Source organism: Lissotriton vulgaris, chromosome 5 (genome assembly GCF_964263255.1).
Source record: "Lissotriton vulgaris chromosome 5, aLisVul1.2, whole genome shotgun sequence".
Lineage (NCBI taxonomy): Eukaryota > Metazoa > Chordata > Amphibia > Caudata > Salamandridae > Lissotriton > Lissotriton vulgaris.
The window spans coordinates 1,928,068,353-1,928,140,441 of NC_141693.1; positions in this window are offsets into that span (position 1 = coordinate 1,928,068,353).

The window sequence follows — 72,089 nt, forward strand, 5'->3', positions numbered from 1 at the left end:
GAGGTATGGGGTCGCCTATGCAAGCCTAAGAGACCTTCTGTAGTTATGAAATAACCTACTAGCAAGGGAGGGTGAAATATAGGTATATATTTAACCTGTTTCCATTTAGCATTATAACATGCTTTCTCCCTTTGTATTTTATGGAATAGTAACTATGCTGACAATCTAATTTCTTATCATATGTCTGCTTGTATTAGCTAAAATTCTGCACTTGAGATCACAGCGTTAAAATACATTTTTTAACCTTGCACGTGTCTCCCTTTACTCCCTGTTCTGGACTGGTATGAGAGTATAATGAAAGAGTGTTCATATTTCCCACCTTACCTGAGGTAACCTAAGTCACATGTTCTGGGTTGTCTAATCTTTGATTTCTTTGCTATAGGACTAAGAGCTAATGTGACACTGATTGCTAGTCTGGTAGGGGATTTTGGGTACTAAGGTGAGTTTTTGGCACACCCTAATTCACTGAGGTCCTGAGTCTCTGTGCACAGTTCTGTGTCTGAGCAGAATCCCTACAATAGTGACAATACATTGGCAGACAGTAGTCTCCTGCAAGGGCAGCATGTATGCTGCCTTTGTTGATTTGAGAGCAGCCTTTGACCTGGTCTTTCAGCCCAAATTATGGGAGGTATTGAAAGAACTGGGGATGCCACTTGACTTACTCTCCCTTATTTCCCACCTCTACGAGGTAAATTTTGCACAGATCCAATGGCGAGCGCAGGGAATCAAGACAGATTCCTTTCCGGTACACAAGGGCGTTCGCCAGGGATGCGCGTTAGCTTCCACACTGTTTTACCTTTTTATAAATGAAGTGGCAAACTTTCTTAGTGCTATTCAAACCGATGCTTCCATTTTAGCTGGCAGAAAGATCCCGATTTTAATGTTTGCAGATGACACTCTGATCATCTCTAAAACCCCAAGTGGTCTGCAACTTGCTTTGCGATGGTATGAGGAATTCTGTCTCTTAAGAGGCTTAACGCTGACAAGACCAAGTTCATGGCTTTTAATCAACACAAATCCTTCAAGGGCAAAGTAACAATGGCTGGGCTTCCCCTTGAGCAGCTTGATGCTTTTGTGTATCTGGGCATCAAACTGCAGAAGGATATGAGATGGAAATTGCATCGACGCGGGCGCCCTTAGAAAGGAATTCAAAACCTCCCTGACAAAACCACTCTGCCTGGGACTTCAAATTTACAATAGCAAAGTTATGAGCTCGGCTCTCTATGGAGCTGAGCTATGGGGTTTAGGGGATATGACACAGTTAACTATCACTGAGGACAAGTTCCTGCGTGCAATACCTAGTCTACCACAAAACATACCGATAGTCCCCTTAAGGAGCGATCTGGGTAGGAATGCTATGGTGGACCATGCCAGACTGCGACCCATCCCATACTGGCACAGGATATGGACCACACCGGAATTGGCTGTGTATGCTGAGGGCTTAAGGGACATTATTGATTTGGACCAATTCCACAAAATTAGCTGGCTGCGGAATTTAAAGGCCCTCTTTAATAAAGTGGGTCTCGCACATCTTTGGGATAGTACCTCCAGCTCCCAGTTCCTGTCGAAAGACACACTCAAATATAAGTATTGGGAGTTGATTGCACATAAAGAGTATAGGCGCCACGATCCCTCTTCACACTCAGATTGAACCACACCTGAACTTCGAGCCATATTGGGACATTATCACAAAGCCCCTCGATCGGAAATTGTATTTCCAATTTAGAACAGGAACTTTACCACTAAAGAGTTTCACAGCTAAATGGTCCACCACAAACACCAACAAATGTATATTATGTGCAGATCATGTAGAAACATTAGCATTTGTGCTGTATGTCTGCCCTGCCTTTTTCTGGTCAGCGTAAGGTCTGGTTGGTGCAAATGTGCAGGAAAATGGGCACTAGATAATGCAGCACTGCTCTCCGAATTCTCTGTACAGACCCATCACCCAGATACGCAATTCCTAAGGCAACATTTTTAAGGTGGATGTGGTGTATCCGTTCGCAATATATTACAGCTTAAAAATTAAACTGTAACTCGCTTCCATTTACGATTGAGTATTTGGACTAAAGTTAAGTGTGGGTTCCAATAAGCTATTACACGCCTCTCTGAGATTAATTGAGATCATCTGAAACTTTATTTATATGTTTGGTTTATCATGAACCAATGTATTGGCAATATGTCGGGATATTCTGATGCCTATTTTGCTATTTTGCACAATGTGTTTTTATTCCAGTTTTTTTTACTTTTTAGACTTGTTTTAACTTTTTATCTGTAACGCTTTTATGACACAAATTGTCGAATAAAGCATTCTTTGATTGATTGAAATAATTTCGTATTTACTTAATTTCAATAATACATAAAAAACATATTGCATTGCCATTTAAGTAACAAATATCAGTGCAGAAACAACACCCTGCATGCCATCACATATGAACACTGCTCTGACCCGCTCCAGCGCACGTGCCAAAAATCTGGCTGGTTCTTACCTTGTGCATGTTTAGCAGCAACCAGCCGAGAAAGACACATTTCTGTTTTGTTATCAGAGATGTGCTGCGTAGGCAGAGTATGCTACCTATGAATTTCTACAGGAAATCACAAACGTAAGCGTGTACTTTGCAGTTCTTCCTAGAAAGCGGATTTCAGATTCATGTTTACACGTCGTTTATGAACAACACTCCTAAACCTTTACCTCAGCATAATAAATCCATGCATCTATGTACTTAAGATCCACAGACTAGAGGTATCTGCCAATGTGCATCAATATCTAAAACTTTTAACTGCCGGAAGCTGTGGGTCTGAACCTATTGGGCCTCAGGAGCGGCGCATGACATTAATATTGTCTCAGAAATATTGAGACACAGTTGTAGTATAAAAACAATCAATAATTTATACAATTATATTTAAAATAAACACATAAAGAATCCAAGATGGATAAACAAAAATTAAAGAATATGTATATGCATATAAATATATATAGATAAACAGGAAAGGGTATAAGGAGGGGAGAAAAGAATAGATTCCTTGTCCTGATCGAGTAAGATTATAGAAAAATGAGAAAAGAGGAAAGCAATGATGTAGGGTTAAAGGGATATGGGAAAAGTGGAAGGAATAAAGTTTTCATGTTAATTCCAGCTCATGAATGGCACTGCCATTAACATGAAAACCTTAACAAAGGCACGTTAAGAAATGCAGCAAGCCTACAAACGCGGCATTTGCTCCAAGGTGAAATAGGCTTAAAAGTGGAAACACAAACCATTTGTCTCTGAGCCTGCATGGCTCAGAGACAAATGGTTCTGTCATCAGCACTTCTCCTCCCTTTTTCCACAACAGCAGTTCAAGCATGAATGGCAAAGTATCCTAGTTTGCAAATGTTTTCCATATAATTCTGGTTCTGTAATATTTACTGAATAATGCATCATCTGCTGCACAATTTGACGTTTTTAACTAATGTATTGTTTGTAGCTCAAACTGATCAAATATTACTAAATATGTGACTTGTGTTTCTGCGAAGCCGACTGCCCTTTGCAAAGGTTGACTGATCACTTTTATCACTGCTGGATTTGTGTGCTACACTGGTACTAATAGGGCAACATTTTTCCAAGGACAGTTAGCATCTGTAAAAATGTAAAAATAATAAAGGATCAGAAAATATACTGCATTACGCTGCCGCCTTTTTTTTGCTGCATAATTTAGTCAACACTGCAGCATAATTATGTCCTCCATTGCTGCATAATTTCAGTGGCCCCATAGCAGGCAGCACATGTTAAACGTGCTTTACATGAAATAGAGAGACTGTGAAGTTTGTGAAGTTAGTTTGGGGTGCTTGCAAATCGTGCATAGCCGACCCCCGGTGAGTTACAGCTATCACTGCTGAAACAAGGTCAATGAGGGACCAATGGGTGAGGCTGCCTGGCCTCAATCGCAGGTCCAGCTTTAGCGCTGGTGGAGCCCTGTGCAGCAATGTTTGTTGGTGCCCCCCAATGACTCCATCCGCCACTGATTCCCTCTCTACCACTCTTTAACAGTGCCCCTCATATCTCCATACCCATACTCTCGCTCAGATGAATTTAACTTGATTTACAGCAACACAGATAGTAGTGTAGGGTGTCAGAGTAATTTACATCACACTCATTACACAGAGACAAGCAATCATATGTGTGTAAATCTCTGTATAGGAATGTTACATAAGACAAAGAACTACAAGGTGTAGGCGTCACATGACATCCATACTAGTAGGCAGTATAGTTTAATAGTGATTTGTCTGGAGAAACACACTGATTTTAGAACGTAATACCAAGATTTGGGGTTCTCTTAGTATAATCAGACTGGGGGAAAAACATGCAGCTCTCAGGTGACAGTTAATAGCTCACTCATCTATGTTAGGATTTTGACTTATAAACTGCAAGTATCAAAAGAATCTCACTGACAAAAGCAGTAACCCACTGACCCATTTACATTATGTGCACTTTGTGATCTGGATGGTACATATACTTTGCAGCAGGTAAATTAGCCCTCTGCGCTACCTTTTCATGAGTCAAAACTTCCACTTGACAAAACTCCATGGATCTCTAGGAAGAACATAAAGTTCTCATGACATTTTTGTTGCTGCCTAAAATTGCTGGAGGCGAGGAAGGAGGCAGCAAGTGCTTTTAGAAACATAATATACTTGTAAGCATGGCACCCCACCCGAAGTCGACACCCGTTGCAATTGCACCGTCTTAGAGCCACCCTGCTCTAGGGTCCTCAGTGACTGTTGCACTAGGGTGTGCAGCTTCATTGGCCTGCCTGCAAAACTAGAGGTGAACTTCATTAAGTATTGTGGTTGACAGACCTTTAAGGTTAACCCACAATTGCCACTGTTAGGGTCTATGTTCTGGTGCTAAGACCCCAGGGCTTCTAAGGTATAGAAAGGGAATGTGCTCCTTCAGGAGAGTGGTGTGGTGGACTGGTCATGAAGGCTGAACCTGGTTTCCCAGTTCCAAATTCAAAGGCTCTAACCATAGTGCCACATTCTCTCCTCCACTGAACACCATACTGCCCTATTGAGAGAAACTTCCACTGCCTTCAGCTACATCCCAATTGTGCCCCGCTATAAACTCCTGGATGCGACACAATTCCAATTACGCATTAGACAAGAGTAATATGCTGCCTAAGAAAAAAATATCGTCCTGGAAAAAGCAAACACTCATAGAGAATGCAAGTTTAAGTAAACCATGTGAAATGTAAGCAGGAACAACATGGTTACCTTATCGCTTTTACATTCATTATTAAGAAACCAGTGAGTGCTTTTGGCAGCGGCAGAGCAGAAGTGGACACTGTCCTTGTCTTCTCTGGGCAAGAAGGAAGAGACAGAGTCCTTTTCCTTCTCTATTCGCCCGCCCCGAACTGCCACGAACACCGAGCCTTATCTGTGGGCCTTGGCTATTTCTGCCATCCTGGGATGCATGTTTAAAATAAAAAAGCAGGGGAACAGAATCTATTAAACTAAAAACGTAGGGGCACGACGTGCCCTGCCGATCCTACCCACTTTGACCACTGCATGTGTGGTTCTTTTAGGAAGCAAGCAGACTACTTCGAGGGTAATGATCATCTTGCTACTAGAATGCCTGAGCTAGAGTGCATGAGGTGAATCAACATGATTGGACAGAGTCATTACAAAATAAATGTTGTGCTTGGAGTCAGAAAAGTAAGGGAATCTGATGGACATAGTTTGTTTGGCAGTGAGAGGAGAAAACCCAGGCAGAGCTGCATTTTAGTTCTATAGCTGAAAGATTCCCTTCTCTGTGCAGCATGCAGAGTATTCTAATGAAAGCTCTATTTTTTACTCTTGGGGTCCTGAATCACATACACTTGGAATTACCAATCCCATTCCCTTTCCTTGAAAACGTAATTCTTGACCCCTGAAATGATGTGCCCTCACTAGCAACTACCGTGTGACAGAGCAGTAAGACTGCGGAGCTCCATCCTTGTGGAGAAGGTGGTAGCTGAGGTAACAGTTGGGTAACGACTTGAATCTCCCAAAGTCCATTTTCCAAGAAAAAAAAATATATTTTTGAGAGGTAAAGCAAGGTTAATTGACGGTGAGACTGGTTAAACGACGATGATTCGAAAAGTGTGGCAAAGCAGATTATTTTCAAAACAAGGTGTTTTGAAGTATATAAGCGATTATTATTTTAAAACCAGATCATACAAACAGAATGTCTGAAACTATGGATTATAAACTTGTTTTTAAAAATGCCTCCTACCTCTGCCGGTCGCACTTAACCACTTGTGTGCTGCTCTGATGACTATCAAGTCCCGGGATCCAGTGACAATACCAATACTGTGCCTCAGGTTCACAAAAGTACACATGTTTAGAGGGCACGACAGGGGCTGAGATGTTGACTGTTTTATCAACAGTCTCTGTCCAGGCTGATGCAGGGACGTAGGAGGGAATGGGCCCAGCAGGCTGTAAAACTATAACATCCTGCGCAAGAGGCTCAGGTAATGTGACTTCTCTGCTGGGGGGTGCGGGACGAAAAAACAAAGCTACCACCCGCCAGTGTGTCCAATCTTCGAAGCATGAGTGTGCTTCTGGTCACCAAAAGGGTGGTGTGATTGTGGTAAAACAGCAGGCAAGACCTGCTCCATGGATCTCCCATGTGATGGCTGGTACCCCCAGAATAGACTCACAGGAAGGCTGGGGCACGGCTAATTGATCTGTTAAAATAAATTCTTGCCTGCTTGCTCAGCGCTGTTCATGAATATTCTATCTGTGACACATAGAATTTAAAATTTGAAGGCGCAGTTGCATGCATATATATGTAATGTGAAGCGTAAAGAATTAGCAACATTGATTACTACAGACCAGAGGCCCGAGTTACATAGATTGTCTTGCCATAAATTTGCAATACTATATTTTATGTATGAGCAAATGACATGGAATTCTTTGTTTTATTGAGTTTCAGATTCCTCTGAGTCATCCACTTTTGTATTTGCATGTGTTCTGGTTTAATCTTAGGTTACTTAACTGTTACTTGAGTATTAAAGGTGCACTGGAGATACAATACTGTAAGATCTTTAATGAGTTCCAGAAGGGCTCAAGATGCAGGTTGAAAAGGATTGGTGGTAGCTCACTCAGTGGAGCTACGTCATATGACATGGGGTGAGGTGAGGAAACGGCGTCATTGGTATTTGTCATCAGATTTAGGTCCTCCAGATAATTTCTGAACCAGTGTCAGGGTAAAATACCTAAGCCACATCTTGAATCATGGGTGTTCATGGTCAGCAGTTTTGAGCACATGTGAGACATCCATAAGGATCAAGAAGCCTACTTTGACACACAAAAGGTGACGGAAACTGCTAGTAATAAGACTAACCACTGGCAATTGCTTGGGGTAGCATTCCAACTCATCTTTCATTTGCCCCCCATGCCACTGTTATGCGGTTCCTACAAATTTAGTAGGGCTGTGTATTAGGTTAACAAAAACTTCATAACACAGAGATTGAGTCTTCTTATATAATCAGTAAATGTTGGTTTGTGAGACTAGCTCACAGCACCACATCTAATCCCCTAACCTTACAGAGTTATAGGTGTTGTCCGTAATCTCAAACATGACCACTCAGATTCCCAAGGAAATCATGCAAACAGTTCTAACATTTTTGTTTGTTACTTTGCTTGCCCAAGGTGTCACATCAAAAAAATACCAGAATGTATTTTCAAATGTTTATTGAGAAAATCTAGTCCTTGTAAATAAAATATAGACTGAAATTATTAGACAGACGAGACACATCATTGTTATAAGCATTATTAGAATGGTGAAAAAAACAATTCAGCCATGTTAACTGTTCTTAATATTACTAAGGTTACTCCTATCTATCACTAATATCTCTATGCTAAAGAGAGCATGTCTGGGGTACGCTACTGCCAGAGCTGTTGAAATGATCTAACCTCATATCTGACATAGTGTATCAAGTAGCCGGCAATTAACGAATGCACACAGTCTGGGTGTGCAGGCATACACACCTCTCTCACACAGCTATATTCCTTCTAAGGGCAAAGGTCGTGGACAGTGAACTGCATCTCAGTCACAGCTCTCAGCTCACAGGCAGCTGCCATGATAACTCCGTCAGGCGGTCAGGTCAACCTCTTACGGACTGTAGCATGGATGCCGTTTCAATAATATAACAGTAATCTGATTGTACTGTGCCAGAAGTGTAAGTCTGAAGCGGAAGAGCTGTCACCTAGGAGCACTGAAGAATAAGACAAAGCATCATTCCGTCAGATGTGCAACCTAGGAACTAACTGTGCAGATTACAGAGCGATAACATTTGTCAGACGTAAATGCATGTACGGTTCATTCTCGAGTTAGGGAAGACATGTGCAAATCACCATTAGAAAAAGATGCTAAGTGCAAACGAAAAACTGAAATGGAGGGTAAATGTAAACTACATAATACCATCTCAGTTTGGACACATCCATAGAGAAATCAGTCTTGACTCTGCTCTAATGGTAAAGGTCCATCCAAAACTGCTAGGCCACGTCCTCCCTGAACCAGAATACAAGCACCCCAGGACTGGGATTTCCCTCATTATGGCTCATCAGTTGGTTGTAGCTTGGTTCAGAGTCACAGTGAACATCTGAACATACTTTTGCCATTTAGGGCAGGACATTAAACACACAAAGGGTGATGGAAGGAATGCTTGCAATAAGTCTAATCACTGCCAATCGGTCGAGGTAGGATTCCAGCCCATTGCTTTTTCGCCCAACATGCAATCTCAAGTATTAAAATCAGAGTTCCTGAGAGATGGTGGTTTGTTGGCATATAAGGTGGTCCATGGAAATTAATCCTACCGCAAATTGTGTCAAGTCTATGAGCTAGCGAAAATAAGCAGAGATTCATATTTTATTTAAAAACAGGAAGTTGGCCTCCTGGCCCACTAGAATGTTTGTGATCAAGAGGCATTACATACACTGGAGGGGCAGGTTAAGTAGTATGCAATTTTGGTTTTCAAGCAGAGCTATTTGTACTTTGATGTAAATTCAATCCATGAATCTGGCCAAGGTAATAGAGGCATGCACCTCTCAGATCGCCATGCTGAGGAGAAGCATGCCTTCAGGGTAATTCTCTGTGTAAATCATATATTGGGTTTCATCTAATACTTTGGAGTGTGGTGATTCTCAAGATAAAAAATGTGGGGTTTCATGTTAATTTTCTAATACACCTTTTATGGTGAAGGAGAGAGTGTAGGAGTAAAGCATTAGTTTTTCCTCTATTTTAATCACTAAAGCTGTTTGCGATTGCTTTCGTCATAGGATTAGCATGAGAGCGTACAGAGAGAGAGAAGAGATTTGAAGAAGATATCTTATTTAAATGCAGGAACTCGAGGGGCATGGGTGAATGCTACTGTTATGTTGTAAAGTTGTTTTATCGGATCATTAACATCTTCATCTAATGAGGTGGCAGGAGAGGGCTCATAAGCAAGAGTTGATGGGGATGTATGTTCGATCCAGGAAAGGTGGTGAATTTGGAGTGGTTCTCTTTATTCCTGTCCTTGTAAATTCATATCACGGATGCACAAATGAGATATAAAGTATTCCTAAGTGTTGGGATGGAGCGTTATTGAAGGGGGTGTGAGTGTGAGTGTGTGAAAGGTTTGACAGTTTGATAGGGTGAGGTGTTTGGCTTCTCATTATTGTCTAAATGAGGCAGTAGGGTGTCCATATGTTGGGAAGGGAGACAAGGAATACATAGTACATCATGGGTTGTGACAATGCCCGCTACGCTCCTGTACTAACAGGTGCTCATGACGGATGCCTCAACAATGTAGTAGTGTGGTGGGTGCCAATGGCTCAGCATTGTCTTTGTTGGATCCGTAATGGATTTATTTCAATTTATACAGTCAGTCAATATCTATTTTTAACATACATTACTATTGGGTGATTTAGGCTCAGAAGATGGTGCATTGGTGTTAAGATGAATCACACAAATATCGGATGTAGAAAGTAGAATTATTCCGAATACAGCAACATCACCAAAGGACATCCGATACTACTGAAGTCCGACCTCCAACTGCCCCTAGAACTGCACGGCACGGACCTAGGACTCTAGAACATCAATAGAGTCCAAGCAAGGTCCGCGCCACAACAACACATAGAAACCTAGCAACAATCATAACAATTGGTTATTCTTGCTAGAAATGTTAGTTTGTTGAAGATGGCAGAGAACATGTATGTGTTAATAACTGAGAACTGATTCATTATCTTTTCACAGTCGTTTTATGCTATATGGAATGTGTTACTTACAAATCGGGCCCAATTGTATGCTAAACATGAGACACACAGACTCTTTGGAGTATGAATGTGCAAGGCTCAGGGCCTGAAAAACTAATGATATTCAATTGTAATGATGACTAACAGAATGCGCAACATTTCCCTATACTACTTCCCCCACTAATACTGTTTTGGTTCCGGAGTAGCGTGCTACCCAACGAAAAGCACTTTAACACCTCATCAGGGGTAGCAAGCGCTGTATGAATGCAAACCTTTCCCTGTTCAATCCCTCCACTATCCTTTTCAATCCAAATAACAAACTAACATGTCCACTAATCCTTTTTGGGAACCGAAATAGGGTGCTGCTTCCCGAAAAAGCGCTTGTAAACGTCTTTTCAGGGGTAGCAAGCGCCTTTTAAATGCCATTACAATTATTATTTTTAAGAAACAGGTTGACAGTTGCACTAATAAAAAGAACAAAACCTTCTATTCTGCAGTTTAGCAAGTTAGGTGTATGCATTGCACGGCTGTCCGCCCGCACACTTAACAGGTTTGGAAGAAAGACAGACATACAGTTGGATACATTTGATTGCCCTTCGGACATGCCGTTTGACTGAGTCGTTCCTTACAGCCGTGAACCTCTATTCACCAAAATGCCAGAGGTATCGGAGGTGATATCATGCCCCCTTTGATCAGTGATTATATCACAGGATGTGACATCACAAAACCTCACTCCCAGTAGCATAAAAGCAAATGCTGTCATGTGACCTTTGACCCTCATGACATCACAGGAAGTGACTTTGCCAATATAATAAAAAGTGAAATAAGTGAAAAATTAAAGAATATGTTCAGGATTAATAAAATAAAAAAGTTGCTTCAAGAGGTACAAGCCTATTTTAGTTATTAAACATATACTTGGTGGCCCATGCTATGCTGCCCAATTAGAGTCCCCAAATCTTCGATTAATGCTACCCCTGAAACGGGAGATGTATGATTGACAGGTTCACTCATACACAGAGCTCGGGAACCACATGGGCTGGAACAGCAGTGCAGACTTCGATCATACTCGTGGACTAGACATCGAAGAGAGCAGCAATTCAAACTCCCCTCACACACAGCTGACCCAGACGGGCTGAGTTACTGCAAACATGTATGCTTGCGCCTGGGCTAGGTTAAGCCTATTGAGGATAGCTATGGCGTCCATCCACAAGAGAAAAAAAAAATGCTCCCACCTAAACGTTCCAGCTAACAACGCATTGGGTGGGGAATAATATAAGCATTATTTGGTGATGCCATTTGGGAGATGGCTCAGCATAACTGCAGCCAGCGATCAGATACAAAAGGTGCGGATTCATGTGCCAACCTATCAGTTTCCAAATGCCAGCATTAGAATGACCCATTTAGGCACATATTTCCATGCCTGTTGCTCAATGCCCTGGTAAGACACACATTTCCATGCCCGTCTCTCAGTGCCCTGGTTAGACACACATTTCCATGCCCGTCTCTCAGTGCCCTGGTTAGACACACATTTCCATGCCAAAGAGTTTGCCATCTTCCAACCACCGTGCAAAAATGAAACCTGGGGCATAATGCAAATGAGCTCAGGAAATCTCCCAAAACTTCATGGCCTCCTAAGCAATTGTAAACCTGCACAAGGAAGACAACAGCTTTTTTGCCCTAAAATATAAAGTAGGTCACTCCTCTTCTGCATTCAGAGGCTACTAGTTTCACATTCTGTACCTTCCAAATAAATATTCCCTTTGCAACGAAAAAATACACAGACCTCACAGTGTTTAAATGTCCATCGCCCTGTCCTGATTTTAGCCAAAAAAGACATTTTGTTTTCATGGACTTGTAGTTGTGCCTCATTCTGTAGACTGATAAAATATAGGACTAGGTGAAATGACTCTCGGGGTGTGTGCAGACTGACCACTATCCAAATGAATGGATTTACCGGCTTAGCACACACTGCAGACTGACCTGCCTTGATTGGGTACAACTTTAGTCAAGCAGTGGAATTCTGTGTAGTAGATTAAAGTGATGTGCCCAAGATTACACAATGTGGGCAACCAGCATTAATCCATTATCTTTATTTCAAGCCTACAACTTTGCCATCAAATGTATTGGCCTTCAAAATATACCCCTTACACTAATGTGCTACTGAATCAAACTGCCCAAACACGGATCCCTTTTATGAATATTACTCTGTACTCAAAGCGCACTGTTTACTTACAGATATCAAGCCCTCACATGTATAACGCTGCGGACCATTCAGTTTTGTATCAATCAATGCACACTGTATAATGACAGTTCTTCTGGCTGCAATAGTGACAACATAGAAATTGTAAATACAGATTTGAGTGGGGGACTAGTGTTTAAGCACTAGACAAAACAAAATACAGCAAAATTACACAGGACCTGCAGGACAGCTGTAGACATGTAGTCAAAAGAATACCAGACATGTGATTGTTCTGAAAGAATGTGAAATCAATTATCTAAAATCACTAATAATATCCGTCCCATCTCCCACTAAAAGAGAGCACGTCATATGGTAATGCATGTACCCTCTTTCATAACTGCTACGTGAGCTAGTTTCATGTGAGAGACTTAAGCTCATCCTGTTTTGTCAGTCACCAGCTCTTTGCGTGCCTCATACATAAAGGTTGAAATGGAAACTACAAGCCTCTGAGTCTAACAATATGTTGACTAAAGAACCAGGAACTGCTTGGGTCTCACGCATGGTTATGGACGGCTTGGCACTTAAGAGTTTTCCAGATGCATATTGCTGTAGTAGAGACAAGCAACACTCTAGTCACATACACTTGATTGCATCAGACTCAGTTTATGGGGAACCAGAGGCAATTTCCAATATAATTGCACAGATGATTCATTTGCAGGAAAGGAATAACTTGCATTGTTAAGTTGACATGAATGCTATAATGGAATGCAGATCACACCCATCCCTGCCCGAGATGGCAATGATCTTGTGGCTGCATATAATGTTCTCCAGCTAGAAGAGAGCAAAATAATTAGGATCAGTGCTGGCTGATAGAGAATCCTGGCAGATCTCTACTGGGCTTTAGTGAGTGGGGAGTTGGAGATCAGGGTGCTTGATTTATTTTTAGAAATACCTGGCTCAACATAGAGGAATGTGCAGCTGTTGCAGCAGGCTGCTGCTCCTGTGCTCCCTGCTCCATCCAACACCATGCTCCTACTCTGGTAAGGGCTGCCTGTGTCTTTTTCTTGGCCCACCACCCAGAGAAGTCACATCTCACTTAGCTTTGACCTCCTCCAACTCTTTCCCATCTGGTTACAGATTTTAGCAATAAATTCCATCCCATTGATTACACTTCATCTGACCCGAGCCGAAGAGTATGGCCTGGGTGAGGAGAGTACGGCCCAAGCCGGAGATTTTGTTCCTACTGCAGACATAAAGATGATCCTCACTCAGTCTGTATTGTGTGCCAGAGTCTTAATGTCCTGACTCTTGCCCTCACTGCCAGAATCTGTCCAGGTGCACCCTGAAGGACAGGGAGAGGATCAGACTTCATGGACTCCAGAAGAGAGGAGCAACCGGGTCATTAAGGGGACTTGGAGTGCATCAGTACTCTTCCAAACAGCCCTCCTCTTGTCCAAAGGAACTCTACAGAGGAGATGCCATGAGATACACCCAAAATGACGGTTGGGGGGTATGATTCCAACATTTTTGATACCAAACATGACAAGTTTTGTTACAGCCAGTTTAGAGATGGCCATCGCGTAATGATGCATGGACACGCTATATATCAGAGCTGATACACTTACAACCTGGGAGAATGAACTCGGAAGGTTTCTAGGTGTGTCCTGCTCATGCAGAGGCACCCTCACACTTAGAACCGAACACCCTGATTTCAGGATTGAAAGGCCTACTTTTGGGGTGACTTATAGGTTTTAAGTGCAGTGGCCTTAGATAAAGGGAAACCTATATCTGTTGTAAGTGGTGCTAGCACCAGCTTACACAGACTGCAATGGCAGGCCTGTATTTACAGTTTGAGTGGTCTCCCATGGATGGCATAATACATGCTTCAGCCCATTGGGGACGCATGGTGTACCTATGCCTGCGTACCTCAGTACCATATACTAGGGACTTATAAGGGTACACCAGTATCCAATCTGAAATGTACCTAAGTACTTACCATAACCAATTTAGGAGAGAAAGCACAGAGACTGAGGTCCTGGATAGCAGGATCCCAGTCAGACTAGTCAGAAACAGCATAGCACCGGGTACAAAGTGGGGGTAACCATAAAAGCAGATCCTACTTTCCTACACTTATACTTCGGATTCTGAGTATTCAAGAACATACTCCCCATCACAAGTTACACCACGTACAACATCGCCTAAAGACAATCGTGCACTTAGAATCTCAACAGGCACTCCACCATTACCACAGATGAGAAGTCTGTATAAACCTGCACACAGAATCTCCTTACAGATCAAGGAGCCCGCTACGGCATAGATCTCGATCTAGAACATCTAGAACTAGGTTCAGAACATGGTCTAGGACATCTCATGCTTCTACTTCTACACAAAGGAGAAGAAGAAAATCACCCTAGAGGTCTACCACTTCTCGTTCCTCAGTGCAAGACTACTCTCCAACCTTATTGGATATACTGCAACCCGGAGTTTCCCCTGTGAATGACCAGTTAATTTTTAACAGTGTTCAGCTAAACTGAACACTGACATTCCGACTTCTACAACCTCTTCATCAATTATATTTCAGACTCTACATCACAGAACATTATCAAGATCACTCTTGCTACTGGTGCCAGGACTCTTGGAACCTCTAAATCGGTAATTTTTTGACCCCTGCATTATTGAAATCTGCCCCATCTCGTATACATAAAAAATATAAGGCTCCTGACCAGGACCCATTGCTTCTCAGGGCTGATCCTCCTCCAGACTCAGTTCTAGTCGCAGCTGCATGCAAATCCCACTCCTCACGTCCTCGTCATCTTCAGTTTCCCCAGAAAGAAGATGTGTGTAACATATATGAAAGTGGCCAGCTAGGGAGATATGACAGATCCCTCTGAGAGACTCCCCAGCAGGTTCACTGAAAAACTCCCAAAAGAAGACAGACACGACTGCCAAGAAATCCTGAATTAAGGTGAACTGGTATCCAACCAGCAGGTGCATCAGACCTAGCAGGTTATGGTACTCACATAGGATCTGTGCAAGATATCTTCCTGGGTGTACAGACAAAATATCGACTCCAAAATATCGACTGGACATAATATCGAGTTTTAAATATAGACTGGACAAAATATCGACTGGACATAATATCGACTACAAAAATATCGTTTTTCAGGTAAGTGAAGTAATATCGACTGTATAAAATATAGATAGCAAAAATATCGAATTTTTAATAATATATAATATTTTAGAGTGTATTTTTATGTAATAATATGTGTGAATAGTGTGTATTAATGTTATAAAATATTTTATTAAATGAATTTTGTTTTTATAATAATTGCGTAATGTAATTCTGTAGCGGGTTGTGGGTTTATCTGGGAATAGGGTGGGAAGTAATTTAATAATAATTAATTAATTAATATATGTTTGTTAATATTTTTAATTAATAATTAATTGATAATTAATTCATATTAATTAGTTATTTAATTAATATCATTTTGAACATATTTTGTATTAGTAATTAATTGTTAATTAATTAATTGTAATTAGTTAATTACATTAATTAGAGTAAATTTTTAATATATATAATTTTGTGTTATTTTTAAGTAATTAATTTGGAAAAAATAATATTAATTATTAAAATAATTACAGCTAATGTTCTAATATATTTACTTTATTGTTATTGTTAATTAATAATTAATTGGTAATTAAATAATATTGATAAATTTTGGGTAAAGGAGCATTTTTAGGGTTCAGGGTCAGTTTTCAGTTTTAGGGTAAAGGGGTATTTTTGGGGTTCAGGGTCAGTTTTCAGTTTTTGGGTAAAGGGGCATTTTTAAGGTTCAGGGTCAGTTTTCAGTTTTAGGGTAAAGGGGTATTTTTAGGGTTCAGGGTCAGTTTTCAGTTTTAGGGTAAAGGGGTATTTTTAGGGTTCAGGGTCAGTTTTCAGTTCATGGGTAAAGGGCTATTTTTAGGGTTCAGGGTCAGTTTTCAGTTCTTGGGTAAAGGGGTATTTTTAGGGTTTAGGGTCAGTTTTCAGTTTTTGGGTAAAGGGGCATTTTTAGGGTTCAGGGTCAGTTTTCAGTTTTTGGGTAAAGGGGTATTTTTAGGGTTCAGGGTCAGTTTTGGGTTTTTGGGTAAAGGGGTATTTTTAGGGTTCAGGGTCAGTTTTGGGTTTTTGGGGAAAGGGGTATTTTTAGGGTTCAGGGTCAACAAATAAGATTGTAAAAAATTATTTTTATTATTTTCATTCATTATTTAATTATTATAATTTAATTTAAGTAGTTTTAAGTATATTTTAGTAATAAAAATTTAATTATAATTTAATTTAACACTGTTTTTAATAAAGTCGATATTTTTTACAACTATATTATTGTTAACGATATTTTGTACTCGATATTTTTGTACTTACCTGTTTGTAGATACAAACTCGATATTTTCACTGTCGATATTTTGTCCACGATATTTTGGCAAGTCGATATTTTGTCCCTCGATATTATTTCAGTGATCCATCTTCCTGGTTACATCTTAAGGGTCTGCAACCAGATGCACAGCATAGGACCCTGCATTTACCATTTTCAGGCAATACCCTCTTTGGTACCCATGCGGATGAAGGGATGTCCAGGATGAAAATGGAAATGGGTACTCTAAAGTCCCTTGGCTTGGAAAAAAAGAAATAATACCACCAGAATAGAAGGTTCAAGCCCCTCAAGTTCAACAGCACCAGCAGCAGGCACCATCTCACTATCACCCTCTCAAGCCATCCATAGGAAGAGGATCACAACAACAACCTGCATCCACACAGAAACCTGCTGCTAAACAATGAGTCCTGAATTCCCCGTTCTCCATTACCCGCTCCGGTAAGGGAAGTATTGACAATTATTTGGAAGAGTGTCACTTAAATAACAAAAGACAGATGGGTCTTGAATAATGCTCAGAAAGGCTTCTCTTCGCTTCACATCCCCTCCTTCTACTGTTCCACTGGCTAAAACATCACGGTATCAGCAAGACCTCTTACAGTCGGGAATCAGCCTTCTATTGCAGAAAGAGGCTTTAGAGGTGGCTCTGTGTCATCAAGGGAAATTGGGAATATATTCCTTTTACTTTCTACTGAAGAAGAAAAGTCAGAAACAAGAGTACAAGAGTTCAGATCCATCTTAGTTCTGAGAATATATATATATATATATTTTTTTTTAAAACCTTTATTATGAAGAAAAGGAGTACAGTTACAGACCTACAACCACGGAGGCTGGTCAGTAGCAATAAATACCAAAAGCACAATAATACACAGCTCATCAGTCGACAACCCGAGGGACCGGCAGCGATAACGCACAATATTATAGAGAGCCTGTGGCGATAGGAGGATAAATAAAAGGTTTCACATTTTATTTTTATAAACAAACATTAAAAAAAAACACAAAAAAAGGTTTGAGGCGGGAACTACACATTGTAGTGGCTGTCTCATGCGGTAGGGGGGAGCTGATTGATCAGGGAGCAATTCTATGAAGGATGAGAGATCTCGAGGAGGGAGGGGGGCCGAGAATAAACTAATAAATCGTATACAATAGGAAGCAAATAACCTGAAACGCACAGTCAAGGGGACAGGGGAATGTCGGAGGCTTCTATAAAAGGGGGAGTGCAGATCTCTCCTCGGTACGAATTCCATTGACCCCATATCCTTCCCCACTTCTTGGGCCTACCACGGGAGACATATGCAATTTTTTCTCTGAACATGCACCAGTCCATATTTTCTTTCCAAGTTGAGACTAAAGGTGCCCTTTGAGACCCCCACAATTGGGCAATGTCCCTTTTTGCAATCATGTTGCAGAGGGTGACCAATTGAGTCTGACCAACACTGCAATCATTCGGCTCCCAGATGTTCAACAAACAGCGTCTGGCCTCAGGCAATAACTCAACACCCGTCACCTCTCCCATCACAGCATGCACTCGGTTCCAAAAAACCACAACCTCCGGACATTCCCATATAATGTGAAGGAAGGTAGCAAGCATACCACAACCATGCCTACACAGCCCATCCACAGAATAACACATCAGTCGTGGACCCGTGACATAGACGCGGTGCAAAATCTTTAATTGCACCAGCCGGAGACACGCCGGAATCGCAACCTCTTTTTATGGGAGGATATCGCAGCCTGCCAGTCTTCATCGTCCAACTCCAATCCATCGCCGGTCCAAGCCCCACGAAGCTGAACAAGGAAGTCCGAGCGGTCATTAATGAGCTTTTTGTAGATGAGAGATATGGTGCTATCAGGGACGTACCCGTCAAGCACTCTATCTTCCAGGGGAGAGGACTCCGGAATAGTAGTCCCGGCCGGGAAGACCGACTCAAGCGCGTGGCGGACCTGGACATATCGGAAGTATTCCCTATCACTCAAGTTATATTCCTGTTTTAGTTCATCGAAAGTCTTGACTCTGTCTTTGACCCAGAGATCACCGACCTTACTGATGCCAATAAGGTCCCATCTATCGAATCCCTTTGTCGTCCATAGACTGCCCAGTCTCTCCGCAGTATACAAGGGGGTTTCTCTAGTTAGCTTGGCCGTCCACCCCGTGGCCGTAGTGGCACTACCTCATACTCGTACCGCCACCCCGGTGGGGCCCGTCAGATGCTTCCTGGCGGCTCTGGAGTAGAGCGCCCTATTATAGTCGCCCCCGGGTAGCTGCCACCTATCCATCTCGAATGCAGGATTCGGAACAGGACCATACATAGCATGGTTGACTGCACTCAATTGGGACGCCCAGTAATAGCGTCTGATATCAGGCAACGCTATACCACCATCATACCAGGGCAAAGTCAATTTTGCCAATGCTATGCGAGGTCGCCCGCCCCATACAAGCTTCCTCTGGAGGCCCTCAATTTCGCGGAAGTAACTGGCAGGCACCAGGTCAAGTGTATTTTGGATGGCATACAGGAATCGGGGGAGAGACATCATCTTAAAGAGGGCCGCTCTCCCCAAGGGGGACAACGACAAGCCACACCATGCCGCGACATCCGATCTAAGTCGGGCAAGCGGAGGCAGCAAATTTCTCTCGTAGCGTATTGTGGGGTCCAACGATATGTAGATGCCCAAGTACTTGAAACCGACGCACGAAACCGGTATTGGGCAGATGCGGGGCAAAGAAGGCAATTCTCCTGTAAGAGGGTAGAAACAGGACTTGGCCCAATTGATGACCAAGCCAGAATTCTTCCCAAAGGAACTCAAAACGTCAAACAAGACTCCCAATGACTTATGAGGAGAAGTAAGGTACAACAATATATTGTCCGCGTATAACGATATTCGATCCTCGAAGTCAGGGGACCATCGAATGCCCTTGAGCGAGGGTTCCTATCGGAGCCACGCGGCAAGGGGTTCCAGGGCAAGCGCAAAGAGCAGTGGCGACAAAGGACATCCCTACCGTGTGCCGCGTCCGAGAACAAAGGGTTCTGAGGCCCTGCCGTTGACCACCACCTGGGCCAGCGGTTGCTCATATAGAAGCCTGACCCACCCAATGAAGTTAGGGCCAAAGCCAAATTTAGCAAGGGCCGCCCACAAATATGGCCATTCCACCGTGTCGAAGGCCATCGAGGCGTCAAGTGAAACCAAGATGGCCGGCTCACCAAGAGACCCCGCCCGTGCTAGGACGCCGTGAAGACGGCGAAGATTAAGCGCGGTGTTTTGATGGGGAATAAATCCAGATTGGTCCGGGTGTATCAAGTCGCTAACCACCGTTATCAGCCGATTCGCCAAAAGCTTCGCTAGGATCTTGGGCTCTACATTCAAAAGCGAAATCGGTCGATACGATGAACATTGTTCGCGGGGCTTTCCATCTTTATGGATGACCACAATGGACGCCAGTCTCTGATCCCGGGGAAGGGATCCGAGATCTCGCGATGCCAAAAACATCTGACGTAGATGCGGCGCCATTTTGTTAGGGCATAGCTTGTACAGCTCAACCGGAACGCCATTCGGGCCTGAGGCCTTCCCCGAGCGAAGGGAGCGGATAGCGAGCGCTATTTCATCGGCGGAAAATTCCGCCTCCATAAGCTCCTTGTCCGATTCCGACAGGCTAGGCAACGCAATATCCGGAAGCAACAAATGCGAGTCCTCCTCTGGCCTATCCGAGACCGGCGCGTAAACCTTCTGAAAGTGCTGGGCGAAGACCTCAACTATCTCAACGGGGTCCACTACTCGCGTTCCGTCCACCTTTTCAACAACAGGCACCATCCGATTCAATCTATCTCTTTTGTCCAACCAAGCAATCAACTTTCCCGCTATATCACCAACATCATACAAACGCCCCTGTTGCTCACGATTCATTGCCTTGGCCCCGTCAGTCACCAGAGCTCTGTAGTCAGACTGTTTAAGGGCCAAAGAATGTATTTCCTCGGGTGTAGCCCCAGACTCCATCTTCTCCTCCAATGCTGTAATTTCATTTTCATGACCCACCACTTCCGTGTTCTGACGCTTCCTCTCGCTAGCAATCAAGGACAGAGTTTGACCTCGGATCACAGTCTTATAAGCCTCCCACAAGGAGATGGGGGAGGACACCGATCCCTCGTTCTCGGCAAAGTAATAGTCCATGCACTTAACCACCTCGGCTCTAATTTTAGAGTTACGAAGGTGCCAGGGGTTAATCGGAGCAACCCGACCTCCGGTCCCCAACTGTACGTCAATAGTGAGCCAGAGTGGGGAGTGGTCCGAGATCCCCCTAGCTAAATGCCTAATTTCCCTTACAGAGACCATCTGCACCGCCGGTATAAGGATATAATCAAGCCTCGAGAGGCTCCCATGAGCTCCCGAGTAAAAAGTATACTGTAACTGTCCGGGGTGCAGTTGCCTCCAACAATCCGCTAGTCCCAGCGTTTCCAAAAAGTTGCCCAGCCATAGTTGCGATGTCGGGAGAAGTCTGGGGGGGCTACGGTCTTCATTATCACTGACAACCGAATTAAAGTCCCCACCCACAACCAACATGCCCTCAGGGAACCCCAGGATCACCCCACCAGAATCAGAAAATGTAGTGGACTGTAGGCCGGGACATACACAGATAAAAGGGAGATCGTCTTCCCCTCCCAGCGGCCCGTAATAGCCGCGTATCGGCCTCTATCATCCAGCACAGTGTCATCTATCTCCAGGGGGAGGGAGTTCCTGACTAGGACGCCCGCCCCCCTCGACCCAGTGGTGAATCCAGAGTGAGCCGCCAGGCGGTAGCCCCGTCTATTCAGTGCATGGCACGTTTTTCCTACTAGATGCGTCTCCTGGAGTAAAACTATATCTGGGGAACAGCTTTTCAAGTATTGCAAAACTATCCCCCGCTTTATCCTATCGCCCAGACCATTAACGTTCCAGCTCAGCACCCTCAGCCCCCTACCGCCATCCCAGAAATAAGAACCATGCCCCCCGCCAAGAAACAGGTACAAGAGATAAGATATGCAGCAAGATGCAGCCTCGAAACAAACAAGAAATTAAAGACCCCCCCACCACCCCCAAAAGAATCCCCGAAAACACCCCCCCCACCCTGCACCCCTGCGGTAGACCAAAAAGCCACCCCAACTTGCAGTGTGCCTGTCGCCCCATTGATCTAACCTACAAGAAGAGAGAAAAAAGCCCCCAGAGGAGGAAGAGTCCCGATTCCCCCCACCCCCGGGTATTCACACTATATATACATAACAGTCATAGAGCCACTGCCATAAGTCCATAAAGTTGGCTCGCCGGCGCAGACTCACTGCTCCTGTTCTTCCAGGCCACCTTCAGCGTCCCTCGATCTTTCCGGGCTGGTACGATGTGTCGGCAGAGTATCGAGCCAGTCACTGACCACCTCGGGGCGGTCAAAGAAGAGCGCACGTTCCTCATATTTGATCCTCATACGGGCCGGGAAAAGCATGGCATACTTCAGTCCCATGTCCCTGAGTCGCCGTTTCACCCCCGTAAAGCCCATGCGTTGTTTCTGCACCGCCTGTGTAAAGTCAGGATAAAAACTGATCGACGCGTTTTCAAATTTAGTGGGACCATTGTTGCGTGATGCTTGAAGAATAGCGTCTCTGTCCTGAAAATTTTAAATCCTGGCTATTATAGGCCTCGGAGCAGCTCCCAGTTTGGGCTTCCCGCCGGGGACTCTGTGAGCACGCTCCACCGTGAAAAAGTTATTGAGGCCCTTTGGTACCAAGTGATTTAGAACAAGGTCCTCCACCAGAAGGTCTATGGATAAGTCTGCGGAATTCTCCGGAACACCAACAATGCGGACGTTGTTGCGTCTGGCCCGGCTCTCGAAATCATCCAGCCGACTCGCAAACAAGTCGTTAGACATTCGGAGATTGCGGACTTCGGTCTGAAGATCCGAGACATCCGTAGTAAGGCTTGCGGTCTTGATGTCCAGGGACTTGACCCGCTCATTGGTTTTCCCCAAGTCCGTCCTGATAAGATTGACTTCGATCGCCACCGTGTCTATCTTAGCAGCCAGTGTTTCGTACTGCTTGCCCATAGATGTCTGAACACTTGCAATGGCGCCCATAACGTCCTTCAATGTCGGCTCCTCCATTGCAGGAGAGACATCTCCAGTCTCATCAAAGACTTTACTCACACCGCCAGGGGATCCTTTCGGGCGGGTGAAGCGATCTATAGTATGGGATTGGGCAACCCCCCCTCGGTATGTGCCTCTGGTCGCACGCTTCTCGGTATCTGCCTTGCCCGCCATGATGAGCGACGAGCCCTGACGGAACCTTTGGGATCTGGTCAGAATGGTTCCCTGCGCGGCAAACTTGTAGAGGCAAGGAGACTAGGGCAGAAAACAAGCGTAGATCTGGCAGCAAGACTCAGGTCAGCTGTGTCGACCGGCATCAAGTCGCCGTCAACAATGACCAAGAGTGAAACCGAAAGTACCACAGGGGCTGTGGACGTGTCGCACAGGCCGTTGTTGTTCAATTGCCACATGGGTACCTCGGGGACTCAAGTCCGTGGATGGTCTTCGGTGTAGGCCTCAAGTTTCAAAGTTCAGTAAGTCCGGTTCCCAGCGGCCAAATCGAGTTTTGAAAAAAGGATGTCGTATCAGCAGGGCATCAGCTGAAAGTACCCGTCGTCCAAATCAGGATACGTTGCAGGATAGTTGCGGGAGGCGGAAAGGGTCTCGGGAGCCCTGTGCTCACGCGTCCATCTTGGATACGCGCGAAGCTCCTCCTCGAGTTCTGAGAATATTAAATAAATACATAGGCGGGTAAAAGTTCAGGATGCTGTCCCTTCACCAGATCGATCTACAATTACATCAAGGAGACCGGATGTGTGTGATAAATATTCAAGATGCGTATTTCTACATTCCATTTTCCATGAAGCATCGGAAGTTTCTCCGTTTCAAAGTTGGATTTGCACTATCAGTACAAAGTACTTCCATTCGGTCTAAGATAAGCCCCCTGAACCATGTCAAAATTTATGGCGATAGTCGCAGCATTCTTAAGAAACAGAAATCTTTATTTATTTTTACCTAGACGATTGCCTGATAAAGTGTTCCTCACCATCGCAGACAAAGCAGCATTATCAAATTTGTGTTGAGACACTAACCAATCTAGGCCTCCATGTCAACTTCAAGAAGTAACTAAAATATTAATATATTCAGTGCACTCCCCAGTTATTCTATACATTTAACAAACTGAAAATGTTCTAACGGTGCAAAAGGGTATCTCCCTCTGGCACGGATGTAAACGAAAACTAAATAACTGCACTGGGCGTTGTTTCTCCCTTTGCACACTCACTTTGTCCCCTTGTGGGTTAAATCACTGTGAAACTTCTGTTCACAAAACATCAATCTCATTCAAACCAATTTATGTCACAGGTAACAATACCTTTATTCATAATCTTTTGGATGATTTAAAAAAATCTTTTTAATGAATTAATAATCAAGTGTATGTGTTTCAATCCGAGAATTTACAAATATCCTTGATGCATTTCGGACATATTGGTCCTTCATCAGGAAGTAACGTTCTAAGAAACAGAAGAAAGTAATGTGAATAAGTTGTAATTTATGTCTAGATGTGAAATGTAGTTGCAATGACCCGTCAAGTTCAATGTTGATACTCTTACCCTTATTCCTGGCGTATTTCTTTTCATAAATGATACATCAATTCTTCATGGTTATCCTGATGTAAGTGATCGTCAAGCCCAGTTGGCGGAGAAGAGGTCTACGGTGGGTACATGGAATGGGAGGTGGTATATGAGGTACGCAGGTCCCGTGTCGTGTAGGGCTTTGTAAGCGTGTATAAGGTCTCTTAGATTGCTGGTGATGTTGTTGCTGCGGGGGATGTTGAGGATGAGTCTGGTGGAGGCGTTCTGAATGTTCTGCAGTTTCCTGAGGAGTCTCTGAGTGATGCTGGTGTAGAGTGCATTGCCATAGTCGATTTTCCTGTTGATAAGTGAATGGGTGACCATCTTTCTGGACTCGCTAGGGATCCATTTGAATACCTTTTGGAGTAGACGTAGTGTGTGGAAGCAGAATGATGAGATGGCATTGATCTGGCAGCTCATGGTGCGATAGGAGTCCAGGATGATGCAGAGGTTCTGCGCATGGTCTGTGGGTATGGGGGAGGACCAAGTGCTGAAGGTCACCAGGAGTCGTCCCAGGGGGAAGGGGTGGACCCCAGGATGAGGACTTCGGACTTCTCTAAGTATAGCTTGAGGCAGCTGTTCTTCTTCCAGGCAGCGACAGCCTTCATCCCGTCATGAAAGTTGTTCTTGGCAATTGTGGGTTCGTTGATGAGGGAGAGGATCAGCTGTTTGTCGTCGGCATAGGAGATGATGTTGAGTCAGCGGTTCCTGACTATGGCTGTGAGCAGGGCCAAAATATCCAGGCATATTCTATCAGTCAACACTTTCAAGAAAATCATGATTGGATGCTTAATACCTGAAAGAGACATGTTGGTGATAGATTCCTTACCTTGGAATATCCCCAGGCGTCAGGCCAAGTCCTTGGGCCTCTCGGCCCGCACCAGCAAACGGGTGCCTTTCGCTCCTTTCGTGGCCAAGGAAGTGTCGCCCCTACACGTGCTGCCAGCCACGCACCGCAGACTAACATCCAGAGCGGTGGCGGCCGTGGAAATCGTCATGGAGGCGGTCGGGGACAACGGCGAGGCCAGTCCACACCCTCCCCCGCAGCATCCGCCTCAAAACCCTCCTAGTCCTTGCTTTTCGGCCCATGTGACGCCAGTAGGGGGCAGGGTTCGCCATCACCACTCCTACTGGCGCACTGTCACGTCGGACAGGTGGGTGCTGCAAATCGTCCAAAGGGGCTACTCCCTCCCCTTCGAGACGACTGCTCAAGCCATGCCACCGCAACACCACTGCGTATCGGGGATCATTTGCGGCTTCTGCAGGAGGAAGTAACGGCCCTCTTGGCCAAGGGGGCCATCGAACGCGTTCCTGGGCCAGAAGTAGGATATGGTTGCTACTCCCACTACTTTCTGGTACCCATGAAGGGCAAAGAGGGCCTACGCCCTATCTTGGACCTACGGAACGTCAACGGCTTCCTTTGGAAGGAGAAGTTCAAAATGCTGACTCTGTCCCAGGTTTTAGGTTCCCTGGACCCAGGAGACTGGATGGTAGCGTTGGACTAGCAGGACGCTTATTTCCACATCAGCGTCCTGCCGGCGCTACCTGCGGTTCATGGTAGGCCACGAGCACTTTCAGTTTACCGTACTCCCCTTCGGCCTTACCAGCGCCCCATGGGTGTTCACGAAAGTGATGGCGGTGGTCGCAGCTCATCTGCGCAGGTTAGGGGTTTCAGTCTTCCCCTACCTCGATGACTAGTTGTTGAAGGCGGGCTCGCCACATACAGTCATCAGCCACCTCCAGACGACGGCAGACCTCTTGCAACAGCTGGGGTTCTCCATCAATGTGCCGAAGTCACACCTGTGTCCCTCTCAGAAGCTCCTTTTCATCGGAGCGGTTCTCGACTCGGCGCAGTTTCGGGTTTACCCACCCGAACAGCGGGTTTGGGATATACAGGCTCTGATTCCAATCTTTCAGCCTTTATCCCAAGTCTCAGTCAGGTTGACGCTGCGGCTTCTGGGGCTGATGGCTTCCTGCATCCTTCTGGTGCATCACGCCCGTTGGCGGATGTGGGCTCTGCAGTGGGACCTGAAGTTTCAGTGGGCCCGGCATCAGGGCAACCTGTCCGACCATGTCCTGATCTCGGAGGGCACTGCGAGACAGCTGCAGTGGTGGCTCACGGACCGCGATTGGGTCAGATGCAGATCCCTCTCCCTTCCCCAACCGGAGCACGTAGTTGTGGCGGACGCGTCCCTCCAGGGCTCGGGAGGCCACATGGGAGAGGCGGAGATCCGAGGCCTCTGGTCTCCAGCGGAGTCCCGGCTCCATATCAACCTTTTGGAGCTGCGGGCGATTCGTCTAGCACTGAAGGCATTCCTCCCCTCCTTCCGGGGAATGTAGTGCAGGTGTTCACGGACAACACTTCCGCCATGTGGTACTGCAACAAACAGGGCGGGTGGGGTCGTGGACCCTCTGCCAGGAGGCACTGTGCCTTTGGCAGTGGCTCGAACATCAGTGTGTGACCCTGGTGGTTTAACGCCTGGCAGGTTCTCTGAACGCCAGGGCGGACGAACTCAGCCGCCGGTGCATGATGGATCACGAATGGCGTCTGAACTCGGACGTGGCGCAAGGCCTCTTTCAGCAGTGGGGAGAGCCTTGGTTAGATCTATTCGCCACCGAAGAGAACTCGCAATGTCATCAGTTCTGCCCGTTGGAATTTCCAAGGCGGCACTCGCTCGGAGACGCTTTTCGTCGCGAGTGGAGTTGCTGTCTGTTGTATGCCTTTCCGCCTATACCACTTCTGCCCAGAGTGCTGAAGAAGATCAAGCGCGACCGGGCACAAGTCATCCTTGTGGCTCCGGACTGGGCACGAAGGTACTGATATCCTGAACTACTCAGTATGTCAGTCGATCCCCCAGTTCGTCTGCCTCTTCAGGAGGACCTTCTGTCGCAGCAGCAGGGGACGGTCCTCCACCTGAGCCTGTCCAGTCTCCACCTCCATGCTTGGAGATTGAGCGGCGACAGTTGAGGCCATTTGACTTGCCTCCTGAAGTCTGTAACATCATTCTGGCAGCCAGGCGTCACTCCACAAAGTCGGTATACGCCTGCAGGTGGAACAGATTTGTGGCATGGTGCACAGCAAAGGCTGTGGGTCCTCTCTCTGCCCCTCTTTCTGAGGTTCTTCTCTTCCTTCTTTCTCCTGCCCAGCAGGGCTCTGCTCTGGGCACTATCAAGGGTTACCTTTCTGCTCTTTCAGCCTTTTTAAGGCTGCCTGATCAACCTTCTTTGTTTAAGTCCCCTGTTGTTAATCGATTCTTGAAAGGCATCACACATACGTTTCCACCTGTTCCATTCGTGATGCCTCAGTGGGACTTGAACCTGGTTCTTACTTTTCTGATGTGCGCTCCTTTTGAGCCACTTCACAACTGTCCTATCTGCCTTCTTACCTTGAAGACTGACTTCCTGGTTGCCATCACCTCTGCCAGGAGAGTGAGTGAGCTCCAGTTTCTGTCCTTTAAACCTCCTTTCCTTTCTGTCCATCCGGACAAGGTTGTGTTGCGGACATGGCCCTCTTTCCTGCCCAAGGTAGTCACAGCCTTCCACATCGGGCAGTCCATCACCTTGCCCACCTTCTTTCTGCCTCCGCATCCCTCAAAGGAGGAAGAGCGACTCCACCGTCTGGACCCAAAATGTGCGCTCTCTTACTATCTGGATCGCACACGCCAGTTCCGGGTGGATGACCAACTCTTTGTTGGTGTGTGAGAAAAAAACCCTAGGCAGTCAACAAAATAGGCAAACAAGTAATATAAAATGACAGCGAAAAAATCATACATAAAAATATAAATTACAAGTAATCATGATTTTAATGAACAAAGATAAAAATCATACAAGTAACTGGTGTAACCATCACCGTATGATAATAAAAGTTAATTTAAAAACATACACTTCATACATTTATTATATCATCATATAAAAACATTCCTACAAATTAATATCATTGGTATCAAAAGGTGAACAACACTGTGGCGAGTGAAAACTCAACGCGCGTTTCGGCGTGGACAACGCCTTCTTCAGGAGACAAACAGTGATATCTGAAACATATACATGAAAGAAAATTCTTTTACAATATGTTCAAATATAATAAAACAAAACATAAAACAATCACATTAAAAAACATTTTTCCAAATCTAAAAGTGCTTATTTTTTATAAGAAGACATTTTTCGCTGTCAAGTTATTTCATATCTTATCTTGTTTCCACAGCATACATGATCAAGCCAAAACTCTTTTTTGGTTACATGGGCGCTAAGAAGGGAAAGGTAGTGCACAAGCAGACCATCTTGCGGTGGATCATCTTGTGTATCCAGGTGTGTTACTCCTTGGCTAAGAAGGAACCCCCTGTTGGACTAAGGGCTCATTCCACTCGGGCCACAGCGAATACAACCGCCCTGGGCCGAGGAGTGCCCTTGCAGGACATTTGCCAGGCAGCTAGGTGGGCCTCGCTGCACACGTTTGCAAGACACTATTGCCTGGACAGCCAAGTCCGAAAGGGATGGCTTCTTTGGCGGTTGTGTCCTCCAGGACTTTCTGGTGTGATTATTGGTTCGCAGACCATCACTGGGGATGGTATTGCTGGGGTATCTATTCTAAGGTAAGGAATCTATCACTAACGTGTCTCTTCTTTCATATGCACAAGTTACTACTTGTGTAACGATATATCTGTAAGAGACATTAGTTAGTGATAGATTCCTTAACGACCCACCCATCCTCCCAGTTCTGCAATACCGATATCTAGGGTTAAGGTCATCCCCTTTCAGGGCCCTAGTTTCAATGCACCAGTGTTGGTTTTTAGCATAGCTCTGCGTTTCTGGCGTGGAAAAGCTGTGCCTAAGACCTGACGTCAGCACGCGGAGGCGGCATCTAAGTACTCCAACGACGTCATCACAGCGCCCACGACGGACGCGGAGCCGCAGACGACGCCTACCGACGCGCAAGGGTACTGCTACGCAAAAATTTTCCGGATCCAGTCTGACGCCTGGGGATATTCTAAGGTAAGGAATCTATCACTAACTAATGTCTGTTACAGATATATCGTTACACAAGTAGTAACTTGTGCGATGAGATCATACAAGACATTTTTCACAAATGGGGATACCCTCAACTAGACTTGTTTGCGGACGCAAACAACAAAAAATGACATGACTACCCATTCAGTTTCACCCAGTCAGGGCCGAATGGGAATGACCTTTTGATGCCCTTTTGATAAGTTGATCAGGGAAATTCCTCTATGGATTTCCACCAACTCCTCTCATTCCAATAGTGATTGTCAAACTTTACAAATCCAAGAACAGAATGATTATAATAACACCAGGATGACCTCACCAGTGTTGGTTCTGGACCCCGGCATTGTCCTTCTGGGACTGAAGGATGCCCTGAGTTGCCTTTGTAGTGTTCGCACTTTGGTGGCTGCAGGGTACATGGTGGTGAAGAGGGATATAGCATAGCAATGGAGGGACAAGAGAGCCCCTTCGTTCATGGAATGGGCTTGAGACATGGATTACTATGCTAAAACGGAAGGACAAGTATATAAAGCTAGTAAAATACTTTAAAATTTGGAGTCCAAGGACTGCTTCAAAGCAACTTTCAAAAGTAATCGTAGTATATGCGTAGATATGACTTTCACACAGAGCTGTTTGATTGAGTCATGATTAATATATGAACCTGCTGTGCTAATTCTTTTTGTGAGGCATCTAACCAGAGACCCAACTACATGATTTGGCTTTGCTCTTTGTCTGCGAAAAGTAATAAAAAAGGGATATAAAAAGTGTGATCGAAGCCAGCACGCTGTGTTCAATTCAAAAGTTCTTCATGCTCAAGGAAGGGAGTGCTCCACAGAGTTGTCAAAGGACCGCTATGTGGCAAGGGCTGCTGTCTGCTTGACAGCCAGCCTCCTAGCAGTGAATGGACATCATCTGAAGTCTGGTAGAGGAGATGTGGGTCTGTCTAGTGCGTAAAAGCTGGCCAGCCTGCGCAGAGATGAAAAGAGTCTGCTTGGCCCTGCAGGAGGAGAGACTGTCTAGGAGTAGAAACCCAGTATATTCCTGGTGTGAGGAACATCCAGAGAAAGCAAACTATCTAAAAGAGTGAAGTTAGGAGCAACCTGTGCTGAAAGTGGATCTCCTGGTCTCTCTTCACACTTTCCATCCAGAGATGCACTTAAGGCTGCTCAAATTGCCAGAATTTCTGTGCCCTCCTGGCCGTTGCTGTGGGCTGGCACTGCGGCCTACAATGACGTGAGAAGGCACAACATTGGTCTGGATGAGCCAATCAGCCCAGGAAGGCTGCAAATGCCAGGAACACACGATCTTTGACCCATTGGTCTGGTTGGGCCACAACTACTTTGCCGTAAGATCTATCTGATCAAGACACCAGGATCGGTGCGCCAAGGCCCGCTGTTCTTCATCCATCTGTTACACAGGGGCCATGCACGCTGGAGACACAGTATGCGCCCAACCTTTCCTGCAACCACTACTGAATCAGCACACAAGTGCAGCAGACATTTGCCTGCAGTCAGATCAAAGACATTGCAGTGCCCTGGGGCAAGCATGTGGATTTCAGACTTTCTGTCCACAACAACAATGGGATAAGAAGTAATCGACTGACTGCAAATTTGAACCTGTGGGGAATGTAACCTACACTTTACCCTTAGTGATGCCTCTGCCATTACAAATAGGGTCCACCAGTCTTCATCCTGCTCCAATAGGAACAATCCAGCCCGAACTGTTCAAATGACTACTTGGATGGATCGCAGTCTTCTTAAGATTCATGAGGTAGGCCCCAAATTCTGACTCATTCATTTTGGTGGCTTTCATAGGGGGCATCGCCTGCTACGATCAGAAGAACACATTGCCTGATCGCTTTTTAAATATGTATTTTTTATGCAGCCTATTTTCCCTAAGGAAATGGAACTGCTTTAAAAAAATCTTTTGGATAAGTTTGTTTGAGAGTCTTTAGTAGTCCAGTTAAACACTGGCGATTCACCAACACACTTCATTTGACATTCTTAAAGGAGATCTTCCTCTGGTGGATGGACTACCGCCCGAACTCGGGGCTTTGCGACTGTACTGTCACAGCAGGACATTGATACATTTATTACCAATTGCAATTGGCACTTACATCAATCGTCATTAAATTCTTTTATCTAGAGTGCAGGATTTCAGACTCAAACATCTCTCTTTGATGTGGCTGTCTGTCTTTTTGTCTCAACGCTCTTGTAACATTTCTCTTTTATCTTTTACATCCACATCCAGACCTTGCTTCATTTATTAATGTATATATTGTACCCTTAGCTTATCTTATTGATACTTGTGGTTTCAGTGTCTACATATGTGCAGGTGGCAATCAAATCATTGCACATATATCCAGCAATAATCCATATTCTGCTGCACAACTTCGTGAGCGTCTCACCAAGGTTTCTCATTGGATGAGACAAAACTGAAACCCTGAGCTGTCCACGTCCTTCACCTTTCTGTGATCTGCCGTTCTGGCCTGACATAGTTGGACCCTGTACGTGTGTTTGAAATCTTGGTGTTAACCCCTGATTGACCAATTTTCTACTGTATTTAAGTCTTATCTTTTTTTCACCTTCATTGTCTAAAGAGCATATTATATCTGTTCACCACATCACAGAAGTTGCAAAATCGTATAATACTTTTGTATCCCCCAACTAGATTATTGTAATTCTATCTGGAACAATCTCTGATCAAATTCTGACTCCAACTAATTCAGAATCCTATTTGACCTTAAAGCCCAAGATCATGGGGGAGGGTGTGTGGGCACGGGGAGATATTTAAAAAAAATGTGGGAGGGAGAGAGAAACTGTCTGTTTTTCTTTGTCTCGCTCAATAAAATATATATATATTTTTTAAAAGCCCAAGATCCTTTTCGGACTTTCCTGTCTACAGCTCAAACACTTCCTGTAAAGGAGAGAATTTAAGTTTAAATCAAAATGTTTTGGTTCATAAGTCCCGCTATGCTTCACATGTGTCACCCTTTTATTTTAGATTTCATTGGTATACCCCTATGTTTGTGACGGTCTGCCAGTCAAAAACTGTTATTAGTTCAGATGTTTTGTTGCAAAGTTATTAGTGGTAAAGCGTTTTCAGAGGATACGACGAGACACTGGAACTTGTTACCACTTCTGATACGTTCTAAACAAACTCTTCTCAAATTTCGAAAAATATTGAAATGTAGACTTTTACCTAAATCACACGATTTAGGATGGTAATCTGACGGTGGAGCCACTCTTTCTGTCTTGAACTGTGCATTGTATTCATTTAGTCTTTTTAGGGACCAGAAACCCTATTGTGAGTGTATGCTGCGTTCTGTAAATTCCTAAAATACCAATATTCAATTTGTAAGGAATACCAATGCGTTATACATTTCAAAATCCATTTTTGCAATTTGGTAACCGTTTCATAATGTTATTTCGTGCACGGCAAAAGCCATTTTGTGGTTAAAAAAAAAAAGAAAATCTGCCATTTTTGTGGATTGCAGACTTTGAAAGCGGCAAGTACACCACGTTTTGCCTGCGTGAAAAAGCTTACTTTGTATGCTACACATTACCTGTAAAAGCTTTACAGTGGTTCGCCCTAACAAATGCCCAGGATCTATGTTAGGCCAATAGTGTAGGGCAGAAACCTGTTGGCGCTTTAATACTAGGGTCCGACAACGCCAAAACGGCTAGTCGGCAGCTTGCCGGCTCTAAAGCTGTACATTAGACATCTTTTGGATGTCTCCTTCAGGACCAGGACTGTGCCCAGAGACTGGAAACAGGCGGTGGTGCTACCTCTCCAAAAGAAGCCTAATATCAGCCTCGAAAAACTGGAGAACCTACGGCCAGTTTCCCTTTTAACCCTATATGGCTAAGGTGGCGGAGAAAACGGTTAATACCCAACTGATGGATTTCATGGAAAAGGCAACCCTCCTGCACAAGACCCAGTTTAGTTTCCGTCCACGCCACTCCACTGAATCGGCGCTACTGATGGCAGTGGAGACCATACGCCAGGGGGTGGATGAGGGCCAGACTATGGCTCTCATCCTTTTGGATCTAAGTGCAGCATTTGACACTGTAGCTCACACCACCTTGCTACAGTGTCTGAATGATGGAGGGATATCAGGAGCTGCACTTGAATGGATCCAGTCTTTTCTGACAGGGAGAGGCTTTCAGGTTCGACAGGGAGACTGCTACTCAAGGGAGTTTGGTTTGGGCCAGGGCATGCCTCAGGGCTCGTCCCTGAGCCCAACCCTATTCAATCTTTATGTCTCCCCTGTGGCGCCCATTGTCAAAAGCCACGGCCTGCACATAGTGTCCTATGCCGATAACACGCAGCTGGTCATCTCCCTGTCGCACGCGCCCAGTCTTGCGATGGACAGTTTCAGGGACTGCATGCAGGAGCTGTCTACCTGGATGTCCACCAATTGCCTGAAATTAAATGGCAGCAAGACTGAGGGGCTCGTGGTAGGGGGGGCCCGTCTGTTTGGTCATCGGCTTGGTGGCCACCCTGTTTGGGGGATGTTCCCACACCCTGTCAGGAAGCAAAAAAACTGGGGGTGTGGCTTGACGCGGATCTTTCTTTTGGACCTCAGATAGGCCGTGTGGTGGGGATTTGCTTCAGCGTCCTGAAAAGCTTGCGGAAAGTTTTAGATCTCCTCCCTACGACAGCCCGAAAGACGCTGGTGCATGCCCTCGTCACATCGCGCCTGGATTATGGCAATCTGCTTTATCTGGGGGCCACTGGAAAGGCCATCAACCGCCTCCAGGTGCTGCACAACGCAGCGGCCCACCTGATCTTGAAGCTTCCTAAAGAATTGGCATCTAAAGCAGCCCTCCAGGCCCTTTACTGGCTCCCAGTAAGGAGCAGGGTTGAGCTTAAGGCTCTTTGCAAGTGCCACCGCATTTTGTGCAGTAAGGCACCTGCTCCCCTTCAGGGTCTGGTTACTCGGTACGCGCCTGCGCGTGCTTTGCATTCCTCCTAAACAGGGCTACTGAAGGTACCCAGGATAAACAAGTCACGCATGGGGGGCAGGTCTTTTTAGATACTTGGCTTCGAAAAGCGGGAATGCCCTACCACAGGACCTTCACCTGGAGCCCTCTGAACTCGGCTTCAGGAAGAAGTTAAAAACTCACCTTTACACGCAGTAAGCCAGTCCGACTTTGCGGTTGTGCCTCTGCCGAAGCCACTCACTACAGCGTGGGGACACGCCGTTGAGCGTAACCAGGCGCTCTACAAATTTCCCTTATTATTATTATTATTATTATAGGGTCATAGGACCACAACATCATGTTTGCTACATGTATTTACAGTTTCATTCCTCCCATCCTCCAACTAATAAAGGGCTACTTTGGGGTGGATTAGGAATTTTATCTAACCCCCAAGAAAACAAAAAACTCTTCAAAGACCTCCCTAGAATAAGGTTGAGCCCACTCTGACCTTTAGGAGTCAGGTTGAACCCGAGGATGAAGAATGCCACTATTAGAATGGGCGAGGGTTGCCTAAAAAAGGTTTTCCTTTTTCCCGCCACTGAGTGTGGTGGAGCAGAGGTGTAACTTATATTGCTTCCTTACTATACTTCCCCATAGGTTATTGAGTATCTAATAGGGAGTACGTATCCTCTTATCTCTCATATAAGAAAAGACCTCTCTACCCTTCCGGGTCCTGGAGTCCCCCTCCTGCTCCTAAGTGTTTCAAGAAGATTTATCTTCAAAGATAACAAATAGAACAACATCACAATAATATTTATTTTAGATGTACAGTGACAAACAAGCTTGGTTTTGGTCAGGTGCAGTATATGTCTTACTAGGACTATCATATAAATTACTATTGCTAGTGGGGCATGGGGTAGTAGAAACCTTGATATACACACAGGAGGGGTGGAGAAGACAAACGAGTACACACATTCAACACCAGCGTACAAGCATTGGGACACTCATGAGTGGTGAAAAACTGCCCTCACTCACACACACTGTGTGTGACATGCTTCGTCATCGGGTCTGCTGCGACGCCCGGGCGTAACCACACTCTGGGCGGAGCATAGGGAGGGTGAACAAAGAAACACACGGACACAGTGCAACACGCAATTAAAAGTAACAACAGTGTCCACGGACTACAAACAAACAAGTACAGACCGAGTACAGTGGTAGACAAACAAAATGCAGTAGGTAATGGTTAAAACTGGCTCCTGGATACCATATAGGACTTTATTAGTAGGTTCCAAGGTCAGGATTAAAAAGAAAATGGATGGTAGTGCTAAGGTAGGTTATTAGGACCCCTTAGCACCCCTCCTTTACTGCTTTAGTCAACATGTTTCGACCTCTGTTAGCCCTAAATGTTGGGTCACCTTGGTCTTCTTCAGGACGTCTTACTGTCCCAGTCTGAAATGATACCCCCTTACCTTATTTAGGTGTTAGAAGGGGTATAGGTCACTTTTGCCCATCAATATTGGTGGAGAAGTGTGGCTCACTGGTTAGAGGAGGCAGACCTGGAAGCAGAGGTCAGCCCGGGACCAGGGTTCTGTGGTAAATTAATTTTACTGTATCATTTTGCCATATAATTAAAAGTCATAAGGATAGCTCAATCAAATGGGAGGCAGAGTCCGTGGTATCTGAGTCATACGGGCTTTAATGAAATGCTTCGAAGCATGGGACATCGGGTTCCATCACCACTCAGGTTCAGGAAGGGACATTCAACATTTTATTAACATCACACATTATATATAGTAAAACAGTATACATGGAAGTGAATACAGTAGGCGTAACAGGTGAAAAGAGAGAGAGATAAGAACACATGTGCGTAACAGGAGGCGTGTAAGAAGGCGTACACATGGGCGTGCACTGGACATGTCAGAGAATCGTCACATGAAACGTCACAAGTGGGTGGATGCATAGAGAAAGTTTGCAGGATCAGCAGAAACTTATGACCTGGATGCGCACGCAACTGAGCATGACGTGTAACCGGGAAGAGCTGGGGGCTTTGACTTTTGCACGAGTAGAGGAGACTAATGTCTGGGGTGTCAAAACGACCTGTACCTATAGCATATCTGATAACGTATGTTTTGAGGATGTAGTGTCTGGAGTAAAAGGTCTCTCGGGCAGGGGCCGTTCATCACTGAATGCTAGTGCGTGCATATGAGTCTTCATGTAGAGTGCAGGGGCCATGGGCCTACCATGGTAACGGGAGCAGTAAATTACTTGCAGGAAGGCAGGAAGGCAGGGCCCTTTGCTCTGCAGCCGGGAATATGTTTACCTATTTCACTAGACTGGAATGTGTTTTCGAGGAGGCTGAGCAGATAACTTGTAGGTAAAACATCGTCTTGGCAAGCGAACCAGGCCGAGCCGGGCACCGCTCGTCTGAGGCAGGAAGTAAGGCAGAGGTCAGGGATGCATACCTAAACGGCAGCTTTTCAGAGGGAGAAAAGAACTTGGAGCCTCGTTTAAGGGCCTAGCTCGACTGGGCCAGGAAACATGAAGAAAAACGTGTGCGAGATTCAAAAGCGTACCATGTAAAGACGTTGGCACCATAGGCCTAGAAGCCTAATTAACGGGATTTTCATGCATGACTGGATAGCTGACATATTAACGTTGGACGCAAATGTATTGGCGTCTTTCTAGCATGAACAGAAAAGAAGTTACACGACATACAAGGAACATGGGTGCATGGATAGGGTGCGAGTGGGGGACACATTGGCTACCTAAAAATTTCTATTACCTCAGTTCAATTCCCGGTTCGGCGGGGTCTTGAGTCCTAAAATGTCCATGGACTCGACCATTCTCGCTCCGGTGCCTACTCGATTCACGGGCTCACACTCTGCGACTCTGGGCAATAGCTTGCTTAATCTCCACAACGGCCCCTCGCGGCGGGATGCCTGGCTTTCACCTTGCGGATACCCTGCTGGTGTTATCTCACAGGGGAATACCAGGACGGGTTCCCTAAGCAAGCGCTTAGAAACCGCTCGGTGATTTCGCTATATAAATTCCTGTATATTTAACATTTAACATTCAATATTAGGCTACGTGGAGGGAATTCCGCCAACATGGGGACTTCACTGTGAAACAAATCATAAGTGAATGAACATTCATCATAGTGGACAACACAAATCGCTGTCAACTCCCCATTAGTAATCAGGCGAAAGACGCACTTTGCCTTATAATTTGCCCCTCTTCACATGCACAGATCTGTCACTAGCGCTTTGATCTTCATGCAGTGAGTGAGCTGGCCCTTAGAAGCCCTTCTACTAGCTACTCCTGGCATGGACGCTTTATTAGAGCTCTCAAGCGCTTAGATGACACTCTTTCTTGAAACACGCTATATCAGGGTAACCTTTGAAGGGCATTAGGGGTCTTACTGCTCATGCCTAATGGAAAGGTATTTACTGGCGCATCTAAGCATTGACTTCCAATAGTAGTGAAACGTCACTTCTACGCTGCAATATGGTGCAGTGCTGTCAGTCAGTGATACATATAGTATCAACAAGGACTAGTCAATAGTGACCTGTATAGGACTCTAGACTGTATTATCTCAGCAGGCGCCTAGTAGGTGTTCATGAAGCCCTCACCCACCAACCTAGTTGGTGGCATGCTCCATATCGGGCCCACCCAGTGACACCTAGCGTGTCCCGGGTGTGCTACGACATCTGATTATAGCTGAGCAGGTATGTTACTGAGAGTGCAGTGTGGTGAGTGAAGATGTGAAAGTTTAAATGGCCTAGGGTGATCCCAGTACCCGAGGGTAAATTAAATTTTAATGACTGGGTCTCCGTGGGCGGTTAAAAACAAGGCAGTGGGACGTTATGGCGGTGGAGTTAAGACCACCTACGTCCAGTGTAGGTCGACATGTTTCAGCCAGTGCCTTAATTATGCTGACTTTCCTCAGGACCAAGGTAGTGTGTGCAATAGTTAAAATTATATTTAAGTGAGTGTGAAGGACTAAGTGTCGCACTCGCTAAGGTGCTCTTAGTGTATGAGGGGATTCCATCATCAAGCATACGCTGGTGGTTTGCCTAGTATGGTTCCTGGAGTGACTCGGCAAGGGGATTGACCAAGATTGTCAGTGAAAGCCTGCGGGGTACCTGTTGTGCCGTCCTCAGCGTCCGGAGGCTGACGACTGCATAACAGGTACCCCGCAGGCTTTCACTGACAATCTCGGTCAATCCTCTTGCCGAGTTGGCATGATTTACTTGGTGGGCAACCAAAGAGGATGATCTCTGACTTTTCAGGGTTACACTTTAATTGATTACACCGTAACCAAGACAACTTTTAATCTTGTTGCCTCTAAAAACAGAACCTTTATCGCACATAAACAGTAACTGAGTATCATTGGCGTATGATACTATTTTAGCGCCGTGAGACTCAGCTAAGAGTGTGAGAGGGGCCATATAAGTACAAAAAAGTGATGGGCTCAATGTAGATCCCTGCAGAATCTCTACCTTCATAGGCGGATTGGGGGCAGAGAGGGGGGGACCAGATTTCTGGCTGCCGATCATTCAGAAAAGAAGCGAACTCCTTGAATACTGTGCCCCCAATAGCACAATCCAGTAGCCTCTGCAGAAGCCGATCAGGAGGAACGGTATCAAAGGCCGCAGACAGGTCCAAAAGAATCAAAACTGCACTTCCCCCTTTATTAGGCTGAGTTTTAATGGTTTCCAAAACTACCAGTAGAGCTAATTCAGTACTCAGATGTGTTCTGAAACCAGAATGGCTATCATGGAGGACGGGATTAGCTTCCACATAATCAGTCAACATTAGTTGAACGTATTTTTTTAAAACTTTAGGAAAAAAATTCAGCAAAGATATTGGCCTGCAGTTAGAGGCTACTGCTGGGTCCGCAGAGGGTTCTTCAATAGGCGGATAATGTTTGCCTTTTTCCAGCAGCTAGGTACCAACTCCTTTTGTAAAGAAATTTTCAAAACCCGGTTGACGGCTGGAAATCTAGTCTCAGCAATGACAGACAACATTTTTGCTGGGCAGGGATCCGACAGAGAGCCTGACTTCAACGTGGTAAATATATTTCTAGAGATTTTCATTGGGGAATAGGAGGAAATTGGGTGACAAAGTTTGCCTGGCATGGAAACCTCGCCAAATCTTCTGTATCTATCGCTGTAGTGTCAAAAGATTTTTGAATCATACAAATTATATCATGGAAATAGGTAGCAATATGGAGAACCCAGGCAGACGTAGGAGTAAATTGGATGCTCATCCCGTTTAACACTGAAAGAAAGAAGAGAAATTGGTCCTTTAGGAGGGAACAAAGTGATTAAAGAGGGTGAGGGCTGGTGCTTTCATCTGGAGAAGTAAAGCAGAAGCCTTAATGCACCACCTAGTGCTGGCACCAAGTCACAGGAAATAGACCTGAAAATGATTTTACGCAGGTGATTGGGGAGCGCTCCAGCTCGAAAATTTTAATTTGCCTGGAGCTCTGAAATTACTCCCACCCATCCTGCTTGGGGGCAAGCACAGAAAAAGAAAGAAAGCGAGACTTGCCAATAGATAGACAGGGCGAGACAGGAGAGGCAAGGTGGCGCTGGTACATGGCCCGGAGATCACTGCCAAGAGTAGAGGCTACCACAACTGAAGACAAGTAAAAGTTCAAGAGCACTGGTGCATTTAACTGTTGTGCAGAGGATCCAACAAAGAAGCAAGAATGGGTGAGGGGACCAGCGACGAGGAGAAGGAGAAACAAGTAGCTGGAGTTAAGCCGATAAGAATGCCAACAGTACGATTGAAATAGATCTAAGTGTGGCTGGGGAATGAGCAGGAAGTATAAGAAGGACGTGACTGTGATATATATATGCATTTAATGTCGATCCACGCCAAGACACTGATTTTATCCTCAGAACAAGCAAGGATATCTGCAACGTCGACGATATCGTGAAAAAGGTGGGGCTTTAGGTCTTGTTGGTGTGGGGGGATGTACCATGTTACAACGCATACCGTTACAACTACCTACTATTACAACGCGACCATTACAACGCATACCATTACAACGCATAGCGCTTTGAGGTGCTGGATAGTGGTAAGTATAATTTACTATTCTAACTCCAGTCCCCGTGGACACTAGGGAAGGTGTTGGATAGTAAATTATACTTATTCCCTATCCTAGAGCGCCCCCCAGCGCAATGCGTTGTAATGGTATGCATTGTAAAAGATGCGTTGTAATAATAGGTAGTTGTAAAAGATGCGTTGTAACGGGTGTATACCGTGTGGGGGGGAGAAGAAACATACACAAGGGCGACAAAGCGAGATTAAGCAGCGACGGGGTGAGTGGGGGATTGAGATAATGCTGGTGCCCACGTTAAAGTGACAGCGGGCGCCCAAGTGCTGCCTGCAGTAAGAGAAACTCATTAATGAAAAGATTGCACACAGACTAAATAAGACGTACTATGTAACAACCGAAGTAAAAGGGCCAGTCGCCATGGGAGGTTACAAATGAAGACAAGGCGGTACTAAGGAGGGACTAACAAGTATATTTAATAATCCGCAGCCAGCATTTACGAAGGACAATGACGTAAGCCAATGACAAATGTGGGGCGCCGCTTCTATTCCATACTCCACTACAACAAGTCCCGCAGAGTAGCGCATGCGCTCTGCCTCTAGGCTCGACCTAAAAATAATATCCTCATTTGCAAGGCTAGTCGCTGTGTAATCTTCAAAGATGTCTGAAGGGGTCATTGCTTCAGAAGCCGCTGTACAGCATGCTGCCCGCTCAGTAGGTGGAGTGATGCTAGAGGTCAGGCAGATGTAAAGGATCCTGTGTTTCGGCTGAGGGGCGGTGCAGAGAGCCATGCAGGAGATGATCTCCCACCCCTCTGACTGGATCAGAAGCATGCTCCCTCCGCAGCTACAATGTTACAATGTCGCTTAAAAACCTTATAATATAAAAGTTAACATTAAAAAATATATACATAAGAATAAATAAAAATATTTAAATGAACATAAAAATAAATACATTTTTAAAAAGCACGCTATAATCCTGCTTTGCAACTGAAGAAAAAAAAACTATGTTAGGCAGATGTACAGGCTTTACGCAGTCATTCAAGGTGTAGGGAGCCAATGAGTAAAAAGGGTTAAGCCATTGCCCCATGAGGTATGCTTTTGTGCACAGAAGCAACATATGAGTGCAATTTAACAGACTAATGAGCACAGCCTGATAAATAAAAGCCCTTCTATGCATGTATATATTGTATGTTTTTGGGGAAAACAATAGTCTAGAACTAAAAATTCTGAAACAACCAATTGAAAGAAAACCCTGTACAACAGAATGGAGGATATTGTAGTGTTACTCGCTAACAAATCGCTCACCGAACATAATCAGCAAGCCTGGTGGTGCCCTTCTGATCCAGGGCCAAACCTGTGGCCTCATTTATGAAAAGTGACGCATCGCTGCGTGAAAAGAGCGATGCGTCACTTTTCACTGCGCACTCCTTACGACATTCCTGATGCGTCATATTTAATGTATGACGCATCATGTCGCAAGGAGTTACAGATACGTCAGTATTTCTGACGTATCTGTAAGCGCAAAAGTGACGCATTGCTGGAGTGTGTCACAAAAGTGACGCAACTCCAGCAATGCGTCCTTTCACATGGGGAAAGCCCCATGTGAAAGGGCTTGCGTCAGTCTTACGCCTGCTGTGAGGCAGCCGCAAGATTTTGACGCAACAGTGTCCTAAAAGTGACGCAGTGAAATCTCATAGATTTCACTGCGTCACTATTACGAGGCTTTTAGCGGGGGAACGCCCCCCTCTGCATACATTATACCTGACGCAGGTATAATGTGGCGCAGGGGTTTAAAAAGTGACGCATCTACCTAGATGCGTCACTTTTTAAATATGGCGCAACAAGGCGCATTTTTTACACCGCGGGTGCGTCACAAAAAGTGACGCACCGGCGGCACAAAACTGACGCAAGGCCTTCATAAATAAGGCCCCTGATTTGAATTGCTGATTAAGTTATTAGCATTTGCTACCCCACCAGTCTCCACTAATTCTTTCAACCAGGTCAGCACCAACTTATACTGACCGAGTCGGCGTCTCATCATGGATGACCCTGTAATCCGATTCTCACCATCACGATGCGCTGCTGGGTCTTCCAACACAGCCATGTCCACATCCAAGACAGATTAACGGTCATTTCAATGACTCCCTCTCACGTCATCTCGTACCATGTTTTGGTGACGAAAAGTAGGTTCCGTCTTATGGCACTTATTAATATGACATTGGCATTTGAACATTCATTCATCAGCAGATGGAGGGGAGTGGTAGTGTGAAGGGGTGGGCGGAGTTATGGGAGAAGGTTAAGACACCCGTTGGATCGGAGGTGGCTATGCAATTTGACTGGGAATGGAGTTGGCATGGTTGAAGACTGTTAAAATCAGTGACAACCGCTGGAGTTGGGAAGGTCCAAGATAGAATAGTAGTGTATTCAGTGTTGTCTGAATGAACACTTTCCTTTTCAAGGAGTGTTAAAAGAGAATTGATAGGGTTAGTTTGGTGAAGAGAAATTGATGTATCTGGTTGCTGAGCTCCCTGTAGTGGTTAGTATTGTACATTGAGGTCAGATGCGATTGTGATCTGTTGTGATGACGCAGATGCGAGAAAAAGGATATGTGTTTTATATAGAAAGTGCAGTGGGTAACTGCTTTTGCCACAGAGATCCTTTTGTTACTTGTAGGTCTTAACTTACACTCGTTTCAATATAGCACAGTGAGCTATGAGCCAGCATCAATGAGCTGCTTGCTAACTGCAAGGTCTAAATTTAGAACCTTGTATCTATTTTCTCAATCGCTCGTTATTGTAAGATTGCTAAAAAATGTCTTATTTGGGTAGTCACACTCTTTTATGATCCATTGTCTCTGTATAAAAAGTGTGTGTAACACACACACTCTAACACATTACTTTAGGATGAATAGTGATATAAAAGAAATTAGAACATTCGAATGTTAAGCACTCCATTGAAGATGATGGAGTGTTCTTGGCTTCTAAGGCCTGGTAGAAGGCCAGAGAATCAACATTTAAATGTTTGTTCACAGCTGACAAAGGCCTCACTGAGCCCGAAAGGATTTTTTCTACCTCGGGCTCCGTGAGACCTTAGTATTACAAATTACAAAATTCTGCACACTAGAGGTGGGATGTTCTAATAGCCTTAGAGCCCTCTGTATCAAATATACTATACGCCTCAAAGAATCTCTAGTTGGACCTCTGGCAACATCTCTAATGAACGTACTAAATGCTTAAAATGCAATATGGAAGCCGCTGGCATAGAACATATGCTTTATCAGTGCCCGAAACTCGCAACTTTTTGGTTGGGAATAATTGAGGTTCTTAACAAAAGACACATAATAACACCTGCTCTCTCTGCACACTTAGTACTGCTAGACATACAAGACATCAATAGTAATTTCAAAGACGTGGCATCAATTGCTTTTGCTTGTGCCAGGCTGGTCATCGCGCGGACTTGGATATCGAAAGAACCTCCAAGTGTCATGGAATGGTGGCATCTCATCCATGAAATATATACCATGGAGTTCTCATTGGCTAAACTTAGGGGCCCAAAGGCACTAAAAGGAAGGGAAAAAATATGGGGAACGTTTATCAGCTAAATGGATTATTGTTCTGAGAGACCGGCATGTTAATTCTTTCTGTTATGCTTTAGATACTTGTGAATATTCGTATTGTAACCCTCTGTTTTCTTTCTTTTTTTCTTTTTTTTCATTATAATGATAACTCTATGTATAGATATCTATGTAAGGATATATGTATAACAAATGTGATTTCATTTTTAATCTATGTCTTCTCTTGCAATAAATAAAAAGATTTTAAAAAAAAAAAGAGCCCTCTGTAGCGGACTCTACAGGCCATTAAAGGCCTGCTCCCTTGTTAAAGGCCCTCACCTTCGGCTTGGGAATTTAACGCTGACGCAGGCCTTTAATGGCCGATAGAGCCCACTATAGCAGGCTGTAAAGCTATATTCAATATGTGAAAGCGGGTATATTATAGCCTTAGAGCCCGCTGTAGCCATTAAATGCCCGATTGGCCTATAACAAGAGAGTGGGCCTTTATGGGCTGGTAGAGCACGCTACGGAGGGCTCTAAGGCTATTAGAACATTCTGTCCCTGGAAGGCAGAATGTTCTAATTTGTAAAACAAAAGCCTCACGGAGCCCGAAGGGGTTGAAATCCCATCAAGTTCCATGAGGCCTTTGTTCACAGCAGTAGCTGTGAACAAACATTGGAATGCTGATGCTCCGGGCTTCTACTAGGTATTAGAAGCCCTGAGCACTCCATTATCTTCAATGGAGCGCTAAACATTCCAATATTCTAATAAAAGATTCGTCCTTATTGGAGGATTGTAGTAAAGGATGCATAAGAAGGTGGTCATGAGGGGGCCACCCAAAAAGATTGTCACTTTGGGCACTACCAGTGCTTAAGCCATCTCTTGGTGCAGATGAATGTGTGGGGTGGGAGATGTAGTGTATATTTGTCTTAGTGGTTATTTTGCATACCAGGTTGAATGCATGTGATGCTGCGACGGATGCAGAAAGTGGAGGTGTAGTAGGCTTGGGTGCAGGTGTATGGGAAGGAGTAGAATACATTGGTGACTGGCAGTTGTTTGAAATATGGTCAGCTTCATGAAAGAGGGTATGAGAGCGGATTGCTTACCTGATGGGTCGGGTACGAGGCCATTATGAAAGAGTGAACGCCGAGTTAGTGCCTGGGATAATTCTCGAAGGATGGTTCAACAATGGAGGTAGTGAGGCTAGCGCTGTTGGGAGGACCTGCAGTGTGGTGAATAAATACAAGACATGTTTTTGTAAATTGATAGATTTTGTACTATGTATTTATTGTAACGTTCCCACATAAATATTACACATTCGTAAAATTACAACAGAAGTAAATATAATTAGAATACTAAATAAATAAAATACTTTCACGATTAATATAATCGATCACAAATGTTCATTGAGTTTTAATACAGCCTCATAAATGACGCTTTAGAGTGAGATTTTCTATTGAACGCTACAGAGATACGCGTTTAGAATTTGACATGTGTTTGTCCTATTAAAAGAAGGACGGTAGTAAAAGAGGGGAGTTTTTTAAGTGCAGGGATAGGGAGAGCAGTTTGAAAGTCTTGGCTACTGAAGGTGGATGTGAAAAGTCCTTGTGTGATGTGGCATCGGGTTGTGGGATGAGTAAGTGAGTGATCAAGTGCCTTACAGAGGGTGCCAGATTTAATACCAATATCTGACAGTCTCTTTAGCTATTGAGCTATGTTAAGTCTGATTCGGTTCCCTAGTGTCAACCAAATCACATGGTAGTTCGGGTGTACTTATCATAAATAAGGGAAAGTGAAAGGTACCACAGTAATGGTCCTTGTTAGCTACACCCAGAAACGTGATTACACTATTGATAGAAAGGCCCGGATCCTCCTGCATACTTGGCCCGGGCCAGTAGAGGGCTTGAGTAGGAGATAAGAGAGGGTGTTTAGTAGAAGGTAAGAAGGAGGAAGGTTTGGAATCGTACCTGTTTGATGTAGCTCCAAGAATCTGGAATGCCCTTCCGACAGGGATCAGAGACAACCTCTCGACTGCTTCATTCAACAAGCATTGGCATAGCCAATAGGTCTCGCCTTTGGGAACTTATAAGTGTTTAGCCAGAGATATTGACTTTACCTATGTCTTTAAGCTGTGCTGTACAGAAGTTTGCAGCATGCTGAAAAGTTATAATAAAGAAGTGTCAGAAGCATTTTTGTAACCTCAGATATGACCAAAAAAGGGTTATGTACAACTTAACGACCATATTAAAAAAGTATTAAAAATAATGTTTTGAGTTTTTTTTGTCCTTTCAATGCTGGCAACTTGTATTTGTCTGTCCCAATGGTTGCTTGCTGTGTTTTTTTTTGTTTTTTTGTTATGGGTGCATAAATAATACGAGGGTGAAGGTCAGTCAGTTAGTTTATTAAAACATTGCTAACTCATTAAAAAAACGCATGTTCGAATTGCACCTTAATATTTTTTTTAACTATTCTCCCTCTAGGTTACTTTAAATATCGTCTGTCAGCCATGACATTGATTAGCTGAGATAGGCTCTTTACTTGATTCAATTCTTTGAAGGCCTGTTTGATGTATTTCAGGAAACGTGCTGTTGACCCATTTAAGCAACGTGCTATGGCCTTTTTTTACAAGTTCTTATGTATAAATATTTCCTAAGTGGGAGCAATATTTTGGAAACGCAAGTAGTGTGACAATGTTTCGACGGCTACCCTGCAAAGCTTGTGTTGCTGGTCGGTGGTACTATGAGCTCGAGCCACAGCCTGACTAGTTGTCTTTTCAATTCCAATGTTTAATGGTTGATTCGGATACATAGACCAGTTCAGGGCCACAAATCTTAGTCAAAAAGTTTCAATTTTCTCTCTTGGTCAGTTATTTCTGGTCCATTACTGTGTAATAGAGTCGGTTTGCTTTGCTAACACCTTTGAATTTGAATTTATTTGAATTGAATTTTGAATTTAAATTTGAATTTAAAAACATTTGTATAGCGCACTTCTACCACACGGTTTCTTGGCGCTTTTGGATTTGTGAGGATACAGCAGGAGCGGAGGGAATCTAGACATTGTAGGCACGGGAGAAGAGCAGAGTTTTAAGACCTTTCCGGAACTCGATGTAAGAGGATGTCATGTGGAGTTCCGTCGGAAGGGAGTTCCAGAACGCAGGAGCGAGAATTGCAAATTTTGTTCCGCCCGCCTTTTTCTTTCTGAAACGGGGGGTAGTTAGCAGGGCCTGATGGGTAGATCGAAGCTCTCCATCCGGCGTGTAGGGCTTGATGGCGGAGCAAATGAACTCCGGGGCGGTGCCCATTTTGGCCTGAAAGGTGGTACAGCCAAGCTTGAACAAGGCTCGCTCTTTCACCGGCAGCCAGTGCAGAGCCTGCAGTAAGGGGGTGGCTCGGTGGAATTTGGGCAGGCCGTGAATCAGGCGAGCGGCCTGGTTCTGCACGAGCTGCAGACGGTGAATGGCGTAGGCTGGGGCGCCATTGTAAATGATGTTGCCATAGTCAAGGCGCGAGAGCACCATAGCCATCACTATGATCTTTAGGGCAGGTAGAGAGAAAAAGCGAGAGATCTTCCTGATGGTTCTGAGGGAAAAACAAACAGGAGGAAACAACCGAATTGACCTGTGAGTGAACGGAGAGTGAAGAGTTAAGGAAAATGCCAAGGGTTTTGACCTTGGGTACAGGGAGCGGGGGGACACCAAGTGAAGGAGGCCAGTGGGAAGGGGACCAGGGACTGCAACCACCTCCGGTCAAGACTAACTCCGTCTTGTCCGGTTGAGTTTGAGGTGGTTGCAGTTCATCCAATCCTGGATGAACAACATGACGGATTGGACGTTCAAGGAAGATGAGGAAGAGCGGGAAAGGTTATAAATTAGCTGGAGGTCATCGGCGTAATTGAACACCGTGACCTCAAGCTGCTGTAACATAAAAATAAGAGGGTAGATGTATAAATTAAACAAAAGAGGGGAAAGTGAGAAACCTTGGGGGACTCCACATACAACCGTACGAGAGGCGGCGGTGAAACCAGCTAGGTGGACCGCCTGAGCCCTATCACTCAGGAAGGACTCAAGCCAGGCGAGGGCCAGGCCCTCTATGCCCGCCGCTCTGACACGGGTGAGGAGGATGGAATAGTCCACCGTGTCAAAAGCGGCGGACAGGTCTAAGAGAATGAGGGCCTGCGGGAGGTTGGTGTCAATGCCCTCGCGTAGGCTGTCCATCACCGAGGTCACCACCTTCTCCGTAGAGTGGAGGGGGCGAAAGCCCGCCTGCCAGGGGGAGAGGCAGTGATTAGTTTCCACATAGGCGCTCAGGGTGCTGGTTACATGGGTTTCTAGAACCTTGCCCAGGTAAGGCAGAAGGGAGATGGGACGGTAATTAGAAGGGGATGAAGGGTCGGCACCGGGCTTTTTTAGGATGGGGATAACAGCCGCAAATTTGTGAGCAGTGGGGACCACTCCATTGCTAAGTGAGTTATTCAAAAGAGTGAGGGGAAGAGTGGGGCAGTTTAGGAGGATTTCTCTCAAGATGTGAGCAGGGGCAAAGTCTAGGGGGGAGCCTGACTTTACCTTTTGGAGCAGGGGGAGAAGCGTAGCCTTAGTCAGGGGGGGGATGGAAGTGAGTTTGGAAGTGACAGCGGGTGGGGAAGGGTTGGTGAATGTGGGGGAAGGGAGGGGGATGTTGGCCTTGATCTTTGCGACCTTATCAACGAAGAAATCGTTGAGTGAGTCGCAGAGCGATTGGGAGGGGGGGATCGAGGCCGTGGCTCTATTAGATGAGGCAAGCTCATGTACTGTAGCAAATATTTCTTTGGTTTGGGATTCTGCTGCCAGTATCCTGTTAGAATAGAACAGGGTCTTGGCCTCGAGGATGCCTTGCTTATATGCCTTGAGCACGGAGAGGCAAGTGGTTTTTTTGGCGGGGCAGTATTCTCTTCTCCATGAGCGCTCTGCTCTGCGTGGGGCTAGTTTCTTCTCCTTAAGGTCAAAGGTGAACTAGCGGTTAGCAGCATGGGCTCGCTTGACCGCGATCCGCCTCAAAGGGGCAAAGTCGTCGCCTGCCTGGGTCAGCCAGCCATCGATAGTGGCCATTTGGACCGGGGCGGCGAGGCCGGAGAGGTCGGGGCAGGAATTGGCTAGGGATGAGCAGAAGGATGGCATGTCTGCCTTACCACATTTTCTAACCCAGGTGTTCTTGGGGAGGGGAGGTTTGGCCGCTGGGGCTAAGGCAAGGGAGAAGGAAATTAAAAAATGGTCCGACCAGGAGCAGGGGGAGATGTTAGGGGGAGTAGTGGGAATATTCAAGGTCCAAACCTGGTCGAGCGAGTGGCCATGCACGTGGGTAGGGCTGTGAACATGGGGGGTGAAATTAAGGCTGGTCATAAGGTCGGTGAATTCTTTGGTTAGGGGGCTTTCGGCAGGGTCGTTGGGCCAAAAGTTGAGGTCGCCCAGGACCAGCACTGACGAGTTGTTGACGACCAGTGTTGCGAGAATGTCCTGGAGGCTGGAAACAAAAGTGGGAGTGGGGTGGGGGGGGCGATAGATGAGAACAGCAGTTAGGGGGGCCGAATGAGAACTAGCGCAAATTATCAAGCAGTCGACTTCAGAGATGGGGGGATTTGCCCGGTATTTGCTTGAAGAATGGCTTCTGACAGATCATTTGCTTTGAGGGTTTGAAGCAATTAAAATATTTAGAGCTGTGCCAGAGCACGAAGCCAGCGGGAACAGCTTGGATTCTTTGAATTAAGGTATTTCTGTTGTGAGGGGCTGTTGGAAGATCTATGCTTTGTTATAAATGGTCCTCCCTCAGGCACTTCTAAAACTACTGATTTTAAGCAGGGCTATATCTCACAAACCTGTTTTTCTCTAGTTAGAGGCAGCTCCCCTTTGGACGCAAGCACACAGGAATGAATATTGCAGTAACTATATATTGCTTAGTCTCAAAGAATGGCAGCTTCAACCATTTTCAGCAATTCAGACATACTTGTTATATGAAACTCGAAAACATAAATAGCGAAATGGGCTCGCTACCCACGAGATTTGAACTTCTGCTGTCAACTTCTTCATTGAACCACAGATGGTTCACTCACTGGGCTTCCTACCTTTCCCTGGCTGTTAGGATTAGAGAGACTGATTGGAAAATAGCACTTACTAACTCAAAGGCACTGGAAATAAAGTGCCAAGACCCATACTTTCCATGAGTTATTATCATGGGTATGCAATATGTGCATCAACTAGCCTCAAGATTCTGGATATTCCTCTTGCTTCCTAAAACAATGATACTCTTGTACTCTCAACCTGCATTACTACAAGCCACAACCTCAAGGTTTGTAGGTAACAGACCTCAGGGAAGGAACTATGAAGACATGACTAGTGGTATGTTCTATTGGATATGTCCAATGCCAGAAGCACATTTCCTAGCTGGATGGCCTTTTTAAAACAACCTTAATAAAGATGATGATCTCTGGTGACCCTCTTTCAAGCATTTAGAGACCTGCCGGTCTATATAAAAATCAGTTAACATTACCATTAAGCGTTTGTGTGGATAAAGCTTAGAATAAAGAACAAGGTACATTAATGCAAGCAGGTTACCCTGATGTGCATCTACAGACAGCCTTCACACAGCAGGTAGATGCTACTTGTACAACCAGTTAAAATAAACCTGGCCAGTGCTCTAAGTGAGACGAAAATGTGTGGGGTCTCTAAAACAGGAGTTACCTATGTAAAGAAGGGTTTTGTTTATTAAGGGGGAGGCGCGTGCGGCAGCAGGGGGAGGAGGGGGACCTGCGCGATTCCCTTGCGGGAGCGTTAATTGGTATCATATTGCGCCGCTCGCTCCCGCAACTGAATCGCCACACGTGCACACGTTGCCATTGAAGGCAATGGAATGCGTGCAAGTTTTTGGCTTAAAAGCCGAAGCGATTCCAAAAGGTCCTTTTGCCTATGCAGCGCATGTGTGTTGCGTAGGCGAGACCTAAAAAAAAACTGGTCAAATGGCTGCAGTTGGAAGAACTTCATCAACAATAGCCCCTATGTCATTTGCTAGACACTGTCCTTTCATGCTTGACAATCATTTTTACTTTGTGCGTTGAAATGTATGCGTGACAATTATGTGTTTGGTATATGTGCTTGAAAATCATTTTTACTTGGGGCTTAAAATGTATTCCATTGTTATTTAGAAACAGTTAGATGCTAAAACTGCTCGACCCCATTGAGTTGGGCTTTTACCTGTTTGTTCACTTGCTACCTCTTCTTCCCCATGCACCCACATTTATTTTCATGTGGCAGGTTCCTCTTATGTTCCGGATTGTCTTTTATTATTTTTTTTTTATTATCCTCATTCGCCTGCTCGCCACCCGTTTCTACTAACCATTCCACCACTGGGCTTTTTATCTCATAAGCTGGTAAGAGGAGAAAGGCATAAACCTCACCAGTTCTTGAGTCTGGCCACCGAGATAACCAACCATTCCAAGCCAGCTAACTCAACCGGTGTGTCCACCTCATCCTCTATTATCGACCTGGGGTGGCACATAGTAACTACCAGCGAGATAGGCGGAGGCTTAATCATCGGACATCTTCATTATTTACATTATATCTCATCCTCCGCAAATCTACCTTACCCAAAACATAAAAGAAAGGGTACCCAAACCCCACTTTTTTCTTAGTGTGATCTGAAATATCAAGCTTGGCTGTATATCTCATAGCCAGTATCCAGTCAATTACTTTGGGGGAGAGTGGAGAAACCCACAGCTTGCATAACTCTCTACGGGCTAATAAAATAGCGTAAAAAATAAGTTTCACATTATCATTCATGCTTTTTTTCTCTAAATCATATCTCCCCGTTAGTACTAGTTCAGGGCTTACCTCAATTTGCAGATTCAGGACTTGAGACAGACAATTACTTACATCCTGCCAGAATTGTCTTATATTCGGGCAAAACACAAACATATGTAAGTCATCCGCGTTGGGGGTCTTGCATTTCGTACACTCCACTACGCCACCAGCTTTAAATTTCGACAATCTGCGAGGAGACCAATACGCCCTGTGGATCGTAAACAAGAGGTTTCGCCTTAAGTTTGCAGGTTTAACAATACTTTAAAGCATAGCCATTGTTACTTGCCATTGGTTCTCCGTCGCGATCCTCGGCAAGCATTCTTTCCACAGAACCTCCGGAAGCAAGAAAGGGCCATCCTCCATATACAATATCATACAATACCACATGGCCACCTCCTTCTTGAAGACCCCCTCTGTTCTGAGCTTTAGCTCAAAGTCATTTTGTGCCACAATTATGTTTTCTGGATCATTTGCCCATAATGGGGCCATGCAACTAAAATATGGTAACTTTAATAATCTCCTTATCTTATACCAAATGTTAGAGCTGGCTATTTCTGGTAGGCTAAGGCTGACGCCAAAGCCAGGCAGAAACCACCATTCTAGTCAGGGCAAGGAAGTCACACGCCAAGATAACCCCTGCTCACCCCCTTGGTAGCTTGGCACAAGCAGTAAGGCTAAACTCGGAGGCAATGTATAAAGCATTTGCGCCAGCGCACAACAGCAACAACATACTAGGCCCACCACAAAAGAGACTCCACACAAGGCTATTATAAAAATATCTTTTGTATTGTAAAAACATATCAGATAGAGTCACACATATACATTGTGCCAACTGGCATGGGCAATATTCACAGGGATTATGTACACAAGACAGGGCCACATGGGCGCCTGTCAGAATCAGATATAGTACTTCTAGATAAAATGTAGAATATAAAATCACTTCTAGAATAAAGAATAAATGTAACATAAAATAATAATCAAAGATAACAACCAGTAACCACTGGTAACAGGAACCAGGACCTTACTAGGACCACCTGTACTAAAAAAGAAGAACCACCTAAGTATCACACAGCATTTAGGGGTCTAAGAAAGAATACATTACTCATGATGCAATAAACCTACATTCAGAGGAGTAGAAAAGACAACCACCTAAGTATCACTCAGCGTTTAAAGGGTCTAGGAAAAGATCACATTACCCATGATGCAATAACCTACATTCAGAGGAGTAATAAAGAGAAACACATGATGCCTAAAGCATTTAGAGGTGTTAAGAATAAAGCACATGATGCAATAAAATACATTCAGGGGTGCAGCGCAAGAAGACACATGATGACTAAACATTCAGAGGTGCAGCGCATGGAAAGAAAGACACATAATGCATAAACCTACACATTCAGAGGTGCCAGAACATAAGTCAATAGCGCAAAAACAAACGGTAGGCAATTACTATTAAAAACATAGGAATCACATTGCGCATAACTTACATAAGCCACCACCTGTGGCAGTCCCTAGGCCAACTGGCCTTGTGGGGCAAGGATGCCCGGAGTCCAATGTCAGAGCGCGCTGCCATGCAGCGCCAGTCACAGAGTACAAAAAGCCTAAACGTGGCAGCTGCCCACAAAGTGCTGGGCAGCTGGGATCAAAAAGCTGTGGCAGGACTCTCAGTAGCCCCTAGAACAAATCTGCGCCACCTGAGCCACACAGGCTCTAAAACAAATATCTCCCTGGAGCCCTCTGGCTCCTCAGCAAAGATGTCCCCCTGAGCCTAACAGGCTCTATTCAGCGTTGGGGCGACCCACTGCCATCCGGGGCCGCCCTGACTCGTGCCTTTCAACAAAAGGGCCCTCGAGCCTCGCTGGGCTCGTACATCACAAAAAATGGCCCCCCAGAGCCTCTCTGGGCTCACACACGTTGGGGCGACCCACTGCCAACTGGGGCCGCCCCTGAAGCCCTCACGGCTTCGTACTGGCACTAGGCGCAAGCTCGCGCCACTGGGGGAGGGGCGGACACCGACAATGTGTCCTGGCGCCCCTCCCTTCTCCTCTGCCTCACTCTGCCCGGCCCCAGCCCAGACTCACCGGGACTCAGGGGCGGGCTCCTCCGGGCGGCGGCTCTTCTTCGCTCGCGGTGGGGGCAGGCAGCGACAATGTGCCTCGCGCCCCCGCCGCAAGTCTCCGCCTGCCGCTCCTCTCCTCACTCGGGGCTCCCTCTGCACACGGGAGCCCCAGAAGCCGGCCACACTCCTCCTCTCTTCTCCTCAGATGCCGCCGGGCTCCCTCAGCTCACGGGAGCCCGGCCGACCCGCCGCCATGCGTCCTCCATCTTCTCTCCGCCTCACAGGCTGCGGGGCGGGACTTCCGGCCGGCCGCAATGCAATTGGCCGGCCGGCCGAGCACTTCCGGGTCGCCGCGGGCAGCGCGGCGGCCCGATTCAGGCAGGCAGGCGGGCAGGCATTAAATATATTGGCGTGGGCAGCCGAAGTTAAATAAAATTAAAAATAAGCGAGGTGGGCACTCGCCAGTAAATAATCAAATAAGCGGGGTGGCACCCGCCAATCCTCACGCAAAATGCGTGCAACGAAAACGCTCGAAATGCAGCCAGGAGCGCTCTCAAGCGCTAGGATCACAGCACAGCGCTCCCAGGCGCCAAAGGTCCCCAGAGCAGACCCCTACAGCAAGAAGGGTCCACAGAAAGCGCTCTCTGCAGGAAAATCCATCAGCCCTCTAGGAAATGCAGCAGGCAGGGGGACAGCCAGGAAGAGTCCCCCAGCAGTCCATCAAATGTCCAGGAGCTGGGCAGGGCCCAGGGATTCCCCTGAGCCCCAGCAGCAGCATGCCCCTGGCAGATTCAAGTTAGAAACAAGAACATTTGGGAAGGAGACACAGCCCCTTCTTATACACAGAAACGTCTTTGAAGTCCTTTGAAGTCCTTTGAAGCAGGCAGTGTGAGAACCAGCCAGAACTGGTTACAGGGAAGTCCCTTCAGTATCAGGGACAGAGGTGACAGTCGCCCAGCTGGAGCCAGCTTTGTAGTTAGGCAGGCACAGCCCTTCACTATCAGGTGCCATCTCCTCCCACTTCCCTGGCAGCAGATGCTGCCTTTCATCCATGGGCTGACTTCAGACAACCTCCTGGGCTCTTTAGCCCCTGTCATCCTCAAACCAGACAGTCAATCCACAAGCAGGCCCAGGCACTCTGGGCTAGGCTCACCAGCCAATCACACGCCAGCACCAACTTACACAAATATGCCAACTTCCAAAAGTAGTACTTCTAGACTAGACACAGTCATGCCGCATATATCATTTTGCAGCATTCATTCTCACGAGTTCAAACATACCAAACTCGCCCCTGCACTCCCCACACATCAGGAACTACCATGGGCATACATATTCCCCATTCATTCCTATGGGAGGGCAGGTCACTCACCACTCATTCAGAGAGCTCAAGCACTTTACACTGTACCACAGTGAAAAAGTGCGCAGAGGCCTAAAATCACCAACACCAGGTTCCATAAACAGGCTAGGAAAAAGCAAAAAGTCTAGGGGTGAACCTGCCCAACGGGCCGGGTCCAACACCAAATCTCTGCCAAATCCTGAAGGACCTTAAGCCTGACCTTCTTTAAATACTTAGGGTCTGAAAATTTATACAAAAAACCAAAATCTTTATAGTCGCACCTTTTTAACATCACACTAAATAATCCTCCAATCGTTGACATAGTCAAGGTACCCAACAGCATCCTACAGTTTTTTAAGCAGAAAGCCCACGCGTAGATTTGCAGGTCCGGGGCCGCCAGACCTCCTTTACTAACTCTCCTCCTTAGTTTTTTCCAGGAGAGGCGTGACCCCTTTGATGCCCAAATAAATGAAACTATCTCACTCTGCAATTTCGCCAGCCATTGCTTTCTGAACCCAAGGGGAATAGTCTCAAACAGAAACGTAACCTTCGGCAGGATCACCATCTTAACTAAATTAGTCCGGCCATATAGGGACAATGGTAAATGCATCCATCCCTTAAGAGTGGCCGAAACTTCTCTCTTTATCTTAAAGAAATTTACTTTAGTAAGGTCCCCAATGCTTTGGGTGATCCTAACCCCCAGGTATCTCATTTCTGTCTTGCTAACTAACCCTTCCGTATTTAGGTTCCAAGCCATGATCTCGGTTTTGTCCTGATTTATCTCGTAGCCTGAGATGGCCCCAAATTCCTTAGTTATTTTTACAAGGCCCTCCAAAGACTGATGCAAATTAGAGGAATAAATAATAATATCATCTGCATACAAGCCCGTTTTTTTCAACCAGTCGCCAACCACAAAAGGGGGTATCCTATCCGAACTCCTGATTCTACAAGCTAGTGGTTCTATGTATAAATTGAATAGCAAAGGTGACAGGGGACACCCTTGTCTTGTCCCACGCATTATTTTAACGGACTGGGTTAATATGCCATTAACCAGGACACGTGATGTCGGGGAGCAGTACAAAGAAAGGAGGGACTCATAAAAAATGTTCCTAGCTTAAGATGTTGCAAAAGTGCTTTTAAAAAAACCAAATTAACCCGTTCAAAAGCCTTGGCAGCATCCAAAGCAATCACCGCCAAGGGGAGTTCATGAGCAGAAGCCATATCTATGATACCAATAAGAGCGAAAGTTAGTTCTTTCAAGTACCGCCCCTTAATAAAGCCTTTTTGGTCCTGATGGATCAACTTGGGGATAACCCTACTCAATCTGTCTGCCAAACCTTTTGAAAAAAACTTGTAGTCACAATTTAGAAGTGATATAGGTCTGTATGAATCCATACACCTAGGTGACTTTCCTGGTTTAGGTATGAGAGAAATTGTTGCCTCATTCCAGGAGCTGGGTATAGCTGCTCTACCAGTAAAAATCTGATTAAACAATTGACACAATGTAGGAGCAAGCACGCCTACTAACACTTTATATACTTCGACCGTAAGGCCATCCGGGCCTGGTGCCTTCCCCCTTTTACTCTCTTTAATGACCCTGACCACCTCCGCTCGAAATATTTCCTTATTTACCACCCCCAGCAGGTCACCAGAGAGAGGTTCCATATGTTGTAGCCACCCCTCCATCTCAGATTGTCTTGGACATAAATCTTCCCTATATACACCTACAAAAAACTCATGGAAAGCTTCTGCTATTCCTCTACTATACGTTATAATAGCTCCAGAGTCTGTCTTTTTAATTGCCTTTATTTGATTCCGTACCAAATCTTTTTTAGCTTTCCACGCTAATAGTTTGCTACACCCTTCCCCGTAAGAAAAGTGGGCCTACTGACTAACTTCCCATTTTTCCTTAACTCTTTGTGACAACACTGTAGTTAATTCTAGCTTTAATTCAAACAGCTTATTTTTTACCTTGTCATTCATTGTATGGCCCCCCAACCTTATTCCTATAGCTTCCCATGAACGAATTTCCTTCTCTAAATCCAACAGCTTCCTGTAATACAATCTTCTCTTCTTAGCGCCCTGAGCTCCCAGTCTCCCTCTCAAAAACGCTTTGCAAGTGTCCCATACAACTTCTATTTTAGCTGACCCTTAATTTTTATCTAAAAACACTTGTATCTCATCTCTGAGAACTTCTAGATAGTCCCTGTCTAAGAGGATTGTACGATCCAGTCTCCAAGTTGAAATCAAACCCTCCGCCCCCAACTCTAAATTCATTCCAACTGCTGAATGGTCTGAAATATGGGCCCCTAGTTGTTCCACCTTCGTAACCCAATCCTTCAACCTCACATCAATCAAAAAGTAGTCTATACGAGACCTATGATTATGTTTTTTATTATGAAAGGTATATCCTAACTGCTGACCTGCTTTTATTCTCCAAATATCACAGAAACCTTGCTGCGCCATAATCAACTTTATTCTGGACGACATCTTACCGTTTACCACAGCTCTACTATTTTCCGACCTGTCTAACTTACAGTCCAACACTGCATTAAAGTCTCTAGCCATAATTATTTTGCCAGAAAATTTATCAAGTAATTCCCCAGCCAGCTCATCTAGAGGGGTTTCATCATCTAGATTTGGCCCATAATACCCGACGACTACCAGCACTTCCCCTGCCACTCTTAATTTCATGATCGCCCACCTGCCTCTTTTGTCTGCTACCTTATATTCCATAAGAATGTTAACCCCTTTCCTAATCAAAATTGCCACCCCCTTTGTAACTATTTCTTGGGGTGTAAAAAAGCACTAGCAATCCAGCGTTGAGCAGAAAAAATCTCCTTGCTTTCCTTATCAGACAAGTGCGTCTCCTGCAAAATAATCACATGAGCAGAGGAATCCTCTAAATACTTCAAAATCAGCTGTCTCCTAGACTTCACTCGTAAACCATTAACATTCCATGTGAGGAACCTTAGTTCCATGGAGTTAACCCCACTCATAACAGCTAACCCATATCTCCTACTTTTTGGTGGCAAGGATGCTCCTGAGGATATTTTTTCCCACCCCCCTTCCCCCCTCCAACCCCCCCTCCCTACCCCACACCAACACCCACCCACCCCCCCTCTACCCCACCCCCTCCTCTCCCCACCCCTGGAAAACCCAACCAAAACACCCATGGCTTTGGCCTTGTGGATGTCCCTAGTGGCGGTGCACCACACTTTACCTACATCTCACTATACACCAATATCAGTGCCGGGCAGTGATCTGACCTTCCTTAAACTACTCACCTTCACCTTACTTACTTGCTACTCCGCTTGACATTGTTCCAAAAAGGCATCCACCTCTTCAATTCCTGAAACGTATACATTTTTTTCCGCCACATTATCTTTAGAAAAGCTGGGAATTTTAATTGGACCGTAGCCCCCAATGCTCTGAGCGGCTCCATACGCTTCCCTAACTCCCATTGCCTATTTGCTGTAGCGGGTGATAAATCTGACCTTATATCCACTGCAGTTCCATCTACCATTATACTCTTCCTCTTAAGGGCAGATGCCAAAATCTTTTCCTTCAAATTATAAGTCAAGAAGTTAACAAGTATCTTTCTAGGTTTAGAGCGGTTTGGGTTCAACCGGAAAGGATCTCGATGAATCCTCTGAATATCACGCAACAGTACCTCTTCCGTTTCCTCTAACTGTAACTCAGTCTTAAGCAGCTGCACTACATAGTTCTTTATATCCGACCCCTCCTTTCCTTTCCTTCTGGTAACTTCAACATTTTGAGATTATTTCGTCTTTGCATATTTTCAAATCTCTCAACTCTCTCATCATTCTCTCACTCTTTAAATTTAATAGCCTCAATCTCTTTGTGATTATCTAAAACCCTGTCCCGCATCACTTTCACATCTGACTCCAGCAATTCTGTGCGGGCGCTTAATTTGTCGAGCTTAGCCTCCAGTAAACTACAAGAGGCTCTTATGCTCTCCTGATTTTTATTAGAAGCCTCAAAACCCTGATGGATATCTCTCTCTAATTTTCTGAGAAGCTCCACAACTGAAGAGTCCGAGCTATCTAACTCAGAGTCACCCGAGCTTTTTCCAGGCATTTATAATCTGTCAAAGGGCTATCTGTTATCATCAGGGCCTCTCCCCCCCACACCCCCAACATCCAGCACACCTCCAACTGCTGGCACCATATTCAACTGCAGTGGGGTATCTACATTAGCCATTTCAGCAGTGTCTTGCACAATCTCCCCCTCCTCCTCCATCCCTATCTTTAGAGCCTGAAACCGATTAGCAGGGACCAGTCCTGCACTTCTGCGTTCTCCAAAGCACTTTGTGCAAACTTTTCGCCTTTTTCAGAATCCAGACCCTGGTTCAACTGTGTAGGGTGTGCTTTCAAAATTAATACTTTTGGGATGGGTTTAAAATATGAATTGAGTGACCGGGTCGTAGTGACCTTATAATCAAGCCTCTTTTGCTTTCCCTTTTTTGTGTCCAGCTCCCACCGTTTACAGCTCTTAGCTTCTTTAATCGTGCACTTACGAGATTTCTTCGGCAGGGTTTTCAGCTTGCCCAGAGATGCCTCACTTATGCCCCTCCTTCTGCTTCTTAGTGTGTACCTGGGGTGCTCTGTACCTACTACCAACTTTCTACAGTCCAACTTGCTATTTCCTCCCGTACTCCCTGCCTGTACTACAGCCAAACCTCTACCCGCTGAACTTAATGTGGGGGATCCTGCCACAGCTCCCCTCGCACCCTTTACCTCAAGCGCAGTCACCGCCAGAGGCTCCTCTCCTCTCCGGCGACCCCCAGCACCTCTCAGCGAGATCCTAGCTGCCGCCCGGCGTCCTCTGCCTAACTCCAACGCCGCTCTCTTCCAACTCCCGCTCCGCGGCTCTGCAGTTAGACGCGGCTCCTCCTCCTCTGCCTCCGTCCAAAGCCGTCCGGACCCCTTAGCCTCAGCCATGCGCTACCGACCGCCGCCAGCAAAAGGGCTGTTTCACAGAACTCCGAACCCGATACCTTCTCCCAACTCTCTCTGAAGGTGAGCGGTTTTCTCCTGCACTCCTTGTATGGCCAGTTTCTACCCTAGCACTCCTTCTTTACACTGCCACGTCTCCCGACATCCGCGACCCGCTACCCAGCCGCCCGCCATGTTTTCCCGTTTCCCCGTTCCGGATTGTCTTGTACTTATACTGTGTCTTCATGTCAACCTTAGTTTTCCTCTTTGTACAGCGCTCTGATTCTCGTCTGGGTCTTGTTCGTGCTTTATAAAACAGTTTCAAATAAATAAATAAGCTAAATGCTTAATACTGAGTACCCCACAGCAGTCTTTCACAGGAAATTACAAGTGCTAAACCACTTTAAATGTTTTGTAACCAGATCACTTCATACTTATCAGCTTCTATTTTAAGAATTTGACATTATGAGACCGTCTCACTCACAGTCTAGCTTACTATGTACCCTCACACTGTATCACTGACATGTCTTCACACTATAGACCTTCTGAACCCCTCACGCTACAGCCCTAAACTGCCTCACACTGTGTCCTGAGTTTGCCTCACTCTTTAAGCGATGAAGAATGCACGCTCCCAAGGTAGGCATGCCACTCTCTCACTCTCATGCCCTGTTCTCACTAGAACTTGAGCCTGTATAATCTCTTATTCTTGAGCCCTCATGCCCTCTCACACTTTCATTTTATGCTCTGTTATAGTGTTGTCTTGATGCCCCCTCGCACTCAGACCATGGGGCTCCCTTACACTGTAGACCTTCTGAAACCCTTACACTAACTAAAGCCTTAGATTTCCTCACACATGTGTCCTGACTATCGCTCACTCTTTAAGCCATGAGGTAAACATGCTCCCAGTGTAGCCTACCGCTGCCTCACAATCACACCCTGATGTTCACTGACACCTTAGTCTTTATGATCCATTGTCACTGTATCCCTGATGCTCCCTCACACTTAGACCCTGGAGCTCTTTCACTCTTTCGGATTATGCTCTGCTATATTGTCATCCTGAGGCTCCTTCACACTCAGGCCCTGGGGCTCCTTCACTCTTTCGGATTATGCTCTGTTACATTGTCGTCCTGAGGCTCCCTCACACTCAGGCCCTGGGGCTCCTTCACTCTTTCGGATTATGCTCTGCTATATTGTCGTCCTGAGGCTCCCTCACACTCAGGCCCTGGGGCTCCTTCACTCTTTCGGATTATGCTCTGCTATATTGTCGTCCTGAGGCTCCCTCACACTCAGGCCCTGGAGCTCTTTCACTCTTTCGGATTATGCTCTGCTATATTGTCGTCCTGAGGCTCCCTCACACTCAGGCCCTGGGGCTCCTTCACTCTTTCGGATTATGCTCTGCTATATTGTCGTCCTGATGCTCCCTCACACTTAGACCCTGGAGCTCTTTCACTCTTTCGGATTATGCTCTGCTATATTGTCGTCCTGAGGCTCCTTCACACTCAGGCCCTGGGGCTCCTTCACTCTTTCGGATTATGCTCTGTTACATTGTCGTCCTGAGGCTCCCTCACACTCAGGCCCTGGGGCTCCTTCACTCTTTCGGATTATGCTCTGCTATATTGTCGTCCTGAGGCTCCCTCACACTCAGGCCCTGGGGCTCCTTCACTCTTTCGGATTATGCTCTGCTATATTGTCGTCTTGAGGCTCCCTCACACTCAGGCCCTGGGGCTCCTTCACTCTTTCGGATTATGCTCTGCTATATTGTCGTCCTGAGGCTCCCTCACACTCAGGCCCTGGGGCTCCTTCACTCTTTCGGATTATGCTCTGTTATATTGTTGTCCTGAGGCTCCCTCACACTCAGGCCCTGGGGCTCTTTCACTCTTTCGGGATTATGCTCTGTTGTAGTGTTGTCCGGAGGCTCCCTCACATTCAGGGGCTGGGGCGTTTTCACACTTTCAGTCTTATGCTCTGTTATAGTGTTGTCCTGATGCTCCCTCACAATAAGGCCCTGGGGCTCCTTAACACTTTTGGTCTTATGCTCTGTAACAGCGTCGTCCTGATGCTCCCTCACAATAAGGCCCTGGGGCTCCTTCACACTTTCGGTCTTATGCTCTGTTATAGTGTTGTCCTGATGCTCCTTCACAATAAGGCCCTGGGGCTCCTTCACACTTTCGGTCTTATGCTCTGTTATAGTGTCGTCCTGATGCTCCCTCCCACTCAGGCCCTGGGGCTCCCTTGCACTTTTGTTCTTATGCTCTGTTAACGCGTTGTCTTGGTGCTCTCTCATAGTAAGGCTTTGGCACTTCCTACATTGAACCCGATGCTCAGAACAGACCTTATGCCCTCTCTCATATTGTATCCTTGACACTCTCTCAACCCTTTAGTACATCATGTCCAGTTGTGAAACTTCTCTGTCACATTTGTGCCCTGACACTTTTGCACCCTTTAGGCCCTCGTAGTATCATAATTCAGTGGGTTTACACCCCTTACACCCCAGTCCCAAATAGACGATTGGTCCCTCATTGCTGTTAAACTGCTGAGCCCTCCTGGGCTGGATCTGAAGTCAAGATGGCCACCCAGTTATCACTTGATGGATGATATGTAACTTTCCAACACCCACAAATCTACTCTAACAGCCTCCAAGCCAACCTCAGAACATGGCCGGCAAGGGAGAAAAACATGAGACCGGCACTTCAGAAAGAACGTTTAGTAAAGTCAATTTGTCTCAGTTTAGCATTGACGTTATCAGGAGACAAAGTAGCCTTCTTTGGATGCAGAGAGGCCGAGGCGTGTGGCAAGCACTGGAAGGGCCTTCACAGCACCACAAAGGCCACAGGTGGGAAGTGCCAAGGCTGTGGTGCCCACCAAAGAATGCTGGCCTTTCAAACTCAGCCTCTGAGCTATTCGATCACTGCTCTTCCATAAATATGTGCACAGCCACTTGTGGGCTGTCGGATTGATTCCTATACACAGCTGCTTTGTCCAGCTGATCTCTCTCACTTGGCATGTGGTCGGGGTGAAGAGAGGCAGGCCACAGGCTGGCGTATGGAGAAATGGAGGGATTTCTCAAAAATGTGGTACGTCTGAAAAGCTATAGTGCAGTGTTAATCACTTGTTTTTATTTCCGGCAAGACTAAATGTGAGTAACAAAACAAAAGGAGTGAGCTGAGTTCAGGAAAAGAAAGAAACCTGATTGACAATAAGTGCTTCCCGTTGTGTTTATTGAAAAATCGAAATCTTTCTAGCATTTGTGAACGAGAATTTTGAGGGGCTTATTTACAGGCCCTTTGCGCTGCCTGCACATCACGCGTGATGCACAGGCGGCGCAACTTGCTGCCCGATATTTACAAAGACACGTAAAGCCACCCTGCGTGGCTTTATGTGTGCTTGTAAATATCACCCCTTCTCACGCAACACTTTGTTTGTAAGGGTCATGACATGAGTGTTGCTGTGGGTGTTCCCACGCAACACTCATGTATTCTGATACATTTCCAGATTTATGAGAAATCGTAACCTGAAAATACGTCAGAAAGGGGTGGCGTAGCGAGGAGAAACGTTTACATCTCTCCTCGTTTTTTCCTCTTCCAATACGTGCAACATTCTACAGTATTCATGAAAGAGGAAACTGCCTCAATTGACTGTTTTTGTGCAGGAAGGAACTCCTCACTGCACAAAAACAATCTCCCCATGACGTTGTAAATATGTTGCATCCCTGTGCTTTGAAAGTGACTCAGTGCGGCACAGCCAAATAACTTGCGGCACACACTGAAACACTTTCATTGTAAATATGTCCCTCAGTTCTATTAACCCCTTGCCTGCTGCGGACGGCTCCCAGCCCTCTGACGTCACGGTGGGCGTATGCGGAGGACAGCCAGGGGTCGTCCGAATCCCGCCCAGCGGGGGAATGTGCGCAGCACGCAAGGGGTTAAGGACACGTAGGCGAGAAATATGCATTCTCCTTATTACTTTATTTTTTATTGCAGTCATATTGGAAATTCAATACAAAAACTCACCCTTATTAAGGGAAAAACGGCTAATCCCAAGATGCGAGTCATTCATCGATCACATAAACACTGCTGATCACTGTAACCTGTAATCTTAGGTTTGTACCTTTATATTTGTTAATGTTTAACTGTTTCATGTGCCACTTATACAGTAAACTTGTTCTGTTCCAGAATTCTGGGACAGAGGAGTTGGTGCTGCCTTGCTTTCAGGCAGGTACCGTGCTGTCTCCAATAAAATAACTATCTTAATATCCTGAATTTGTGTTATTTTGGATTACAATACTGGTAATGAGCTAGAGGAGGTACATGCAACTATTTTGATGTCACACGTGTAGTACCGTTTTCTTTGGGATTTCTACACCCATCTGCAACGTTTCTGCAATTTGTTCTGATTTGCTGGTGGAGTGGTGTCTACGGCGGTTTCCTTTGGATTCTATACAATTACGGTCTAGGTAATGCAGTTTCGGAATAATTTTAAGGTGCTTTGCTTTACCATCACTGGAGGCGTTGGATTTGGCGTCATTTGAATTCTGTTCTTGGAGCAGTCTGCTAATTTTGTAGTCACTCACTTGGCCGCGGTGCGCTGCCCTTTGTTGAGACGCGAGGGAGCAGGGCCGGCTTTAGCGCTGGTGGAGCCCGGTGTGGCAATCGTTTTTGGCACCCCCCCTGCCATGACCTCCTCCTTTGATTCCCTAAATACCACCTGGCAAAGGTGACCCTCATGTCTCCATAGCCCCTCTCTTACCTGCATTGTATTTGTTTTAAAGAGCTTGTAAAGGCTGGCTTTGCCAATCTACTGAGCTATCCACATAACATACAAATCTGTTCATTGCAGCAGGCATATTAACCCTCTTTGCTACTTTGTGGAGAGTCAAAACTGCCACTAGAATAAACTCTGATCTTTCTCTCAAGCAGGAACATTAATAACGAGAGTTATCTTGACATTTTTATTGTTGCCTGAAAACTAGAGGCACAAGGTGCTCTGCAGCATGTGCCTTTAAATTGTAGGTTACACAGCGCCCACCTGCGGACAGTACCCTCCCTCCCACATCAGCGCCCAGTGCCCACGCACCTGTCGCACCGCTGTTAAGCTGGCCCTGCGAGGGAGACATGGATTGTGGAGACTACTCCATCATCTGATGCGGTGAGCTTCCCAGCGCTACCAATGACAAGAAGAGTCAGAAGGCATGCTGATTATGGCGAATTTTGAAACAGCCAGGTCTTCAACCATTTACGAAAGGTAAGAAGGTGTGGGGTGGAACACAATTGAAACGGGAGTGCATTCGAGAGCTTGGCTGCATTATAGGAGAACATGCAGCCCCCAGATCGCAATCTCCTAATTTTTGGGACCTCTGCTAAAAATTGATCTGCAGACAGGAGGCGTCTCACTGGATGGTAAAAAGCCAGCAGAGATTGATTCATCTAGGGACCGGTGCCCCATAGCGTTTTATGAGCTATGCACAAAGCTTTGAACTTAATCCACTCTGTAATTGGCAGCCAGTGAAGTTTTTTCTAACACAGGCTTCACTGACTCACCTTGGGGCACAGGCAAGAGCAGTCTAGCTGCACAGTTTTGTACCACATGTATTTTCTTTATATTGGACTTTGTGGTGCCCAAGTAAAGGTAGTTCCCATAGTCCAGCCGTGAGAGTACCAATGCCTGTACTACCACTCTTCGAGGGCCAAAGCATTTGGGCCAGTTTAATCCTGCTGCCTCTATAACCACTCCGGGTGGTTGCTTAAAATCATTAGCTCCGTCTTGTCTCCATTGAGTTTGAGACAAGACTGATCCATCTACAAGGTCACCGCTTCTATGCATGTTTCAATATTGATCCGTGACTTCTTAGGGTGTTTTAGGGCTACCAACAATTGCGTATCATCCGCATAGGTGATAATTTGAATCCCATAAGGTGGGACTAAATCAGCCAGTGGTTTAAGATATATATTAAAAAGAGTGGGACTCGCTTCATTCCTCTGGCCTGTCACTCGATTGGGGGCTTCCTACGGACTTCGGCCTACTGATCCTGTTGAGTATGGTTTTTGCACTTTTTTTTCCATTTTTGTACAATGTTCTGTGTTGGTTCGGGGGGGTTTTGGTTGGGGGACTGTTGGGGAGGGGGAGGGGGGGCCGTGACGGCAGGCCTTTGGGGTTGAATGTAGAGAATGAGTGGTGGACTGCGCGCCATGCTGTAGAGGGGCTGAGCCTACGACTGATCTGGGAGCGTTTGGGAGCACGTGGTTGGGGGGAGGGGTGGAAGGAGGGTTGGGCACCATTTGTATTTCTGATAGCAAGATCTTTGGGAGGTGTTTCTTATGCCGATTAGTATAGGCACTTGGAATGTCAAGGGCTTGAACTCCCCTCAGAAGAGACAGAAGGTCCTGAAATACCTTGTAGACCATCACCTTGATGTGGTGGGGCTTCAGGAAACCCATTTAGCTCGACAGGATGAAATGCGGCTCCGACACAGGGCGTACCCCATTGTGTACAGGTCCTCAGCTGTCACGAAGCATCGGGGGGTGGCGTTAATGTTTAAGGCAGCGTTGCATTTTCAGCCTGTGGGAGTCCGCACCGATAGAGAAGGACGGTGGTTGATGGTCAAGGGGCACATCCAGGGCAGGTTGTGTACGTTTGTGGTGCTCTACTTGCCTAATTCGGGCCAAAATAAGTACTTGCAGGAGCTGCTGGAGAAGATGGGGGACTTTACGGAAGGACTTGTATTCATGTTGGGTGATTATAACTTGGTCTGGGATGGGGAGATGGACAGCTCGGGGGGTCGGAGGGCGGACACGGGGGTTTTCTCGGGGAGTACACAGAGGGGGGTGGAGGAGATGGGGCTGGTGGATGGTTGGAGGTTTTTTCACCCTGCTGTGAAGGACTATACGTTCTTTTCCCATGTGCACCACTCCTACTCCCGCCTGGACTACATCTTCCTCAGCCAGTCCCTTAGAGGGAACATCTTAGATGCCGCCATTCTCCCGATTTCTGTCTCGGATCACAGTCTTCTAGTGCTCACGCTTCGGTGGTCACCGCCGGACACCGCGAACCGGAAATGGTACTTCCCGGCCTCGGTGGTCCGAGACGATGTATCCCATCAGGCCTTGCGTCAGGCCATCCGGGACTTTTTTGATAGCAACCCTCCCTCGGACACGTCCCTAATGACTACCTGGGACGCCTTTAAGGCGACGATCAGGGGGACGTGCCTGGGCCTCAACTCGCAATTAAACACCTTACGTAGGAAGGAGAGGGAAGCGCTGGAGGCAGAGGTGCTCGCGCTTGAGAGGGAACACAAAGCTAATCCCTCGAGGGTGACCCTACGTCCCCTAACGGCAGTACGGGGCAAGTTGAAGTCTCACTACACGAATAGGGCTGAACTCACACTGTTGCGGCTGGGCCGGCTCTCCTACTCTGGGGGCAACAAGATTGGTAGACACCTTGCCCGGCAATTGAAGGATAAGAGGGAGCGGGAATACGTAGGTGGGATTAGAGACTTGGCAGGAGTGCTCCAGCACGATGACGAGGCGAAGGCTGATGTCTTTGGCCGCTTCTACGCCGCGTTGTACGCGGGGGAAGAGTTGGACGCGGCTAATCAACGTGCATTTTTGCAGCGCTTATCGCTTCCGCAGGTGCCAGGGGCCTGGAATGACTTACTTGAGGCTCCGATCACAAGGGAGGAGGTTCTCGCGGCTATTAAAAACCTGAAACTACACAAAGCCCCCGGCCCCGACGGGTTCACCGCTGTCTTTTACCAGACCTATGCGACTGAGGTGTGTGACTTCCTGGTCGCCCTCTTTAACGACATGGCTGGACCTGGGGTGAATTCTGGGACCCTGGCGGAAGCAGTGATCACGGTCCTGCCGAAGCCGGGGAAGGACCCGGAGTGGTGTGCCTCATACCGCCCTATAGCCTTACTCAACATCGACGCCAAGCTCTACTCGGCTATATTAGCGAACCGCCTGCAAGACCTGCTGCCGTCGATTATCCATGCGGACCAATCGGGCTTCATCAAAGGCCGCCAGACGCATGATAACACCCGGAGGGTCATCCACCTTATAGAGAAGGCGGACAGGTTCCGCATCCCGGCGGTCTTGGTGGGGCTGGATGCGGAGAAGGCTTTCGACCGCGTTGACTGGGGCTTTCTCTTCCACACGTTACGGGCGTTTGGGTTTTCCGATCGCTTCGTCGCGATGGTAAGAGCTAACTTCTGCAGCCCGCGTTCACGGGTGGCGGTGAACGGCCACTTGTCGGCCTTCTTCCAACACTCGCGGGGCACTAGGCAGGGATGTCCCCTCTCGCCCTTGCTGTTTGCACTCAGCATTGAACCTCTGGCGCTGGCAGTCCGGGAGCATGAGGGGGTGAAGGGCATCCCGTTCACTGGGGAACAGCACAAGATCACCCTGTTTGCAGATGATGTCCTCTTGTCGTTGGCCGACCCCGCTAACTCCCTTCCGTGTGTACGTGATATATTGCTGGAATTTGAGGCGGTGGCCGGCTTCAAGGTCAACTATGGCAAATCGCATGTCCTGAACCTGACCCTATCTCAGGCCGAGGTGGCACGGGTGAAGGCGACGACACCGTTGGCCTGGGCCACGGGGTCCCTGCTATATCTCGGGGTACTCCTCACCCCGACGGTGGGCGGTCTCTTTGCGGCCAATTTCCCGCCCCTCATGGCCAGATCACGCGTGGAACTGGAGAAATGGAAGCCTAGATTCCTGTCCTGGCTGGGACGGGTACATGCTATCAAAATGGTCCTTCTCCCCAAATATCTATACCTGTTCCAAGCCTTGCCTATTCCACTGCCCTCTACCTTTTTTAGCCACCTCAAATCGATGATGTTGAAATTTGTCTGGCAAGGCGGTCGGGCGCGGCTTTCATTTACACTCCTGCGGCGCCTGCGAAATGACGGAGGGGTAGGCCTTCCGGACTTCCACCTCTACTACAAGGCGGCCCAACTTAGAGTTATGGTGGAGTGGTCGCAGCAGTTCTCTGACAAACACTGGCTGCACATGGACCGGAGTGTGGCAGGCCGGTCCATCTGGGACCTAGCGTGGAAGCCGAAGCGAGACCGCCCGGTAAACGCATACATTAGTACCCCCACGGGGACTACGCTGAAAGTTTGGGACACACTGGCCAGTGACGAGAGATGGACGACCTTCCCATCCCCGTTCACCCCTTTGCATTTTAATCCAGAGTTTTCCCCGGCGCTCACTGAGGGCCCCTTTGACGTTTGGAGGGAGGGGGGATGCCGGGCATTACTTCACTTGTTCCATGGCCCCGAACCCTTGACGTTCGAGAACTGCATGCGGGACTATCAAGTGCCGCCGGGGGAAAGGTACCGGCATTTACAACTGCTACACTGGGCCACTTTGCCCGCGGTGCGAGAAGCGGCGACGAGACCTTTATCCGACTTTGAGGCCTTTCTCCTGAAGACCTCGGCCATGAAGGGGGCTATCTCCTTTTTATATCGGCTGCTGCTCCGCTCGGCCCTTTCCCCTAGACCGCGTTACATGGAGCAATGGGAGGAGATGGTGGGGAGGGATATCACTGACGGAGAATGGTCGGCGCTTTGGAAGGACATGACGCAGTTTAACCACTCCATACTCTTGAGGGAAGCACATTACAAAACTCTAACGCAATGGTACATGGTTCCGGCTCGACTTCATCGCATTTTCCCGGCGGCCACGGACAGGTGTTGGAGGGGTTGTGGCCTTTTGGGGGATTTCCGCCACGTCTGGTGGGATTGCCCGATCATTAAGCCCTTCTGGGCCGAGATCTTATCGCATATTAAAGACATTTTGCAGTACCCTATCGATGACTCCCCCGAATTCGTTTTGCTGGGTTTGAGAGATCCCGGCCTGGAACACCAATCGCGAGCCGACAAAAAGATCTTATGGCTGTGCCTCGGCGCGGCCAAGCTCACGCTGGCCTCGGCCTGGAAACGTAAGGAGGCCCCGGCGGTTTCCCTTTGGCACTCCAGACTGTGGAGACTTCTGAGTCTCGAGAGAATGGCGGATATATTTGTAGGCAAATATAAAAACTTCAAGCACGTGTGGGGCCCCTTGGTGTCCTTTCTTTCTGCTGGCTTGCCTTCGGCTGTTTGCCCGGCGTCATTGAGGAACTTGCACTTGTTTCAACTCTAGAGTGTGCTTGGTGTATGCATGAGACTTGCGAGCGGCGCCGTCACGGGGGGGGGGGGGGGAGGGGGGAGTTTTGTTTTTGGGGGGGAGGGTAGGGTGTTGCATTGGGACAGTTACTTCACCGAGATGAGGCATACTTGATCGCTGGAGAACTCCTGGACTAGTTGCTGGCTGCACTATTTGAGCTACCCCTTGGCGGGGGATTGCTGCGGGACTGCCGACATTACCAGCACTGAAGACTTTTTTGCTTTAATGCCCTGCCTCATCTTCCTTTTCAGCCTTCCCACTGTGTGGGACCTTCCACGCGACCACTGTGATGTCTTTTGTTAATTGTTATTTTTTCTCTGTATGCAAAATAAAAATTTTACAAAAAAAAAAAGAGTGGGACTCAATGACGAGCCCTGGGGGATTCCGCACAAGAGCTGTAAACATTTAGAAGTGCAATCCCTCTCAAACACCTGGAATATACTATCCTTATGGAAAGATTTGATCCATGACAGGGCCTTGCCCAAGACTCCAACCAATCTGAGCCTATCAATCAGAATGTTATAATTGACAGTGTTGAATGCAGAGCTCAGGTCCAATAAGATGACCGCCACTGACCCTCCTTGATCAAGAATTTTTCTGGATTTCTCCACGACTGCTAACAAAGCTGTCTTTGTCCGATGGTTTGGGCAGAAGCTTGTCTGGGTGGAATGCAGAAGAGAGTGGTTCTCTAGGTGCTCTGAGAGAAGTTTATTTACATATTTTTCCAGTATTTTACTGGTCTCGGGAAGTAGAGAGACCGTTCGATAATTGCTCTACACCTCTGGGTCGAGGGTAGGTTTTTTCAGGAGGGCCTTTATCATGACGTGCTTCCATGTCAGCGGTATCTGTCCACTCGCTAGCGAGGAGTTTAAAACCTCCAAGACCGGGAGAACAGTTCCTCCTACCTTACAGAGTTTTTAGAGGGGCGACGGATCGAGGGGGGAGTGTGATTTGACCTGGGCAAAGAGTTGTGATAATACGGTCATGTTGAAACATTGAAAACTTCCAGGCTTGGGGCGCTACTGCACACGAGGTCTATATTCTGATCCTTCTTGTCAATACTTATACTTTGAGGTAAAGTGTTATAAATATTTTTAAAAATGATTAAAAAACTAGTTGTGCGGAATCCCAGGGGGGGGTCCGGTGCGCAGTATTTGGTCTTTTTTTTTATTAATTTGGAATATTTCCGTTGGTGCATTTGCAGCTGCGATTATTTTTTCTTCATAGTATAAGGTTTGGGATTTCTTTATCTCTGATTGATAAATGTTTATGTACTCTCTATAAGTCTGTTTTTTCTGCATTGTAATCTTTTCTCCATGCTCTCTCTAGTTATTTACAGTTTTGTTTTAATTTTCTTAATTTAGGTGAGTACCATGGTGTATGTTTTTCCTTAGATTTTTCCATGATCCATTTATATGGGAAATGTAAGTAACTTGTTCACTAAGCTCAAGCAAGGGACAGCGCCTGTGAAGCAAAGGTTGAGATATGTACCTCTTCATATGAAGGAATAGCTCAAGTGTATTTTGGATGAGATGTTAAAGGGAGAGATCATTGAAGATGTGTAATCGTCTGAGTGGTTGTCTCCCATCGCTTTGGCACGTAAGGCAGACAAGACTTTGAGGCTGGGCATTGATCTTAGAGCACTGAATGCCATCATTATTGTGGACTGTCACCCACTTCCAAACATTAATGAAG